The following is a 72089-nucleotide window of genomic DNA, read 5'->3' on the forward strand; positions in this document are numbered from 1 at the left end:
ACACCACACCATTCCACACTGCATCACACACCACACCACACCACATCATAACACACTCCTTCACACTACACCACACCACATCAGACAACACCACTGTGCCGTCTCTCTCTGCTGCCCCAGCTTGACCATAAACAGACAGGTGTGGCTCAGTAATACTAACCCAACCACACTACACCACACCACACCATTCCACACTGCATCACACACCATACCACACCACACCACACAACACCCCACTCCACCCACCACGCCACTCCACCCCAACCCACCACACCACACACCCCACTCCATCCCACCCCACCACACCACACTCCACCCCAACCCACCCCACCACATCCCACCACACCACACCACCACACCACACCACATCACACCACCACACACCATACCATACCTGATCATATCACACACACACCACTACACCACCATTAACCCGTCCCTCTCTGCTACACCACCTTGACCATAAACAAACAAGCTAGGCTAAGTAACTAATCTAGATCTCTCACCCTGCTACATCATTCCTATACCTTGCCACATCACCGCTACACTTTACCACAGCTACGCCTCACCTGCAACAGAAAAACACATTAGAAATACAGATATAAGACAGCTAATTCTATAACAACTACGTAACATAACAATAGCAGAAAAATACAATACTTAGCTATACAACAAACATACATAAAACCTACACACCCTCGCTCTACTTATAATTCACGCACACGAATCAGGAAATTGACACAACTTTCCACAGATATATAAATATATAAAAAAAAACACACCCAGGAACACTACTACTCTGTCGATAATGAAAAAAAAAAAAAAAAAATCAGCTTAGTTAATACCGTTCCCAGGGTTCGGGGCTTGACGGAACAGCATCGACACAGCCACAGCAATGTTGCTTTGAAATATGTGGAAAGTTACTTCATTCTACAGCGCATCGTGTAGGCATATACCACAAGAATTATACTCTCGGTTCAGTTCACAGTCGTCAAACATCCAGTCTTTCAACAAGAGATTCTTACCATCAGCATAATACAGCACTGAAGGACAATAGTACCCCCGTCGTGAGCATCTCCGAGTCAATACATAATACATGGTAAGGTCAACACGAGGTGAATGGGTGGGAGTGGGTGAAGTGATACTGGTGACTGGCATGAATCATTCCAGGCCACATTAGCACCGATGCGCCACTGAAATCTGATACCGGTACCTCATACAGTGCTTTCTAAGCCTTCATTGAAATAATACAAGGTTTCATTTTTACGTGCATTATGAGCGCAGCAAGTTAATTTAAAATCATACTACTTACTATTATCATCGCTGTGAATGTGACAGTTCCGCCAACTAAGTAGACCCAATCTTACTGTCCTTAAATCAGCAATAATCAACATCACTGCCTCCACATTTCATCATTAATTTCTGATCTCAGGTTGGAATAATACTGTTGTTTTACCAAAGCACATAAGAGGTTAGGAAGGTAATTTATGGCCATATTACCCGATTTATCTATATAATCATTAACGGAGATCGGATGCTACGAGAGTGGATAATAAGACCCTCATAATCCTGCTGCTAATGATATAATTAATGGGCAACTGCTAAGAGTTGGTAATGATGCTGATAAATATAATGGATGGTAAGTCCTTCATCTTGCTGCTGGTAATGATGTAATTAACGCATTACGGTAACGTGTTGGTACTGTTGATGTTAACTTCGGCACTGAGTTGCTACACACCTGTGGAAAAACACAACTCATTTACAGGGTCAAAATCTGTTTTCATATAAGCCATAAACTTACCTGTTTCTGCCTTTCCCGTTTAATGACCCAACATCAGAATTAATTACTCAATAACAAGGTGGTTAATTATATAGCATGAAGGGCCACTAAGTCTCAAAGGGTGCAGCATCCACGCCGTACGGTACAACTGGTTAATGGGTCCAGCATTTAACTTTACGCTGCGAATTATGGTACCTCATTCTTCTGACCCTCAACCCGTCTACCAACTTCGGCTCAAATCGGATAAAAACTGAGTTGACTTTGTCCTGTGACTTGATTCTTGACCTACTGTTCCCAAAATCCTTCCCCCATGTTATAAGGTCGAACACTTAACATTGCTATGTGACCTTGACCTCTGACGGATTGTTCACAAAATCTACTACACACGTCCTTGCCTTACCATCAAGCCGTTCACAAATTTTTATACAAATCAGAGAAAAAAGATTTAAGTTGATCCTGCCACGTGCCCTTGGCCTCTGAACTCTTGTTCTAAGTTAAAGGTCAACCCCTTGGCTGATCCTCAACCTCTCTACTAAATTTGGTTCATATGAAGCCAAAACTGTTTAATTACCTCACTCGTACACAGACATACACAGTTCGAACTCTGACCTTCCTCTGTGAATTTGGTTTTTGATTGGACGTTTTCCAAAAACAATTCCTTCACCCTTGGCTAACCCTCAACCCTGCTACCAAGTTTGATATATTTCGGATAAAAACTGTTAAAATTGACACTGCCATGTGGCTTTAAACTTTGAGCTATTATTCTGAAAACAACAACAGGTCAACCCCTTGTCTGACCCTCAATCCTTCCACCAAGTTTGGTCAAAATTGGATACAAACTACTTGAGTTATCTCCCCCCCTTCCTCTCTCTCTCTCTCTCTCTCTCTCTCTCTCTCTCTCACACACACACACACACACACACACACACACACTTCAAGTCCGCTGATAGTCATCTCCAACTTACTCGGTTCGCTGGGAGTCCATTACTCTTTACCCCAGCCATCTGGTGACATGCCTTTTACTTTCGTCTTGCCATCTCCAGACGATCTTAGTTAGCTAGGGGGAGACCTAATGAACTGGAGAGGTTAGATATAGCCTTATTTAACCTCGCCACTGAAAAAAGAACGTTTCTTAATTTGCATGAAATTGTCTGGTGGGAACCTAGGGTAATTAAAAAATGAGATATCACCGTACTGAAGGGAATCACCTCTACACTATTCCTGTCACCCAGTGCCTGTCAGACTCCCTTCCCCCACAACTGACAGCACCCCAGCAAGGTGCGAGTCAGGCGAGGATAAATGGTAGTATTGAGACATTTTGCTAGATGATCATATTACTGGGAGATCTTGACTATACGACTCATCTTTCACCTTGCTTCTCAATCCACCCTCCTCCCCCTCCAGTTTCTCTCACTCCTGTCTTCTTGTTCCACTCAACCTTAATTCATTTGTTTCCCCCCCCCCCCAGACCCTACCATGTCTCTCCCTACCTCTCCACCTTCACCATTCTCTATATACCTTTTCCATATTCTTAAACAGATCATCCCACTTCTACTGTTCTCTTCTCACCTCATCCCTACCCCTCTCTCCCTCCCCAAGTTATACCTCCCTATATTTTTTCCATAACTACCTTCATTCTCATACCTTTTCTTCATCCCTTCTTTCCTCCACACACCTCATACATCCCTTCCCCCTCTCCACACCTATCTTACCTCCATAGCCCAACCCAACGCCTTCCCCACCATTCTCTCCATCTCCCCCTCTACCACATTATTAACTGGCAGTGGCATCACTTAACTGATATCCAAGTGTAAGTCAGCATTAAAAAAAAAAAAAAAAAAAAAAAAAAAAAAAAAAATACTGTAAGAAAAAGTGACATTAGTTAATGAACCCTGATACCTTCATTTCTGGCATTTACTTCAGAGAGATAGCTTTCTCATTCACTGATGGAAGATAGAGCACATCATAGATATTCTCTCTCTCTCTCTCTCTCTGAATAAAAATAGTATAGCATATGCCTAACCATTACCATACCATTAACATAAACAACAACTCCAGGCCTTTCATAAGTACCATCAATAACCCAGAGTGGGAAGGAGAGTATATCTATCAGTGTGCTGCCTCACCCGCTATCGTAGCAGTAACGTCCACATCAAAAACTTAACCCCTTACCAATCTGACGTCTTTTTCAGCTTAATATTATTCATCTTTGGAAAGACTACGGTATTTGAGCTGGAGGAGTTATAGAGAGAGTGGTTCATAAATAGCGCTCCACTAGAGGCTCAAGCGGCAGTATCGTATGTGTTGCGGGGACGGCTCAGTTGGCTGGTGAGGGCGTGGTTGTGGCAGTGGAGTAAGACATGTATAAACGATTCAGGGTAGATACTGATAACACTGACTGAGACGTCCGCACAACACACAAAAGTATCCCGGCGGAGTGGAAGTGCAGCGTTATACATGGACAACCCTCAGTACTGTCTGCTTATTAGAGATGCTTCCTAACTTGAATGACACAGCTTTGTGGTGGTCTGAATGAAATGAAAAATGCGTCATTGGCTTGAAGGGGTTAGGAGTTTCTGTTCCTACTGAGTACAGATCTCTTACTCTATAAAATCAACACTAGTCATATCTCATCCACTTTATCATTATATATTCTACGTTTCTGGAAAAAAAAATACCACGGTTTGCAGTGTTTGTACTACTGTTCTAAGAAATCTCTCTCTCCTACCCAGCAAAGTCAACTTCTCATCTTCCAGAAACCTGGTTGTTGCGAGATCTTTTATACATTAGAAAACTTAACACTGTTACCTCTTGTGTACTTACATTATACCCTATAAACTTAATAATACAACCTTCGAACCCCAATTTCCCACAAGCTCAGATCATCCAGCTTCTATTTTGACAGGGTTTATATTATACTAAATCATATTCTTTCTGCACGTTTCCACTACCCAATGGCTTCCACCTCTCCAATTCTTACATGATTTCAAAGCCAGCAAACTTCCTCTACTGGTTGATAGTGGAAAGAAAAAAACAGTGAGGTGTCATTTGATAGGACGCGAGGTACAGCTGCAGTGAGGGATATCGCTCAACTTTTTTGTCCAACGATTTTGAAACTCTTACAGGATATTCTGAAAAGGCTTTTGGTTTCCAAAGTTCGCATCACTCGGTTTCGAAAGTCACTGCTCACTGTCTCGTAATTAATCGTAAGGAAGCAGATTGATATCAGTGTCCGCAATAGTTCATCCCAGGCTGAGGCAGGGAACATTCTGTGGATTAGAGTTTCTTTAAAACAGTCATTGCTGATTCTCCACAAAACCCATCGACATATAATTACTACCCCGCTAACAATTTCACACCAGTCCTGAATGTGACAGCATTAGCATGTACAGCATGGACGATGGGTATTCTTGATTAATCAGTAGTATAAGAAGGTGTGTGACATGAAGAAGCGCTGCTGGGCCTTAAAGAACGGTCTGTTTGGTGTACGTCGATTCAGCAGCATCAAAAAGAAAAGAAAAACTCACTAAGGTAACCCCTTCATACAAGTACTATATGATTCTTCAACACATAGAATTAGTGTTGTCATCTCTGATACAATCAGCCTCAAAATGACCATTAGCTTTGTTACCGCTTGCTTTCTTTTGAACTCCTTTGTACTCCCTTTATGACTTCAAACCATCCATCCCTTCCCTCTCACCAACAGCCGCCACCACGATAACATCTCCCGTAATATGCTATGGATGTTTGGATGTAAATGTCTATGAATATATTATGCCTTTCTTGCCAATTTGTGGAGTAACTGAGGGGGCCGTGGGCAAGGCGAGGTGGGGTGTGTGCTGGCTGATGCAATAACTGGAGGAGGAGGAGGAGGATAGTCAGAGGTAAAGAGACTGAGGAAGAAGTACCTTACTATTGATGAATTTAATAGAGATGATGATGTGTAAAGTAGATGCACAGATGAAGGGAAACTGAGAGGAAATTTACAATGTGTTGGAGAGGGAGAAAATGAGACAATGGAAGGTGTAGAGTGAAACAGAAAAAGATGAACTAAAACTGAGAGGAGAGTATGAGCTGCTGAAGTTGAAAGAGCGGAGATAGGAGAGATAGGGAGGAAACTGCCTAATGATGCAATGGAGAGAATAGAGGTAGAGACAGAAGGGAAATATGGAGGGTGAAGAAGTCGTCAATATTGATACAGTCAACAGAGGGTCGTGGCTGCAGTGCTCTCAAATTCAAGACACTGTTGACACACACACATTACCTGTTCAGCTGCCACCCCTGTACCCACCTTCACCTGCAACTCTGTCCCTCGTGGCCACCTTAATGCACAGCCATACTCTTACTTCCCAACCGGGCAAGTGACAGTCTTAAGTTAAAATAAAACAAAATATAAAAATTTTATCAACACAATACTTTCGAACCACACCAAGACATAAAACTTTACACATGCAAACTTAAAACACATGCCAACCTAAATAGGGAAGATTAACAACCCTTGCTTATACCGGTACTCTTATCAAGCTCATAATATATATATATATATATATATATATATATATATATATATATATATATATATATATATATATATACGCAATGGCCGTCCCCCTTACCTAAAAATTACTAACAACAGTGAAGCAGCGTACCAGTACTAAACCAAAATAAAAAAATGGCTTTAAAATGGCGAAATACCATGTGTGAGGACGTACCAAGAATAACGTGGGAAAAGGTAACAATACAATGGGAAATAATCAGTACGAATTTAAAAAAGAATAACAAGCACGAAGTGATATATCAGAAACCACGGCAAGAAATTAACGACGACCTGATAAAGACGGCAAGTAGGCTAATGCCAACAGGTTTCTACTGAGGAGAGAAAAATAAGTAGGGAAGAAGCTGAACAGCCACAAGCCTTCGTGACTGAAACAGAGTTCTTCGGCAAATAACTTTATACATTAATTTTTAAGGTGCATCGCCAGAGAGAGAATTTTTAATATCGAAACACCATTTTAATTCCTCCAAACGTCACACGAGTAAATTCAATCTAGCTAATGGATTAAAAAAAAAAAAAAAATCTATCATTACAACGCCTACTGTACCGTATAATGACATCTTTCTTTTCCTTTTTCTTTTTTAACTCCATCCAGACGAATTTATTTAGCTGAGTGGAGACCCATCGTGGTGAGAGGCTAGAAAAATCACCATTAACTCCTAAGATACGATGACGACTTTTCTATCTTATTCTTGCCGTCACCACACAGTACATTTTGCCTACACGAGACCTACCTAGTACTGACAGTTTACCATAATTTTGTTACTGACAGTCGAGTTATCTTTGGGAAATACACAGGAGTACATAAGCACATCAGAGGAGGACCACTGGCTAATAGCGAGGATACTATGATTAAACCAATATCTATGGGAAAAAGACTGATAGGGGGACTGTTTTCCCTCACCCACTGTATCTATGGGCATTAACAAAAAGAGGGGGAGGGGAGGAAGGGCAGGGAAAAGAGTAGAAAACACAATGTCTGTTAGAAACAACAAGGTAATTTTTATAGGAGAGGCAGAAGTGGAAAATAATGCCCTATGTAACCAATAAAATATAAGACTGGAAATTAAAAGAGAATACACAGTCGGACAATGGTTTAATATCCAAGCAATTGTCTCACTGTGGCCAGCATACAAGTTAGCTCTGAAATACAGAGCGACGAATTAAAAGTTGGGCCCGTCCGGGATTTGAACCCGGGACCTCCTGCACCCAAAGCAGGAATCATACCCCTGCACCAATAGGCCGTACACAGCATAGGCGTTAACTAAGCACTGGTCACGGGTCGGGCTGAGAGATTTAAATACAGAGCTCCACGGAGTAACGACAAACGCACCAAAATCGAAGCCTAGATATAATAAAGGATATTATAATGAGTTTCAGACACATGGTAACTTCCGAGTTCCTCCATGGAGCGCCTCATATTATTTTTATGACAGCTCCAAAGGAAAAAAATATATGTTGTCTAACCTTAATTTTCTCGGCTTATCGATTACAACTCTTTCGATGTTACTTCACGGACCACCTCATTTAAGCTGCCGTAGATAGAGGAAGAGCATTTTCTTCACAGCAAGTTATTCGGGAGTGTGTTAACTAAGCACTAGTGACTAGTCAAAGGGCGGCGTCAGATGCCAGTGTACAAAAAGTAAAGAAGAATTTTATGCTTAACCCGTAATAATGCGAAATGTATGGACAAGGAAAGGTTATCTACGTGAGGTAAGTGGAGACTGAGAAGAGAAAAGCTGAGCACCAGGTGGAAAGATAACAGAAAAAGTGTACCGTATTGAGGCAAGCATGATGATTAAATGATGAGGAGAAGGAATCGAGTTAATGAGAATGAACACAAGGAAAAATGAGAAGATATGAGAATGTTACCAAGGAGAGGAGATAATGAAGATGCAAATTGGAAAGCAGAATAAAGGGTGGAAGATCATTAAGGAAAAAGGAAGCACAAAGGAGTATATGCGGTAGGACGGTCTGGAGTGGCAGAGAGAGAGAGAGAGAGGGGGGGGGGACGAAGAGTAGTGATGGGGAGGTTTTGATGTGTTTTGTCATTATCAACCTGGAAGAAATCTGGGACTGAGCGTCCTGAAACATACAAACAGTCGTACCGGTACAACTCCTCGCACTTACTGGTGTGTGTGTGTGTGTGTGTGTGTGTGTGTGTGTGTGTGTGTGTGTGTGTGTGTGTTGAAGAGAGCGTGCGCAAGAAAAGGTGGGTGTTATGTGTGGTCAAGGGGTATTGAATCCTCCCCCACCTCTATTATAAGGTGTGTGTGTGTGTGTGTGTGTGTGTGTGTGTGTGTGTGTGTGTGTGTGTGTGTGTGTTTGACAGGAAAGTGATACTGTACTCACCTGAAAAACGACTGCAATATATGCCACTCTATGCCACTCATCTCCTTACTTCTTTCTTCCTGCGTTACTTATTGGTCCTCTCTCATTGCTTCACTTCGTATCACCTTATATTTCTTCCACCATACCTCCTTCCACTTTTCTACTCACTACCCTGACCATATACCTGTCATAACTGGTCTTTTCTTTTTATACCCTCAATTCCTACCATTATCGCCGTTCTTTAACTACCCTTTATCTTGTTTTTCCCTTTCACGCTCGTAAAACTGACTGAAAAGCCAAGATAGTATTCTTCTCCCAGACGAAGCTTACCGGGAATCAGGCAGTTGGTAGCAGCCTTGACAACTGCCCTACAGGAACCCTTGCTTAGTCAGGTAATTGTGATCCAGGGCGCCCCTACCCAGATACACAGGCACTTAAAGCTGCTGCCCTCTTGCCTAATGGACAGTTTAAGGGGCCAGACGAAGGGGAAAAAGTGGGAAAGATGGATGCTAAAGGGAGAACCGAAATCTGATGAGGGATGGAGGAATGTGGGAAAGAAAAGACGAAGATGCTGAGGCTGATATAATCAAATTGGGTAGAAACTACTGGGCACGAGTAAAATGTGGATGTCAAAAATTACCTGTTATCGTGTACCACCGATCTGCCTACATAGATATGGTCCTAATGAAAATAGTCGTGTAGTAATTGATGTGTCAGCAGGTTGAGTTTATGAGTGACTTGCCTGGTGGGCCTGGTATACTCAGGCGCAGCGTGACTCCGCTCTATTAATCATAAACACTAATGAAGGTGTATGTCAGTGGTCATTTGTTAACCAGATCCATGTGCACCATAAGGGATACCCCGGTGAGGCTACTGTATCGCACCGTACCATATTGTACCATACTGTATACCACCATAATGTATTGCATTCTATCATAACACATACTGCACCATATCGTAAAGCTGAGTACCATATCGAATCATACTGCACCATACCACACCACATCCTTCCAAACACCAGCCACACACCTCGCCAACCGTGCTATAAATAACAAACTTAAACATCTCAGTATACTGGATCAGATGAGCTGGCCAGAGAGTGCGAATACATCAAGAGAGAGAGAGTGAGTTTATATCAATAACCACATCCCCACTCTACTCCAGCCTCATCCCCATCCCCACACACTCCCTTACCTCCATCCCCACACGCACCCTTACGCTCACACCACCACTCTCATCCCCACCATCACCACTACCCTTACCCACACCATCGCCTCCATCCCCACCACCACCACAACCCTTATCCATACCCCTATCACCACCACAACCCATCTCCACACCTCCACCACCACCACAACCCTTACCAATACTCTCAACCCCACCCTCAATACCACACTCACTCGCAGTTTTACCCCCACCCCCACATCCACCACTATCCTAATCCACACCCTAATGCCCACCCCCACCCACAGCACCATCCTCATGCTGACCCTCACCCTCATCTTTCAGATATATATTCAATGACATCAAATTCTGAAGGGCTGTGGCGCCACGGAGAACTTTCATCTTGACCACCATGGATGTCATCATGTAAATGTTGATGGCTGTCATTATGGTTTAGTGACGGTTATTAGACTGCAAGATAAAAGTAAGGATGCACATGTGTGGGATATTCACTGTGCCTTACTCCGATATAAACACACACACACACACACACACACACACACACACACATAGTCATCAGCCAAGGGGTAAAACACACACATTACAGTACCCGGTATAATCTTGTTTTTGTCAGCTACTGGCATATAACCTACTCTGTTTTTTGATATATCAATAACCAGTCAAATACATACCGGTATGAAATTATAGTCAATCAAACTTGCTAAAGGAAAACTGCATTAGGTACGAATAGCAAAAAATAACATACCGTTTACCGGGACAAACTATTCAGTTATGTTCATGCTATATACTTTTTTTTTTTTTTTAAACCAAAAGACAGGTTTCACGAATTTCACGGGTTACTGAAGGCTATATCTTGCCCTTCTGCTTCGAGGAGGCTCTCCCAAACCTAATGAAATCGTCTAGAGAGCATTATTATTATGATGAATACGCGAAAGGGGTGAAGGAGTTAACGTTATACTCTTAGTACCTCCAGACAAATATATTCAACTTAGGAGAGACTTATCGAGCCGTAAGAAGTAGATATATCATGATTAAACCCTTCAATATATAATGCCTTCCCATGCAGAAAAAAATCGTCTCGAGACACCTAGGATAAGGTAAGATATTTTACGTCATTCCACTGAAGGGCATAAATATGATGGGATGGAGTGGCAAATATATCAAAATTCATCTTTTTTATTACCAAGCAGAATTTGTCTAAATTATTTCTCTCTCTTAGAGGAGTAGACTGTAGCACCAGTCGAACAGGGCAGTACTCCCGAGGTTGATGGCAAGCTGGTGATATGGAGAGCTGGAGCTCCCGTTTCACCAGCCCTCAGGACTTGATCCTGACCATCTCCCTTTTCTGAACATTTTCAGTGCATTCATTTACACAGAGAGTAGGCCAGCATGCTCTCATAATACCTCTACCTTCAACTGTCTACACCACACTACATGCGCATAACATATCACACCTTCTATTCACATCTTTAGTAATGGCCGCTGCAATCTCACAATCAAATGAGGTGGTATCTCGGATTGCCACCACCGGCAGGGTAGGGCTGGAGGCACAGGGTCCTCCCGGTCGCTATCAAGCGACTGTGCCAGCAGCGACTGTTGCTATTTCCGGGAATGCTCGTCGGCAAAGAGGTAACGGTGCGGCCTTATTCTTTACAAACATCCGCGGCCTTACCACGAATTTAAACTCAGTTCATTTTTTCCTTCAGTCCATATCCCCTTTGGCCCTTTTCCTCACAGAACCACAAATCTCACCCTCTACCGATATATCTCCATTTTGTTTTCCCGGTTACCATCTCCTTACAAACTTTCGAAACAAGGGCGGCACCTGTTGTTATATCAAATCCCAATATGCAGTTGACACTATTTTAAAAATCACTTCATCCAGTTTTGATTACTCATTATATAAATTAAATTGCCAAAACATTACCAAATATATCTGTGTAGTTTATCGTTCCCCCAATGCTTCTTCGGAACCCAGTGTATTTGATTCCATATCCACTCAGTTGAGTAACCTTGACCTTGCCCTTGGCAATGAAATTACCATTTTGGGTGATTTTAACATACACAATGTTGAATGGCTATTGCATTCTGCCCGGACTGACGACGCTGGTCTAGAATGCGAGCTATTTGCGGAATCGTTTAATCTCACCCAGTTGGTAAAGCAACCAACCAGAATACCTGATAATCCTGACCATAATGCCCATCTCTTGGATTTATTCTTGACAAATCCAGATCAATACAGGATAGAGGTACTGTCACCACTTGGATCCCCTGACCACAATCTCATCAAAGCCTCATTAGTTAACCCTCCTACACCTCCCCATTCCGAACCTGTCAGGGTGACCCGATGGCACTTTGACAGGGCAGACTGGGATGGATTTAGAAATTATCTTGCTGATGTTCCATGGCAGTCTTTCTTCTCTAGTGATCCCAATTCTACCCAGTCCCACATTTGTGACTTAATACTAGCTGGTATGGATTTATTCATACCAAGTCAACAATTCACTAAAAGATCAAACTCTCCAAAATGGTTTGATGGCAATTGTGCCAGAGCAACAGCCCAAAAGTCATTAGCATATAACTCTTACTTAAAATCAAAAACACCTGAATCACTCTCCCAATTTAAAATTGCTAGAAATCATGCAAAAGCTGTATTAAATCTATCTAAATCAAACTTTCTTCAAAAGCAAGCATCAGAACTACTTAACAACCCTAATGACAATAGAATATTCTGGTCAACTCTTAATTCTTTCAATAATAACTTTAACAAGTCATCTTCCATTCCCCCACTAAAATCTTCAGATGGCAATATTACAAATGACCCACGTGGGAAAGCAGATATCTTTGCTAGTACCTTTGCAAGAAACTCTACCATAGATGATACCAGCCAGAATGTCTCAGTACTGGAACTTGATTCTCCCGAAATTGCCCCACTTAAAATACAGGCAAGATTTGTAAAATCCATCCTAGACAATTTACCTACCAACAAAGCTCCAGGTCCAGATGGAATTCCGCCAATTGTTTTGAAAAGTGTTCCCCTGAACTTGCCTCTGTCCTAGCCAAATTATTCAGACTATGCATACGTACTTCTTTATTCCCAAATTCATGGAAAGAAGCCAATATCCACCCAGTTCCGAAGAAAGGAAGTTCGTCTGACCCCTCCAATTACAGACCAATAGCTATCACATCTTCTCTTGGTAAGGTATTTGAAACTTTAATTAATAAGCATATTGTTAAACATGTTGAATCCAACAACTTAATTAATGATAGACAATACGGTTTTCGCCACGAAAGATCCACCATTGACATACTCAATCTCTTAACTCATACCATCCATCAATCAATAGATCTTTTTGGAGAAACTCATGCAGTAGCTCTTGATATCTCTAAAGCTTTCGACAGAGTATGGCACCGTTCCCTGCTGTCCAAACTCCCTTGCTATGGACTAACGTCTTTTGTTCCTTTGATTTCTTCTTATCTTAGTGACAGGAAAATAAGAGTAAAAGTAGATGATGTATATTAGAATTTCCACTCAATTAACGCCGGCGTGCCGCAGGGATCAGTTCTGGCACCAACCCTATTTCTGGTTCATATTAATGATCTCTTATCTGTCACTCACAATCCCATTCACTCATATGCAGATGACTCAACACTACATAGTTCATTCACACTCAGACATCCATTTACAAAGTCTAATATCTCTACCTCTCAACTCAATACAGCCATCTCCATAAATGAAGATCTATCTACAATCAGTGAATGGGGACAAAACAACCTTGTCTCTTTTAATGCTAGTAAAACTAAATATATACAGTTTACCAATAGACAGATATTGCCAGACTCGTACATTACCTTCAGTGCTACTAATATTCCCATCTCCAAAAGTATTGAAATTCTTGGTGTCTCACTTAACAGTGCCCTCAGCTGGACCTCTCATGTCAGATCACTTGCTAAAACCGCCTCAAAGAAACTTGGATTATTGTACAGAGTCCGTAACTTCTTCGCCGATGAGCAGTTAGCTATAATTTATAAGAGTCATGTGCGCTCTCAGCTTGAATATTGCTCACCCTTGTGGAATGGTTGTGGAGAGGTTGCATTAAGGCAACTAGACAAAATTCAGAATAAAGCTGTTAGAATCATTAACAACCCTGCCATTACATATAAACTACCTCCCCTGCAAGTAAGAAGGAATGTTGCCTCCCTTGCATTATTTTACAGATATTTTTTTGGCAAATGCTCAGACGAAGTTGCGTCCATGGTGCCACCTCTCCATGCCTTCCCTCGTGCTACACGGGCATCTGGTAGCGCTCATGACTGGAATGTCACTCAACCATATTGCAGAACTTCTGCCTATCAGAATTCTTTCATTCCCCGAACTGCATCTCTCTGGAACTCGCTTCCCCAGAGTTGTTTTCCTCCAAATTTCAACCCACAACTGTTCAAGTCTAACTGTTACAGATATTTTATGAACAGAGGACACCAGTAATCTGGTGTATGGATTATTTTTTTTTCTCCATTTGTTTTTCCTTCCTCCGTTCTGTTATTTAAAAAAAAAAAAAAAAAAAAAAAAAAATCCTAATTTATGGACCCGTCTCTAGAAAGCGAGAATAAAATACACAATACGTCAACGACCTGAAGAGGTTAAGAGGTAAGGATGAAATGACAAATGTATGGAAACTCTACAAGACTATCTGATTCTGGATTAAATTCCCACCCAGAACTAATTATTAAATAATTACCTAAAAAACTATGCTTTTCGATTTATGGAAGCTGTTCTCTCCGTTTGACATTACGGATTTCTCTAAGCTACATAGATCGGTATGGTGTTAGCTTGAACAGAACCTCTTGGTATGATCATCGAAAGGAATGGATTAAATAAGCTTGTTTTTAATGCTCTCACTAGAGATAGTAAAATTTCTTGCAGCTTAGCACAGCCATCGAGTATTAGCCTAAACACTACAGTATCTAAGCTGGAACACCGCAGTGGAGGGATGAAGGTAGGGAGGTGATCAAGGCATCAGCTTATACTGCCATATTTTACCCATTACACTAGGCGGTTAGCTAGCCTTCTTTGCTGCGGTATATAATTTCTGGCACTTTTACAGCTTAGACTAATGTACCGTATATAATTTTCTTATTCGCAATATTGACTCAATAATTAAACTATAAATGAAGTTTCTGTGGAATATATATTTTTTCCTCTTAACGTTCTGAGATAGCTCACCCAACTGGTAATACTGATACTGTACTGGTTGTCTGGTCATAAATGAGGACAAAATAACTGGTCACTTTAACAACAAACCACTCTTATATATGATCCGCTTATTAACATAGAAGTAAAACTGTCAGAGAGAGAAAGAGAGAGAGAGAGACCTGGATAAACATTGGAATGATAACGAGAAGTAGAATATAAGCTCAGATAAATAAAGTAAAACAAAATAATCACCAGAGGGGCACTCAGTGCAGTGCATCTCTCTGACAAGGGCAACGTAATTTCCAAACCATTCATCATAATGGGTTAGGTTTTCTCATCAATGATCAGGGTTTCGCAAAAAGCGTTTTTCGGATCCAGAATCTGTAATACCATCCGGATCGGTCCCAAAAGTCAATCGATTGTTCCCTGGGACATGGGCTATCTACCCACCAAATTTGGTCCAAATCTCTCATGAAATTTTTGAGTAATTCTGCTAACAGACAAACTAACAAACAAATAAAAAACTGGGGTGAACACATACTCTCCTTGTCGGAGAGAACAAGACAACAGGGATGGAGGGACGGGCTGATGAAGAGATGGAGCGACAAAATGTAAGTGGGTGGACAGTAGTGGAAATGGATGGGACAGAAAGGGTACAGAAGGAAAGTCAACCAACCCTTTATATGCAAATTTATTACACTAAACAACCATACCCACAATTCAGTGACCAGAGAAGCTTAACCTCACTTACAGAAGCCGGTGGAAAAGTGGAAGGTGGAATCATCAAAATAAAATCCTGGTGGACAAAGAATACAGCCCAAAAGATTAATGAATGACATGTCTTGGCGAAAAAGACAGAAACCTAAGGAACACCAGTTATCAAAGTTTTAAAAACAATTACCATGTTAAAAAGTGGCCATAATACAACCACGAAGAAAATTTGTAAGGCGGGTACAGACTGATGCATGGAAGCTGTAGACGGCACCTTTAAAAGTCCAAATATGTGCCAGACTTGGCTAATAGACGGACCTGGGTATGACCAACACTACAGCAAAAATTTACCTACCGGGCACGTTCAGAAAGGTGTATGGCCAAGAGTTTGAGAAGAACGGTGAATGACCAGAAACATACCTTAACAGGACCATACAGACAAGCAGAAAGATAATTATGAGAACACCTTTTCTTTTTAAACCCTTCTGTCAAGGAAATCATAATATGAAAGCAATTTCATGATAGAACACTAGGATCGAGTTAAGAACGACAGCAAACTTCCAGCAAGAGAGAAAGCTGTACATGGTACGAGAGTGGGGAAAGATTATGTTCAGGAGGGAGTCAGCCATAGGCAGCGCAGATACAGAGAACTAAAGGAGCCTAATCACCAATATACAGCTTGTTAATATAGAGGCCACAGAAGGTTAGGAAATACTTCAACAGATGAAATTCTAATAATACGTATTATCTATTATACAGGGAAGGGGGTGGAAGAACACGATGATGAAAATGATGACGACGACCAACACAACCACCACCTCTCCTCCTATCCTCGAATTACTTCTCTTCCTCCTCGCCTTTTACCTTTCTACCCTCTCCCTCTCTTCCTACTGGTCCTTTTGCATGTCTCATTCTCTCTGTCTAACCTCTCCTTTTGTTTCTGAGTTTATCTGTCTTAATCTTCACCTCTGGCACCTGTTATGTTCTTATCGTATATCTTACCCTGACTTATTTAATCCATCTTCCTTTAATCTGGGTGTTTCTGTCTTCATCTATTTACACTGTACCCAATTCTGTCATATTTAGTCTAGTAAATGACTGGCCCTTATTCTGATACAACTTTCTCTCTCTCTCTCTCTCTCTCTCTTTTCTCCGGGATAAAACCTTTGCTTCTGTTAGTCCAGTTTTATTTGACGACCTCTGGCTGCCCATCACCATCAATACACGGGTATATCATGTGTCTGGCTCACAAATTACTGGTTTTGAAGCAGTAATGTTTTTGTGGTATATAATTAGCTTCCAAAAATTCACTCCTAGGCTTATACTTTGTGGCGTTCATTCACTGGCTAATTTATTTTCATAGCGCACTTCCCTTATACATGGGTTATTGTTATGGTACCGGTATCTTAGCCTTCATAATTCACTCACCTCTTCTAATTCTACTGTATTCATTCTACAGGTTAATATTAGCTTCATGGTTAACTTCGCTTGTCTGTCACTCCTGCCTGTTACCTACCCTACTAAGTCCTGACTTGACCCTCCTTATATTTATTCATTACCCTGTGTTCTGGAACACACTTTTAGCTAACTAATTTCTACTTACCACTTGATGCAGTATCATCCATTCAGTTTCTCGTTCAGTCAGCTCCATAATACTTCTACCATTCTGTATTCTACCTATTACTCATTCCATTCCTCTACCTTCCGTTACTCACTTCATTCCCTCTGTTAATGGCTCTTAGCATCCTGATTCTCATCGTCATTAACTTACTCCATGTAATACTGACGCATGATGAAACTAAATCGCTCTCTTAAATTAAATTACACAATGCTCCCTCTAACGAAGCTCCTCTACTGGGGTTGGCCATGGTACAGCTTTCAGTTTTATATGGATGCATAACCAGTGTGGCAGAACCAGGTAAATACTTCACAACTGTTGATGTATTGGAAAAGTAATGTAAAAATACAAGAATACATGTACTAGTGTCAAAGAGTGAGCCAGGCTTCAGGACTGTAACTATGGCTGAGTTCCCTGCTTATGCGTGATGACTGTACACTGTAGTAATGGTTACCAAGCTTCTAAGCATCACTGCCACGATGCTCCCTCCCAGGGTTGATGGCAGGCAACGCCCTATACACAGAACGTTCTAACAAACCTCACTGTTCACATTGCTCTGGCATCACGTCCCGCGGCCGATGGAAGGCAACCACCCAAACATAAAGCGTTCTAACAAACATCATTGCTCACAGGTCTTTCTGGCAGAACTGATGACCAGCTATGACCTAAACCCGCCTGTTATGGCATGAAGCAGCCGTGCATGACAGATGGGTATTTGGGATTACAGCATAGGCTATCCTAAATCACACAGCAACCTGATGATTACAAACCGAACCTGAGCCAGTTAAATCTACGGAACACCTGCCATCACCACCAGATAAGAGAGACTTACAAGGTGGGGTAAGAAGTGAACCTGTGTAAACCTCCACACTGCCACTGTTACCATACCTATTTGTGCTGGTCGCTTGACCTGAGTTACTATGGAAAGCCGTTAGGTAAGTGGATAAGGGCAGGAGGAGAATTAGACCACTGACGTGATAAAAGACAGGGCTGAGGAGTGTACAAAGGATTGGGAGGGAATAACGAACTAGAGTGCGTCTACCCTTCAGTCTAGGGAAGGACAGAGGGGCAAAAAGTAACAAAGCGGATATAACGAAAGCGGGGGAAGGGGGGGAGTTAAGGTAAAAAAGTAACCCCAGCCCGTCCGGCTGAACAGACCAATCAACCGCAAGAAAGCAACCGCCCTTGCTGGGCATCCCGTGCACAGAGTAGCTGCTCCTATGGGACAGACAGAAAGTGAATGAGGGAGGGGAAAAAGATAAAATGGCAAAGGAAGAGGATAGAAAATATGAAGGTTTCAAGTGATAGATGGATAGACGAAAAGATGAAAGAAACAGAATACGATAAAGGAAGTGAACGGAGGGAAAAGGTGTGGGCCAGAGGGAACGAAAAAGAGAGGTATAGCACGTCCAACAGCCTCCATCCTTTACATTCAGACGCAAGTCCCCGTCTAACTACCAACACTAATCTCGTGTAAGTGTTCCCTGATTAATTATACGGCACTCAGCACTATCACGGCATCTCGACATAGCTTAGTTACCCTCTCAATAATGCAGGAAGAGTGGGGTGTGGGGAGACGGGGAAGAAAGGAAAGAGTGGGAAGGAAGGACGGAGAGGGGTGGGATTTGGATGGAAGAGGGTGGGGGAGATATGGAAGATCGAAGAGTGGGTGAAAGAGAGGGAAGGAGGGACAGTGGGTAAGACATGGAAGGAGGAAAACTAGGTGAGCGGGAAAAAGGAAATAAGGAGTCCCTCGTGTTGTTTTCAAGAACTGTGCTTCTGTGCTTACACCCTGCCTAGGCAAACTCTTCCGCCTTTGTCTGTCAACTTGTACCTTTCCTTCTTGCTGGATGTTTGCTCTCATTCAGCCAGTCCCAAAGAAGGGTGACCACTCCCAAACGTCCAACTATCGTCCAATTGCTTTAACGTCCTGTATTTCAAAAGTTTTCGAGTCAATTCTCAATAGAAAAATTAAGGCATCTTTCCTTTCACAACCTTCTTTCTGATCGTCAGTACGGGTTCCGTCAGGGACGCTCCACTGGCGATCTTCTCACCTACCTTTCAGACTCCTGGTCATCCTCTTTTCGGGACTTTGGCGAAAGCTTTGCCATTGCACTTGACATCTCAAGGGCTTTCGATCGAGTCTGGCATAAATCTTTAATTTCCAAACTGCCCTCTTACGGTTTCTATCCATCTCTCTGTGCCTTCATCGCTAGCTTCCTTTCTGGTCGTTCAATAGCCGCTGTTGTAGACGGCCATCGTTCTTCTCCTAGATCTGTCAACAGTGGTGTGTTCCTCAGGACTCTGTCCTATCACCAACTCTCTTCCTTTTATTCATCAATGACCTTCTAAGCTGTACATCTAATCTTATCCACTCATACGCTGATGACTCCATCCTTCATCTCTCCATTCGGTTCCCACAACGCCCATCTCAGCAGTTACTTCAACAAACAAGGGATGAGGCTATGGCACACCTAATGTCTGACTTGGCTCGTATCTCTGACTGGGGTAAAAATAATCTGGTTGTTTTTAATGCATCTAAGACTCAGTTCTTACACCTATCAACACGACAAAATCTTCGACAGGTATACCCACTAATGTTTAATAATATTCAGCTTAATCCTGCATCATCCTTGAACATGCTTGGGGTTTCATTTACTCAGGACCTATCTTGGAAAGATCATATTACATCTCTTGTAAAATCTGCTTCCAAGAGATTAGGTGTGCTAAGCCGACTCCGTTCTTTCTTTATCCCTCCACAATTGTTGACTCTATACAGGGGTTTTATCCGTCCCTGTGTGGAGTACAACTCTCATGTGTGGGAAGGCTCCTCACATACAGCTCTTCTCAATAGTGTAGAGTCAAAGGCTTTTCGTCTCATTAACTCTCCTCTTCTTACTGACTCCCTTCAACCTCTGTCTCTTCGCCACACTGTTGCATCTTTATCTCTTTTCTATCGCTACTTTAATGGTCACTGCTCCTCTGAACTGTCTGCATGCATTCCTCCACCTGACGGGCGCGTAGCACCCGTCTAGCAGCAAACTCTCATCCCTTTTCTGTCCAACTCTCTAATGCAAGAGTTAACCGTTACTCCCAGTCCTTCATTTATGCAACAGGTCAACTCTGGAACTCACTCCCTCTGTCTGTATTTCCTGCTGCCTATGATCTCCAGTCTTTCAAACGCAGTGTGTCCAGGCATCTCGAAATGATCGGTTCTTGAATTTGTGTTCTCTATTGTACTTTGTTTTTCTCTTGGAGGGAACTGTTATTGCGGGCTCATGGCCTTTGGTTCCTTCTTCCTCGCAAAAAAAAAAAAAAAAAAAAAAAAAAAAAAAAGGCGTCAGGAGAGAGGAAGGGAACATCAGAAAGGTTATGAATGAAAAGTCAGAGAAGGACAACGATCATGCTGTGTAAATAGAAAGGGGGGGGGAAGGAATAAAAGAATGGTTTATGAAAGAAGACTCGGAGAAGGGGAGTGAGTGCTATCTGGAGGAAGGAAAGTTGGGTAGGGATTGAGCGAGGGATAGTGAGTGAGGTGTGGAAGAAGGAAGAATAAATGGGATGGGGAAGGAGGGTAAACGAGTGAGTGAACTGAATGTGGAGGAAAGAAGATGGGTGGAGAAAAATAAAGTAAGGAGAGGTGCTGGGTGTGAAAGGGCGAGTGGGGCAGATGTGCAGTGATGGAGAATGCAGGCCGGGGGAGGGGGGGCGGAAGACCGATTTGACTGAGTGCTGTATAAAGAGGAGAATGGGGGAGACCTGGAAAGATGAGGTGGAAGCTGGATGGAGAAGACAAGATGAACTGATAGGCTAAATGGAGGAGCAGGTGTGTGGAGACGGTACTCCCAGGTTGTCTCTCTATATATATACAGTATAAATAATGAAAATATGTGAATCCCATTTTGGTTAACGTGTTCTAATGTCACAAATTTCAAGTAAAGCAATAATAACATAATAATAATAATAATAATAATAATAATAATAATAACTAGTAGTAGTAGCAGCAAAAATTAATAATAATAACCAGAACAAGGCAACCAACGCTATCACAACATACCATTAATAATTAATAATGTTCACCATCAAACAAACAATCAAACTTTCCTAACAGACCCGTAACAGTCCATTAACCAATCAGCAAGAAGTAAAATCGATCAATTTTGTCTGGAGGTAATACTGAGCTTTAGGGCATTACCACCTCAAGGCTCCCAGGACTCACCCTCAGCTGATTTTTGTTTTCCATCAGCTGGAGAATACTAGAGTATTCCCGACCATGAGAAGGCTACAGTAATCATTATTAACTCTCAGGTTCTAAGACTCATTACCAACTGAATATAAATCGTCTGGCGCTGGTTTGAAAAGAATACCGGGGTAATTCCATCCATATGAGGGAATTGTTGCTTAAAACAATAAATATTTAGTAAACTACAATTCAAGTATGGGGTATAACCTATAGACGTCTTTTCTAGTATTTATATATATAATTTTGCAAAAGTTTTCTCCTATGATATTTCCGGCGAAAATTACCTCTAATCTGGTGGCTGCCGCTATTGCTACTACTACTGCTACTATAATAATAATAATAATAATAATAAGGCCGTAAGACACTGACCCTACCTATAAACAAGTTTTCTTGACAAAAACAAACGATACTTACTAATAATTTCCAAGATCCATACCTCCACAATATAACCATCACAGTAACACTAACCTGCACAACCTCCAGCCTGCCAATTCCATCACTTGTCTCGCCACACAGGCATCATCCGCAGTATCAAGATGCGTCCAACAAATCCATGTCAGGCCGGTGACAGACCATTTATTGCCCCTTTATATAATTTTTTTTTTTCTTCTTCACCACTATATTCCGTCACCGCATTTCCACATCAAGAGGTTTTATAAGTGTTATGTTTGCACTATAGCGAGCACGGAGGAAGCACACTTGTAGTTCATCTTCAAAAATAGCCTTGGTAATTGTGGTAGAGTTGCACCATACCCCACCAATAATAACGCATAACTGAGGCTTGCCGCTTGCGTTTGCCGTTCGTGTTGTCGTTGTTGTTACCGGCAGTGTCGCCAAGTAAAAATGACAGAAATGTGATAGCTTCGTTTCAAAAGTAGTTAAAAATCACAGACTGAGGACAATTAAATGAAAAAAAAAAAATCTACAGGGTAAAAAAAAAAAAAAAACGCCCAATACACGATAACTTGTACATTTTTACCCGCTAAACTGCATTTAAAACCTTTGTATTTAGATAAAAACAGCTAAATTTGCAACACTGGTCGGCGCCCAACCACGATGCGTAACCATGCACTTTCAGTATCACTATCAAAGTCGCTCCAAAACGCACTTGCTGACTATACAATGATTCTAAAAATTGGGTTGAAATGTATAACTTACAGTTACTCAGTTATACTTAGGAAAATGGTTCATAATACAAATTAACTTTTGGAACGGTTGGCAGCCTTGATCTGCCCCGACGCTGGCCGGCAGAAATAGATGTATACTATTTTCTTAACCTGATGGGGGGAGGGGAGGGATAGTACGTTATACAGTAATTATTAGTAGATACACTTCAAGGTCAGTTAGCTGTGGAATGTAATGGTAAGTAGGTTTTATTTTAACGGTGATTAAATGTTTGCAATAAATGAGTGAAAGCAACATCCGCTATTGCCGCGATCAGTCTAATGAGATTTAATATCCAACACGTTAAAGGAACAACTGCCGCATACCAAAACATTAGCAAACATATATTCTAGGTAAGTGAATTCCAACACTCTCTCCATCACACAGCTTCACGTCAGGCAGATTTCAACTTCATTTAACTGGGATACGAGTACATTTATCAAAGACTGTAGAGAAATGAATAACCTGACCGATATCATACTAAACGATATAATCCAAAGTTTACTTCAAACCTCCCTGTTCCTTCTTTTATCCCTTTCTGCTTCATCTATTGCCTTATTATTATTATTATTATTATTATTATTATTATTATTATTATCATCATCATTATTATTATATTATTATTATTATTACGGCATTCCTTTTCATTTCCCAACTTGCCTCATCTTCCATACGGGCCTACATTTTTTTTTTTTTTTTTTACTCCAAACAAAAGCTATCTCGATTTTGCAGGATGTTTCATCGAAGATGTGAATCGTTTCCTTCCAGATTCGACTGTTCTCAAAGTGAATCGGAATCAGAACAATCTTATCGGACTAACAAATGAAGGGAGTATCAGGTTTTGTTTTGGCTTGTTTTTATGGCAGGAAATATATGTAGTTTGTGACTGTGTACCGTATATGGATATTTGGTACAGATGTCATGTGAGTTGGACTGAATAACAATGGCGGGATTACGGAGCACAGCACCCTAATACTCAGCCAGAGAGAGAGAGAGAGAGAGAGAGACCAGAACCTGTTTAGTCATGAGTTACTATGACGTAACTGCCTGGTATTGGAGATAATGTGACCCCTATCAGATGGTCGTTCATCAGTTTCTGCCATGTTGTAATCATGTATCTTTGCTAAGTATCCTCTCTCTCTCTCTCTCTCTCTCTCTCTCTCTCTCTCATATATATATGATACACCTTCAGAATCTATCGAATACATTTATACATCATATTACTTATAAATGGTACACGATAAAGACATTCATGGTGGTGTCATCTCACTGGTTATTACTGTAAAGCATCTGAGAAAACAATCTAAGGTAATTTGTTTCATCTGGAACCACTGTCTGACTCTCTTCTTCTTCATTTCTGCAACATTCGCGGCCTTTCATCTAACTTTCGCTCTGTTGAGCACCACCTCTCCTCCTCTAAACCTCACCTTCTTTTTCTAACGGAGACTCAGCTGTCTGAGGCAACTGACAGCAAACCCTTTTCTGTATCCTCCTACTTTCTCTATACTCATTTCAAAGCCAAAGGTGGCTGTTGTGTATACAGTATATACGCAACGACTTATCTTGCTCTCGTGTTCCTGAACTTGATTCTTCTGAATTCTCCACACTCTGGCTTCGGCTTTCCTGTCATTCTCTGACTAAATATATCTGTGCTGTTTACTTATCCCCTAATTCTACTGACTATCAAAAGTTCTTCGACTATCTTACTTTTACGATGGAACACATTCTATCCATTTCTCCTTTCTCTGAAATCTCCATTCTTGGAGATTTCAATGTTCACCACCACCTTTGGCTCTCCTCTCCTTTCACGGATCCACCTGGTGAACAAGCCTACATCTTTTCTATCCTTAATGACCTAGAGCAGCTTGTACAGCACCCTACCCGTATCCCTGACCGCCTCGGAGAGAGCTCCAACATACTTGACCTCTTCCTCACAACTAATCCTTCTGCTTACTCTGTTAATCTTTTCTCTCCGTTGGGCTCCTCCAATCACAACCTTATTACCTTAACCTGTCCTATCACTCCGGTACGGCCTGTGGACCCTCCAGGGAAACGTCGTCTGTGGCATTTTGGAGCCGCAGACTGGGAGGCCCTCAGGCAGTACTTCTTTGATTTTCCCTGGAATGATTATTGCTTCCACGGCCGTGAGCCATCTGAGTGTGTCTTGCGCATCACGGAGGTTATTCTCTCGGGCATGGAAGCATACATTCCTTTCTCATATCCTCTGACTAACGCAAGAAAGCCTTGGTTTAATCACGCTTGTTCTAATGCTGTCCGCAACAAGGAGAGGGCCTACAAAAGGTACCGGAGCCAACCCACCCCTGAATCACATCATCTTTACGTTTATGCCCGGAATCGTGCTAAGTCTGTTCTTCGCTCTACTAAAAATAATTTCATCCATACTAAATGCTCTCAACTCTCCAACTCGAATTCTTCCCGCTCCTTCTGGCATCTTGCCAAAAATCTTTCTAACAACTTTACCTCATCATCCTTCCCTCCTCTTTTCTACTCTGATGGTTCTGTAGCTATTTCTTCTACTGATAAAGCAGATCTCTTTGCACAGACTTTCTCCTCCAATTCTACCTTACACGATTCCGGTGCTGTTCCTCCATCACTTCCCCTCTCTGACTTCCTCATGGCTGACATTAAAATTTCTTCAGTTGATGTATTTTCTGCCATCACTGGCCTCAGTACTAACAAGGCATATGGGCCTGATGGGGTCCCTCCTGTTGTTCTCAAGAACTGTGCTTCTGTGCTTACACCCTGCCTAGGCAAACTCTTTCGTCTTTGTCTGTCAGCTTGTACCTTTCCTTCTTGCTGGAAGTTTGCTCTCATTCAGCCAGTCCCAAAGAAGGGTGACCACTCCCAACCCTCCAACTATCGTCCAATTGCTTTAACGTCCTGTATCTCAAAAGTTTTCGAGTCAATTCTTAATAGAAAAATTTTAAGGCATCTTTCCTATCACAACCTTCTTTCCGATCGTCAGTATGGGTTCCGTCAGGGACGCTCAACTGGCGATCTTCACACCTATCTTTCAAACTTCTGGTCATCCTCCTTTCGGGACTTTGGCGAAAGCTTTGCCATTGCACTTGACATCTCAAAGGCTTTCGATCGAGTCTGGCATAAATCTTTAATTTCCAAACTGCCCTCCTACGGTTTCTATCCTTCTATCTGTGCCTTCATCGCTAGCTTCCTTTCTGGTCGTTCTATAGCCGCTGTTGTAGACGGCCATCGTTCTTTTCCTAGATCTATCAACAGTGGTGTTCCTCAGGGCTCTGTCCTATCACCAACTCTCTTCCTTTTATTCATCAATGATCTAAGCTGTACATCTAACCCTATCCACTCATACGCTGATGACTCCACCCTTCACCTTTCCATTCGGTTCCCACAACGCCCATCTCAACAGTTACTTCAACAAACAAGGGATGTGGCTATGGCACACCTAATGTCTGACTTGGCTCGTATCTCTGACTGGGGTAAAAATAATATGGTTGTCTTTAATGCATCTAAGACTCAGTTCTTACACCTATCAACCCGACAAAATCTTCCACAGGTATACCCACTAATGTTTAATAATATTCAGCTTAATCCTGCATCATCCTTGAACATGCTTGGGGTTTCATTTACTCGGGACTTATCTTGGAAAGATCATATTACATCTCTTGTAAAATCTGCTTCCAAGAGATTGGGTGTGCTAAGCCGACTCCGGTCTTTCTTTACCCCTGCGCAATTGTTGACTCTATACAGGGGTTTTATCCGCCCCTGTGTGGAGTACAACTCTCATGTGTGGGGAGGCTCCCCACATACAGCTCTTCTCAATAGGGTGGAGTCAAAGGCTTTTCGTCTCATTAACTCTCCTCCTCTTACTGACTCCCTTCAACCTCTGTCTCTTCGCCGCACTGTTGCATCTTTATCTCTTTTCTATCGCTACTTTAATGGTCACTGCTCCTCTGAACTATCTGCTTGCATTCCTCCACCTCTACGACGGGCGCGTAGCACCCGTCTGGCTGCAAACTCTCATCCCTTTTCTGTCCAACTCTCTAATGCAAGAGTTAACCGTTACTCCCAGTCTTTCATTTATGCAACAGGTCAGCTCTGGAACTGTCTCCCTCTGTCTGTATTTCCTGCTGCCTATGATCTCCAGTCTTTCAAACGCAGTTGTCCAGGCATTTCAAAATGATCGGATCTTGAATTTGGCTGTATATTGTATTTTGTTTTTCTCTTGGAGGGAACTGTTACTGCGGGCTCATGGCCTTTGGTTCCTTCTTCCTCGCATTAAAAAAAAAAAAAATCTTCAACTTCTGTCCCTCCCTGTCTCACACGAATGTAACTTTTTTTCTTTTCGCATCACTGTGAAGCAAAAACTTCATGGTTAAGAATACACAATGTTTACTTGCTGCCACTTACAGTATCTTCACCGTCACTAAGAACATTCATTATACTATGTTTCCCACGATATTAATAAAACTGCTTAGCGTATCAAGAAAAAGATAAGGTAGAAGAATTTATTGCCTAGTGCTTCGTGGCCCCAGCAAATCCTGTCATAAAACCCAAACACGGCCAGAATCACTCAGTTTTATCATAGTAACAACTAACAGTGGCCTAGTTAATCGCCACAAACACCACACCACACACCATCATAAACCACTCATCCCATCAGCGTTAATCATCACTTTTTATCTCACCCACTTGCCTGGTATATCACAGAGGCTGCCTACAAACTGAGCTGGCTAGAGAGGCGCTGGCACCACAGAGCTGTTTGGCGACTATTCCGAGAAGCTCTCATCCTTCCTTACACTGTTTTATCAAGTCATTCATTATCCCCCCCCCCCTCTCCACCGTTTCCCCATCCTAAGTAATGATAGATACTTACACACATACACACATAAATACATATATTCGTATAGTGATAGATAGACAGATGCATCGGTTAGAGACAGAAATTCGACACGTCAGATACCACTATGAGAATGCAGCATGAAGCAGTACCCACCCCTTAAAACCTTCCTTCCTTCCCCCCGACAACAGCCCTTACAACCTTACCGTAAACACACCAACCACTGGCCACTACCATGTTGACAAATTGGCCACCACTTTACGCTGATGCGGCCATAACATCCTACCCATTTTGGCTGCTCGGCCATTCAGAAGGTTTTGTGAATGGAGTATTGTCTGGCGGGGAGATTATACAGTATAACCTCATCGTTTTTTTAATAGGTGATAAGGAGACTAATGTGGGGACAATGGGGTAAGCAGGCAGGAAATAACCAGAGACTAGTGTGATTCTTGTCTTTACTGGTATAATAGGCATTGACGGAGAGCCTACACGTGGTGGCGCTGGGAACCCTGGGTGGTGCGGCTGCAGCGTCCACCTGAAGTCAAACCACATATTTCCCTACACCTCGAAGTGAGATGGACCCTGGACCGACCCTGGTAAGGCGCTGTGTACCGCAAGGGGGCGCCGGATCCCTACATGGTATTTCTACTGTATTGTACCTGTAGGATGGCCCCTCAGAAACATTTGCTTACTTACGGTCGACGGGTCTGTTCGGCCAGAAGGAACAGGGTTAAGCAATAACAGCAAGAACTGATATAAAAACCTCAAAACAGTGTTAAAGCCTTCATAAAAACCCTTGGCCACTACAGCCTACTTAAAGCTTAACATTTACACATCCGGAGTTGACGTTTCATGTTGCCCTTTAGAATTAAAAGCTAAAGTAGACGAATGAATAACTATTCAATTTTAACCCTTTTTGTAGGAAGTACGTCCGCGATGATTGGGTCTGACAACCCTAACCAAATTGCTTATATTTACACCTCAATAGAGTAAATATCACCCTTCCTCCTATGATAAGCCACCCTCTGTCATACGCTCTCCCTCATTCCGTCTCTGCCTCAATCTTGGCCTCCCTCACATATTCCTCCCTACTCAGTCTCTCCTAAGGTCCGACCACCACAAGGCATTTCTATCTTGTGGACTTAGGAGCCTCCCAATAGCCTCTTCCCTTGCGATATATACTCCTGTTTTCTCATCAACTTCCTTCCTTGCTAAAGATATTTGGAGTTTCGCCTTGTGAATTTTCCCTCTAGAGTTTGGGGAATATTACTGAGGTGAAGAGGAGGTGGAGGAGACAAGGAGAAGAGAAAAGAATGAAGTGAAAAGGAGAAAAGCTGGATTAACTGAGGAAGTCGCTTGGGGTACTGTAACAAACATCGCTTGTTCAGTTCCCCATAAGTCTCCCTTTCTTACCTCTCTCTCTCTCTCTCTCTCTCTCTATCTATCTCTCTCTCTCTCTCTCTCACACACACACACACACACACACACACACACACACACACACACACACACACACACAACTAGAATGTACTCAGAGCGCATACCTCCGTCAGTGCCGTTGCAAGAGCCGGATCAGGATCCAGATCCGCCCCAAAATTTAATAAATTCTTTCTTGGCCCATGGCCCACCCTTCGACAAAATTTCATTGACACTTACTGAGAACTTTTGGAGGTATCGTGTGGACAAACGAACACACAAACACGGGTAAATACATAACCTCCTCCAACTCCGTTGGTGGAGGTAATAAAAATCATTGACCTTGTTTGCAATTTGCTACATTAGACCCTTAAGCTTCAAAGAACTGAATTAACAGTCAAAACTTTAGTATATTCACATGATCACACTTGGGCTGGCAGGGAATATATATTAGTGCATGTTATGTTTAGGTGTGCTAATTGCTTCTTTGGTTGGACAGGCAGACACTGAGACAATGTGACAGGCTAGTGAATAATGGAATATAGCTGAGCGATTGAGAGAAAATGATAAAGAAAATAATTTACGAGTTGCCTGGTGGATGTATCATTGTTTTGTATCTGTGTGCAAGCAAAGGCTTGTTAAGAGGTCAACAACAAAACACTTATCCAGGATTATTAGTTAGAGCGTCGGGGAGTGGAGGAGTGCATGATGCAGGATGGCTTACACTGCCTCACATTACTTACACTGTCTCAGGCTGCCACACACTACACCACACTGCCTCACACTATCTACACTGTCTCAGGCTGCCACACACTACACCACACTGCCTCACACTACCTGGAATTGCCTCACACTATCTACACTCTCTCAGGCTGCCACACACTACACCACACTGCCTCACACTACCTGGAATTGCCTCACACTATCTACACTGTCTCAGGCTGCCACACACTATACCACACTGCCTCACACTACCTGGAATTGCCTCACACTATCTACACTGTCTCAGGCTGCCACACACTACACCACACTGCCTCACACTACCTGGAATTGCCTCACACTATCTACACTGTCTCAGGCTGCCACACACTACACCACACTGCCTCACACTACCTGGAATTGCCTCACACTATCTACACTGTCTCAGGCTGCCACACACTACACCACACTGCCTCACACTACCTGGAATTGCCTCACACTATCTACACTGTCTCAGGCTGCCACACACTACACCACACTGTCTCACACTACCTGGAATTGCCTCACATTATCCACACTGTCTCAGGCTGCCACACTGGATCACACTACTTCGAATTACCTCCCACTGTATACATCATCTCAGGCTGCCACACACACACTACACCACACTGTCTCACACTGCCATGAGGTCCACCACACTGCCCCCAAATTGCCTCCTACTGCCCCACACTGCTTACCATCCCCTAACTCACAGTATCAGGCACGACCATTACCAAAGCTAAAATTGGACGGGGGAAATTACTGTTGATAACGAATTAAAGGAGTCTGATGGTGCTTCTGGTGTGCTCCTACGACTGCTAAAGTAATACAGGTTTCAGTGCGAGAGGTCCTTCCAAGGTTATAAGGATAGGCAGAGGGTGGGAGGAACTAAAAGGAACTCTATCTATCTATCTATCTATAGCCCGACGCCCTAATCCCGCAAAGGGTGGCCGCAGACAAAACGCCTCCAAGTCACTCTGTCACCCACCATTTGACTCCCCTCCCCCCAACTCATCCCCCCCTCCCTCATATACCTCTCAACTCCATCCCTCCACCTCATCCTCGGTCTACCCCTCCCTCTCCCTCCCTCCACCTCACCTACATACACCCTCTTAGTCAGTCTTTCATTCTCCATTCTCTCCACATGTCCAAACCACCTCAGTGTATTTCTCCTAATCTTTTCAACCACATCCACATCTACCCCACAACGTTCTCTTCACTTCTTCATTCGTCAACCTGTCCCTCCACGTGCTCCTCTCAAGTAACTCATTTCCACTGCTCTCACTCTTGACTTGTTCCCCTCTTGCAATGTCCACGCCTCGCTTCCATACGTCAGGGTAGGGATCACAATACCATCATGCAGTGACTTCTTAACTTCCATACTCACCTCCCTATTTCTCATCACTGCTTTCAGTGTACCGACAACCTTTCTTCCCTGCTGTACCCTTTCACGTACTTCATCCCCAAAAGTTCCATCCTTACTCATGACACTACCCAAGTACTTGAATGCACTCACATTCTCCATATCCTCACCATCCAACCTCACTGCACACTCTGTGACTTCATTCCTCTCAAACACCATAACTTTACTTTTGTTTACATTAACTTTCAGCTTCCTCCTCCTACACACTGTCCCAAATTCATTCACCAAACCTTGCAACTCCCATTCATCTTCACTCAACAATACTGTATCATCAGCAAACAGCAACACCGGAAGCTTCCAAATCTCACCCTCATTCATTAGGGCCACCCCCACATCCACTGCCCTACCTTGTACTTCCTTTACAACCCCATCCATATATATATTAAACAGCCATGGAGACATTACACACCCCTGTTTCAGTCCCACATTGAGATCAAAGAACTCACTCAGCTCACCATCCACTCGCACCGTAGCCCTAGCTCCCTCGTACATACTCTTCACAGCACTCAACAATTTCCCCTCCACTCCATATATTCTTAATACCTTCCACATACCTTTCCTATCTATTCTGTCATAAGCTTTCTCCAAGTCCATGAAGGCAGCATACACTTTCCTTCCCTTCTCTAGATACTTCTCCACTAAACATCTTAGAACAAATATCTGATCTACACACCCTTTTCCCTTCCTAAAGCCCCCTTGTTCTTCTCCGACTAGCTCCTCTGTCATATGCCTAACCCTATCAATGAGTATTCTACACTGTCTCAGGCTGCCACACACTACACCACACACTACACCACACTGCCTCACTCGTAGTAAATGAACTAATGGAGACTTACTAACCTCTCCACTACGACAGGTCCTTCATAAGCTAATATCACCTGAGGGTAAGAATAGAGGACAAATGTGTGTGTCTCTCTCTGTCTCTAAGTGGCTTCTTCTCCATGTCCCCTTTTCTCCTATCTACTATATTTGTGTCACTTCTCCATGTATCTTCTTTAGTATGGCATCTGTACATCGCCATATTGCCAATATTTTATTCATTTTGTCAAGTATGTCTTAAAACAGTGACAATTTTTTTTTTTTTTCGTCGGAGTAACTATTGTTTGAACACCAACAATATCTATCTAACAAAGCATCAAGGACAGATGGAAAATAAATTTCAAATAAAACTAATCTTTATGGAAGGGTTCGCTTTTGACAACAATATATCAAACGTCACAGTCACAAGGCCAGGTCATTTATTCAACTCGGTAACTCAAAGAATTCTTGCTCCATTTGGACCAATTTCGGTGAAGACTGAATACATTCGGTTTTAAGTACAATATGGTCAAAGTCCCAAAGGAAGGTGAACCGGAACAGTTTTGATCTGATTCGGACCAAACTTAGTGGAAGGGTTGAGGCTCAGACAAGAATGAAGTAATTCGATTATGAGGACAACCTCCTTAAGGTCAAGGTCACAGGACAAAATAAAATACTTGGCCCTTAGACACAATGTAGAGTGAGGGGGCTCGATTCTGGAATGTCTTCATCGGGAAAGGAAGCTCCCTAACACCTTTTCCTAAGCGTTTTAATTGTTTGTTACACCTTGCCATCCCCTTCTATGTTGCTTAAATTATTCTTAATTGCGAATATAACGTACAAAACGATATTAACCAGCCGAATCCAAAAATGAACCGGTGAGGACGAGGTGTTAGGGTACCTCCTAATCCAGCGGGAATACTGGTCTCTGAGTGTTCCGCCTTGTGCACACTTGCTACCACCAGAGGATTTCATTGGGATTAAGAGAGGCGTCTGCTTTTACAAAGGTTAGGCACAAGATCCATTAACCCCTTTACCACGATAAGTCCTACCTTAGCTGCATAGAATCGTCTGGCAGTGGCGGAAATTAAATAAGGAAGGCATCATAATACTGAAGATATTAATAAAATAAAAAAGATGACAAATTTAACGATGGATGCAGGACTGTGCAATGGATTACTGTATACGTTAGAAAACTGCACAACATCGTCACTCCTAAGACGTATATCATCCTTTATTCTTGCTAATTCCAGACGCTTCTATTCGGTTTATGAGAGACTTCTGGAACTGAAAGGGTTAGCTGTAGCTTTAATTAACCTCTTCAGTACGGAAGGCCATTAGGTTGAATAAGATTTTCTAGAAGTAACACGAATAAACTAAAAGAAAAAAAAAATGACGTGGGAATAAAGGTGTTAAGATGTGGTTGAAGGAGTATAATGTGGAATGATGATAAGAAAGGAATGAATGATAAAAGAACAGCCTAGATAACGTGGGAGATTATATAACGGAAGGCTGCTAAAGAGGGAATGATGAAGAGTAGTTGGAAGAGTACGCGCTGGAATGCTGATTAGGATGGAATGAAAGACGGCAGGTGAGCCAAGGTAGATGGAGAAGTACATTGCTGACGACTACTTAAAATGGTATTTCTGAATCCGCTTAAGACTATAGACACACCACACATCATCTCTCTATCGCACCCCTGCCTAGTCACAATCAACACCATCCCATTTTCCTGCTACTCTGGGATTGGGTTCTGTGAAGGGTGGTGAGGGAGGGGTGAGGGGGGGCGTCTGTGGTGATAGGGAGGGACAGGGAGAGATTTGAGGAGGGAGTGTGTTCTGACAGGGGGTGGAGGATCAGAGACGAAGCAGCAGGAGAGAATGATAAAGGGTGGGCATTGTGAGAGGGATGGGAGTAGGACTGTGTGTGGTATGAGAGGGAGGTCTGTAAGGTACACATATCAGGAAGGAATGTTGCAATGAAAGGCAGCAAGTATGAGTATGGGGAGAGGAACACACAGGGAAATACACCGGTTTTCTGATGTCATAGTTCAGGAGGGAGAAGTGAATAAGCTAACATAACATACAGAAGGATGGTAGATCATAGCACCAAAACAGTGATCTCGATCATTATTACAGCAACAGCGAACCTACAGACACTGTTGGAAAGCTTATGGAAAGTAACAGGTGTTAAATGCATTTTTTTTTTTTTCGTCACCATTTTCCTGAAAGAAACTAAAAAAATCTCCAAAATGAGCACCAATATTTAGTTATCATGGAAGCTATTAAAGCTACATCAGATCCAAGCAACTCGTCGGTAACTTTATGTAAAAGTGATAGATGTTACCTACGAGCCATTTTTCAAACCTGGTCATCATGCCGCTGATAGAAAGCGATACATGATGCACCAAATCCGGGTAATCTCGGAAAGTATTATAGCTATTGTAAACCTATGTACATCACTAGATACCTAAAATAGCAGTAGCAAGCTTGTTCGCTCGAGCAAATTTCGCACTTTAACATTTGGACGTCTTTATTTCACACATCTCTGTTCTACGAGTATGAGGGTGTCACCGTAATTCACTAACATTCTCTGTAATATTCACTGAAAAATCAGTATAACCTTATTGGTACGAAGTCTGCTTTTGACATAGGCCAACACCCCAATTCCTCCCGCCCCCACCTCTCTCTCTCTCTCAGTAATGCTTGTTTACTTTTCGTAGACGTCTTCAGTATCACTATCACTTGGAATTAAGCTTTAAGTAAAGGGCAGCCTAACTCATCATCGCCAACCCAATCAAATAACCTTGGTTAAACCAGATCATTTCCCCTCTTGTTTTATTGAGGTTTGCGACTGGGCCTGACATGAAATAAAGTACTATTGCCTCATCTTATCACAGCAGTCGAAGGTCATAATCCTATAGTATATTATGACACTTTATACGTGTGGAAGGAGGCAGTTCCTTGAGTCTAATCTGGCATCACCCATGGAGGTCTTTCAGTGGTGGTAATAATGCTGGTGCGGCTGGAACTAAATTGCTCTCCACCGCCTTCTTTATTGTGCTTAATAGAATCCCAAGTACCTTCCTTGGGCCCATATTCTCGTCGGGTAAGGAAGCTCCCTAACACCTTTACCTAAGCAGATTATTTTGCTTATTACACCTTTCTATCCTAGTCTTTGTTATTTAAATCATTCCAATATCAAAATATTTTCATAAATAACGTACACAACTATATTATTCAGCCGTAACCAAAAATAAATCGGTAAGGAAGAGGTGATAGGGAGCTTCCTCACTCGACAAGAATACGAGCCTTTTTCCCTTCTCAAGCCACATCTTCCAGGTCACATTCCACCATTGTACCTTCGCTGACAATAAACCCGGTAATCAATGTCTCAGCGGAGCTTTGATGACGCTAAAAAAAAATATATATATATATATATCCTAATGAGACCACACAGGTATCACAGACGTAAGAGAAGAGGGCACTGATCAAGGAAAGAAAAGGAAGAAAGAGAATGCATCAATTAATTATACTCCTTTTACCCTAACTTGGTCAAAAACTTCCATCGCTCCATCTTGAATGCTGAGTTGTACGAGGAGACTGGCACTAGATTATGATGCTAGTCACAAAGAAGTGCTATATGAAGTGTACAGAGAGGTAGGATTGTCTCTTTCTGCCACTCAGCTTCGGGAAATAAGCTGCAAAGTAACAAAAATCTGGGCCAAGTTCGAGTAAAAATTATAAATTTCATAGATACTAGAGGTCCTGGGGGGATGGGTGGAGGCGGAGCGGGAAGGATCCGTATATAGCCAGTGTGACTGAAGACAGAGAAGTAAAATAAATAAACAGATGACATAATAAAGAAATAAGTAAATTAATGGAGTGGTCAGGGCACCACATTCTAAGATCCAACCAGGTAATTAGGCAACTGAGAGGTGTTTGGCTTACCTGGAGAGGAAGGAGAGGTGAAGCGGTGAAGGGGAGACACACAAGACGACACGAACTAATGACACACACACACACGGCGGGTAAGAGAGAGAGAGAGAGAGAGAGAGAGAGAGAGAGAGAGAGAACAGGGCAGGATGAAGAGGAATAGGATGGGGGATAGCAGAGGATGAGGGTGGGGTGGGGTAGGATAGGGTGAGGCAGGGCTGGGCGGGGTAGATTAATGTGGGGCAGGGCTGGGTGGGGCAGGATTGGGTGGGATGCAGCAGTGTGGGGCGGCAACCAAATAAGATATTACCGATATCACTAAATGTTACAGTTTTTGCTTCCAATCCTGCACTACTTGTCGGACAGTAAGACAGTTTCCATGAAAGGTTACTCCCTCGCCTCCAACCCGCCTCCCACTACCTTCTCGTCTCTTAAAAACCTTCTGATTTAAGTTCCCCATAAGAGACAGAGTTGTACGCTAGAATACCATAATCTTGTGGATGAGTTGTTTATGGATCAAAGACTGGCTCACTAATCACAAACATGGGTTAAACGGAGAGTCTTTCTGCCGGCTTGAAATAAACTACGAAGCGATAACACTAGCAACAATTTAGAAACAGGACTATTCTAAAGCAGCCAGGTTTGCAGATGTCCTTGCAAGAGACAGTAATACTCTTCTATCTATATATCTATATACCTAGGCTGCTTCCACCAAAAAAAGCGAGGTAGCCGAGACAGGACGACACACTCCCAATTAACTCATCCGCACACTCACATTCATTCGCAATACTCTTACAGTCAAAAATAAATAAATAAATAAAAAGTGTGAAACCATCCAACTAGACGAGAAACAATGAAGGACTAGGGGAAAATGGCAGGTATGAAATCCCACGTTAGTAATTGTACTTAACAGCACTTTGCCTTTGTCCTTGCAGCCTGTACGTTCATCATCATATCTAGAGTTCTCCTTTGGGATATACTGTCTAGGATATCATTCAATACAGTCACAGCCGTGGTGTCCATTCCAGGAAGACGGTTCAACTCCTCACGTGTACTACAACCATAAATCTTCCACTCGGAGATAAACATGTTAAGGCAAAATCAGCCGCGATTAAATCTCCATTAAGCTGCCCATCAACCCAACCTTAATGTACGGGAAGAATTATCAGCACTAAAATATGGCTCTAATAGTCGAATGGTAAAGAATAACCCCTTTCATTACTAAAGGGTTTGATGTGTGTAAGGCAGGTGTAATTCAAAGCCTCACACCTGCTGCAGCCCGCCATCCCATTTCATCGATATTCCGCTAACGAATCGGCTAAACACACCCTTTGAAGGCTAACGAGGCCACCGCTATATCAAACCCGCCTCTGAGGTAGATTAAGTAAGGATAGGATGTAGGTAAAAACTGGCCCTGATAAAGGCAAACATCTTTAGCCGTCTGGAAGCAATTCAGAGGAAGAAAAATGAAGTAGGGAAGGGACAGGGAGGGGATAACAAACACAGCAAACTATGAACTTCATTTCACAGCAGGAGACTTTGTTTAACCTAGAAACTCAGAGCAAAAGCAAATAATACCACAGTTAGCCCTGACAAGACAAAGGACACCTATAACAGTCTCACTCACCTCTGAAGCATTCTGAGGGTAAACAATTTTTTTTTTCATAAGGGAAGCCCGTGGGGGTACTCCCTGGCTAAAATAAGGTCTAGGCAGAGGTCTAATATTATGCGAAAATTTGTATTGCTTCATAAAAAACGATGGTCACTTGCACCGGCAATGCCTCCTCGCTCTCCATCGTAGGGGGGCGGGGAACTCCCACTCTGCATAACATTTGGCGAGGGGGAGATGTACCACTGTGCAGGATATCAATTTCCTGGATGAGAAACAACAACTATGGCTGTACATGTCGTCGTTGCCCAGGACCTCAGGGGACTTGGGTGCAACTCTCGGGTGTCCCTCCATACCACTGTGCAAAAATTGTTTCTTGACAAACAATCTGGGGTTGTCACTTCCAGGAGCTCCCCCCCCCCCTGACACCCTGGCTAAAACCTGGCCCGGGTGCAGGCCTACCACTGCTCATCATTTCTTGTTCCAAGAAAAAACGGAGCCAAAAATACCGACATTGCCTGGATCACAGGCCCCCACCCCCCTCGTATAAGGGATGGCTTTCAGGAGCCCTACCCTGCCTGAAGAGAAAGAAACTGGAAGCTGGAGAGGATGGAAAGAATGGAAAGTAATATCATCATCGTCATCATAATGATCAGCCTCATAATCTCGACAAATTCACTGGCTGAGAAGGATCTAAAAATTTGATATAGAGAACACAACAGCGGGGGAATTGCCGAGCAAAATGCCCTGTACAATGGGCCATTTGTCAAATGCCTTTCAAATGTTTGGCTGCATAGCACAGGCGACAACGTTACAAACAACACTATGTGCTTCATTTAATTAAGTTATTCCCTGGCTGAGTGGAGACGGTGTGGAGGATGGACAGACAGTGTACAAGTACTGTAGTTCTACGGTATATATCACAGCAGTGGTTCAAGTACCGGTACCGCTCGTGAGTGTTGCTCCGCCAGCCACAACTGCAACTCCTCAACACAGTCAGGCTTCATCACCAGCCACCAGGGTCTTCCTTACCGTCATGGAGCAGACTTCGTTAACCAACAATCAGCCATAAACTGGTACTGGAACATTAACAAATAAGCAGTCTTTCACTCGTAATGAGAGGCCCGTTATCTCCGGCTTCCTCCTTGCCTTACCTGTGTGCCGCCTGGTCAAGCCAACACAACTGCATTTAGATGAGACCTTTGCTGATGCCGCCTGTGCGCTGCCCAGTGTAGGAAGCTGCCACACCACACCATGCCAAAATTATAAAGTACGTTGGGCAAACCTGCTCCTGAAATATATTTACTACAATATACGATGCCCCAGGTTTTTAAATGATCACGAGAAAAACGTTTCTGGTCCTTTCTATGACCACTCATCTCTATTGCCCTCCAAAATTCCAAGCTTCTCCAGCTTATATAGTTCTCCACTAAACATTTCCATCACGAGTAACACCTAATAATAACAGGGACTATATGAAAAACATAAGTGGTAAAGATATATTAAACGACCACTGCTGCATAAAAAAACAAGTATCTCAGAAAGAAGATATCGCTGAATATACACAAGCAACGTGGTCACACCGACTCATACACATACACAATTATATCTGGTTGTGTAAACTCACTTCTTCAGCGAGGCAACTGGTCAACTGATATCCTCACCCATGACACACGTTGTCTTTATCATAGCACCAAGGAAACAAGTTTCGTCTCTTGCATAGTGGCCTAGTACCCAGATAGGTAGCAGGGAAGTGTCTCAGAGGCTGAGGAACACACACACACACACACACACAGGCAGAGGGGAGGAGGGACGTTTCTTCTAATTAACAATACATCTAGTGGTTGTGACTGGCAGGTCAACCTAGGGACAGGATGGGATGGTGCAGTTCTGTCCACATCAGCAGCACGGCACTCATCATACACCAACTGGGTCATGATGTTAATTCTCATTCATCACTGCTTCCTCTTCGTGTTCTAAACCTCGCTTCCTGTTTTTATTTTCTCTTCCACTTTTCCATTTCTGTTTGTCATTCTTCTATCCTTCCTGCCACTTATTATTCTTCTCTCCACTTCAGGTGGCTCTGCATTCAATGACAAGCCTAAAGGTATCCTTTAACACAGGAAACCATTTATAACACTTGGTGGTAACCATATAATCATATAACGGGGTGCTGTGGAGTCTATAGTAAAATACCGTCCCTGTTAACTGAGTACAGACGCAAATGCGGCGTCCACCCAGGAACCTGACTCCCCGCACCTCGCTGTGGCGAGGCGCTGTCTACTGTAAAGTAACACAGGTTCACCGCATGGGATAGGCTGACTGCAGCTGATGGGTCTGCTCGGCTAAACAGACCAGCGTTACTCAGCAACAACAACAACTCGAAACTTCCCTTCCTAGTGCACTCTTCGCATCAACCTTCCCATTTGGGTTTATCACCTGATATTAACTGTACAGGTGGCACCACCATAAAAAACAACAGGTGTAGGGGAGCTTCACTGATCGCATACAGATATTAATCGCCTCAGATCGTATTCTAATTTTAGGTTTCATCCTCCAACTTGATTACCCCACCAGGTATACTGTATACCAATTATGTCTTCGGGCAAGTTCCATCATCCGGCAGGTTAATCCCTTGACTACAAACCTCCAAATTTTTATGTTATTGTCACTGCTCCAACATTATTCACTCACTTATGGATGATGTAGATATATGGTTACGAAATATTGGTTTTAAATACCTAGGCCATTATTTCCTAAGTCTGTGATCTATTTTTTCTAATATCACACGACTAACAGCTGGACAATACTGTGTCAGGAGTCGACGTTTCCTGTGTCGCAACAGGTTTCCTTCATCACAATTTTTATCAATCTATCGCCAGACGCCTTAATCCCGAAAGGGGTGACCACAAACAAATCGCCTCCACGTCGCCCTGTCCCCCGCCAATTCACAGCCCTGTTCCCAGCTCACACCCCCTCTCTCATATACCCCTCCACTCCATCCCTCCATCTCATCCTTGGCCTGCCCCTCCCTCTCCCCCCTCCCTCTCCCCTCACAATTTCAGCAGATTTTATTCAGCTCAGTGAAGCCACTCCAAAACCAAAGAGTCAGGGTTTCATCACAACCAAAAGGTGCCGTTGACGTGAATAAGGAGGCGACGTTCACACCAGGTTATCTCTTTCTCTAATGACGGACGCTGCATCTTGTAAGGAGGAAGTTCAGTTGGCTTCTAGGAGGCAGACTTGGTGACCTTAATGTATGATGGCTGACCTTCTCGATCCTCAGAACATTTTCTCACACCACAGCTCACTAATCAAACTTAAAGCATTTACACTTTTTATGTTCGCTGAAACACACACACACACACACACACACACACACACACACACAGATGGATAGATTAATACACGGACAAACGAGAGAGAGAGAGAGAGAGAGAGAGAGAGAACCACGCCACGCAAAGGGAAGGGGAAGGAGCAACCACAACGGGGTCAATACAAACCTGAGGAAAGAAGCTGAAAAGGAAGGAAGTACTAAGGAAAGTCTCCCTTTTCGACTCTTCTTCTCCACTAAGTCCTCCTGCTCTTCCTCCTCCTCCTCCTCCTTAATGTACCAGGGGTCACTGCTTCAGGATGAAACTTGTGTACTTGTCCCACATGGGAGAGTTCCTTGTCTCAGTGGAGTGAACGGAGCTACTGCCTGATTGACTGCTGCCTACCTAAAAAGCGCCAGGGAAGGTTGCCGCACCACCCCTAAACATCCACTCTGTGCATTGCACATCCACACTGTGTACTGTGCAGTCCCCTTTTATCTAAGACACCCGTCTTATATATATTTCAATCTCCCCAATGCAAAAGAAAGCAATATAAGCACAGATTAGGATCTGCACAGATAACCCTGAGTTAACGGTCGCTACTTTTACTTTCGACCTGTGATGGGCTGTGGATCACTGAGGGTCCCTGTTAGTCAAGTGACCACCATCAGGATTTTTTTAATGTACCAGGGGTCATTGCTTCAGGATGAAACTTGTGTACTTGTCCCACATGGGAGAGTTCCTTGTCTCAGTGGAGCAAACGGAGCTAGGGCCTGATTGACTGCTGCCTACCTTAAAAGTGCCAGGCAAGGCTGCCGCACCACCCCTAAACATCCACACTGTGCAGTGTGTAGCTTCCACGTTACGTCCACAGACTTCCCATTAACTCAATGTACCAGTTTATAATGTCATGCCGTAACTATTATTTTATTTGTTTACTTTCTCTTTCAGGTTACTCTACCGGGTAGCTTATAGATAAAGTATTATAGAATGTGACTTTTCCTTTCCAGTGTTTCCTATAAAATTTCCATGTCAGTTTTTCCATGCTGCATGGTGGTTTTTCTCACTTTTTCCTGGAGGGTTTGGTGGTGGGGGAAGCCTTCTTGCTTTACTATCCTTATCTTTCAACATGTAGAGTTACATCCTGTAGTCATAGTTTTCTCTAACAAGCAGCCTCGAAAGGACCATAAGGTCTGTTGCTGTTTGCTTTCCTGTGTAATCCTGTGTAATCCTCCTCCTCCTCCTCCTCCTCCTCTCTCTCTCTCTCTCTCTCTCTCTCTCTCTCTCTCTCAACCCACCCTCACGACAGCTAGCCCTTATCTCTAATCTCCCCTGTCCAGCCAATCCAGCTGCATTTGGGTTCTTATCCCGCCTTTGTCAAAATAAACACCTTCAGCGGGTGGGGGTGAGGCCTGGGTTGGGCTGGCTGTCCTGCTGCCGTGACAGTGTGATGGGGGGCACCTCACAGGCTGACTCATCCAACACAGAGAATACACGACTAACATTTATTATATTTGATGATTCTCAGTTTATGTGTATACAAAAATCGTTTCCCACATTAAAAGGCTTAGAATTAAGATTTATGTAGTTTACACATACTAGAAAAAAAATGGTTTTATTTCTAGTTTTACTTCTGTTTCAGTTTCCTGTCTCAAAGTCATTCATGTTAAGGATTGTTGGTGACAAGAAAATACATAATAAATATCGTTGCAGCATAACAGTAATTACTACTAATAACTACAACAACAACAATACTCCTCCTCCTCCTCCTCCTCATAATAATAATAATAATAATGATAACAATAATATCAAGCAATCATCGATCACCATCATTACCATTATTATTATTATTATTATAATCAGTGGTAGGTGGGGCGCTCGCCATCCACTCACTCGATGTAGTGCTGCTCTCGGATGGCTGCCCTTTCCTCTCCTCCATCCTTCTTTCCTTCCATCCTTTTCTGTCTGTCTTTCCTTCATTCTTTCCTTGTCCTTCCGCCTACGGGTGACTACACTCACTCTTCTGTCTGTCTTTCCTTCATTCTTTCCTCTTCCTTCTGCCTGTGGGCGACTCTACACTGAGTGACAAGCCAAATGGTTTCCTGTACACCAGGAAACCATTTACAACGCTGGGTGGTAACCATATAACCAAATTTTGGCGCCTGGTGGTTTAGTGGGTAATTACGGTGCTCCAATCGGGTTGAGCCTGTGCAGGTTAATATCCAAGGGATGGTTGGGGTTTATTGCTCAGGTAATGCCACTCAGGGATGAGTGAGGCTGGTCACTCTCATCTTAAATGTCAGGACCAACTTGCCTAGCCCCGGGCTCCTACGCTCCTCAGGGGGCAGTGTAGGAGTGGACGATGGATGGATGGATGGATGGATGGATTATTATTATTATTATTATTATTATTAACATTGTTATTATTATTATTATTATTATTAGTGTGTGTGTGTGTGTGTGTGTGTGTGTGTGTGTGTAAGAGAGAGAGAGAGATAGAGAGGGTATACTCATTGATCCCCTGCGACTCAGTAGTAGTATACCACGTCCTTGTCCTGATCCACGTACTTTATGTCTGAAGTCCCTCGTGGCTAGTGCAGTTCCAACACACACACACACACACACACACACACACACACACACACACACACACACACACACACACAAGGTGTTTGGTTTGTCAAATTTTGGTCTAAAAAGGTCAAAGGTCGAAGGTCTAGACTCCACAGCAAGATCAACTCAAACGGTTTGGATCTGATCTTGATAAATTTTGATGGAAAGGTTCAAAGATAGGAAAAAGTGGTATGATGTAATATTCAGACTCATAGAACAGAGTTAAAGATCATAAGAATTCGATTCCATGTATGGTTGGCGTTCAATTTTTACGAAGAATTAGTCGTTTTCATAATAATGTCATAAGTCACGGGGAGAAGACACAGTCACTTGAAACATATCTGATTCGATTTAGACCAGACTTGGTGGACGGGCTGAGAGTCTGGTAAGATGAAGTCATTATATTTTGAAGGCAATAAATCACAGGTAAAAGTCACAGGACAGGGTCAGTGTTTCAGCCTCAGATCAACGATAGGGGGCTGCTGTTGCACTCACTGAATACTTCCTTTATTATTCATGTGTTCAGTCTAAACTTCTGGGTTTCATCTCTCATAGTTCAGGCTTTGTATATTTCTTTATGTGCCTTGCAAAATAAAGAGTTAAATTGTCAGTGACCTTTCATGAACCCTCCATATAAGGCGTGCAAGTGACCTCCAGCATCAATCCAAGGCGGGGCGGGGCGGGCCGGGGCGGGGCGGGCCGGGGCGGGGCGGGCCGGGGCGGGGCGGGGCTGGGTTGTGTCCAGTAGGCCACTTCGGCAACGCCCAACTGCACCTAGACTTTGCTCAACTTGTTCAGAGCAGAGTCACTGTAAGACGAGCATTATCGTTTATATTTTTTGTGGATAGAAAAACGCATATCACCAATAACTAATCTTGATATTATTGTACGAACATCCGAAATTAATATTCTTTACGGCGTAACCTAACCTTACCAATCTAATCTGATCTCGAATTATTTTGAATCTGGACAATATTTCACATGGCACTATGCTGGGAATTCTGTATTGTGCTTTGGTTTTCCCTTCCATGGATCCCTCCCAACCCATATATTAATGAGTACTAGGATAATGACACTGATAATGAATTACCCATGAACCAGCATTTTTTATTTAAGAATATAACTTGTCACTGGTGGCCAAAGATGGTCTTGTTCTAATTATTAACCAAGGACCTTTTTACTTTTATTATTTTATTTATTTATTCAGTTTCATTGGGTTGGACATCCACCTGGGACGTAGGGTAGTGGTTTGGCTGAACTTCGAGCGAGAAATGGAGATGGGGCACTCATTCGTCTTGTTTTTCTTTTGGGGGGGAAGGGGGGGAGTGACAGTATTATGGTAGGAATGACGGAGTAATCTAGTTAGCCTACTTCTGCCAGAGGTGTGTGTGTGTGTGTGTGTGTGTGTGTGTGTGTGTGTGTGTGAGAGAGAGAGAGAGAGAGAGACAGAGACAGAGAGAGAGAGAGAGAGAGAGAGAGAGACAGACAGACAGACAGACAGAGAGAGTTACTGCCAACCCATAAGGCACGAGTCAAGCAAGGATAAATACAAAGCACATTAAAGCCACACCACCACCTAACAGCTCAAAGGAACACCGATCATTGAAAAAAAAAAAAAAAAACTTACATAGGCCTTCGTGAAAGTGTCATACCTCAGCGAGCACCACTAATAATCCCAGGTTGTTGTCCTCTCTGAATAAAGGAAAGTATGGTACAGGCATGCAGCGGGTCGGGAACACGGCGAGGAGCGAACAGTAGGTGTGTGTCTGAGTGGAAGAAAGGGGACGTAAGAAAACAACGAAACGATCCATTCATTTCTCCAGACCACGATACGAAACTGTCGATTTACAATTAAGGTCCTTATTCTGGCTTTTAAACATTGAACAGACCGTGGTATGGTAAATATGATCTACAAAAAGGTCTCATGGTTGAAAAGGAGTTGGAGTCTTGGTATCATTGCATTCAGCTACTGGATTTAAGGACTAAATACAAATTAATCTTCCTTTCCTAGAACCCTTCCATGTCAGTTGCCTAGTATATGATTCTGGGAAAAGTAAGCTCGGCAAAAATACCACCTGTAGTTTATGTACCTACTCAGTAACGACGATTATCCCACACCACTCCAACATCCCTCCGATTTTCCGAACATCTGACAAACTCGAGCTAACATGCCGGTCTAAAAATGATATTCTAAATTGGTGATGATATATGTGAGTGGCTGTGTGAGTGTTGTGTTACTTGAGAGGGACCAGTGGATGACGCCAATGATCTGCTGGTTTTGAGTTTGTCTTCTGTCACTTTTATCACACTCAAACGACCACGCCTCATCTTTGTCTGCCACCAAGTCACGCTGCTCCTCTGCCTACCGCTTCCTCTCAGTCCATCTCCCAGTTGTCCCATGTCACTTTTATCGCGCTCAAAGGATCCCGCCTTTCATCAATCGGGCAGCAGTTGCCAGGATGAGTGATGGTATGAGGTAAGCGTGCAGCCACATCCACACTTACACCACCACCCTTATCATCCCTACATCCACACCCTCATACCACAACCATACCGGAGGACCTCGATATAGATTAGCAGGCGTCATATTAGCCAGGGTTTACAGACATGATGAACTGCCTCCTCGACTTCAGATCTGTTTTCGCGGGAAGGAAAAAACACATGAGAAGCTTTGCAATCTTCTCTCCCCGTCCTTTCAGCAAAATCAACCTTTACTTATGACAGGCAATATATCATACTAAGAATGTACACCAGACTCCTCTCACTCACCCACCCTGTCCTGCTCCTTCCCCCACTGCCACAACCCAAACTACCTTCCACTCTCCCTCACTCTGCCCCTCCCCATTCCACACCACTATCCATTTCCTCCTCTCGCTCATCCTGATCTTCCCCTTTCCACCCCTACATACACATCTAACCCCCTCTTCGGCCTTAAACACACACACACACACACACACACACACACACACACACTCCAGCATATATAATGAAGCCACTGTTGACAGTCGACATCCCGCCTGGGTGATATATATCCCAGCAATTGTGAGTTGAACATTTACTCATACCGTCAACACCCACACCAGCCTTCACTGTTCTCCTGTGATATATTTCTCGCAAATCACCTGTAAGACAGCCACACCCCGAGAAAAATAATAATACAATGTAGAGATCGTCTAAGCCTTCCATATCTTTATATATAAAAGAGCCGCGTTGATTGTTTGTTTGTGCGTTTGTCCTTCAATCACGCCCACACCAAGGGCCAGAGCCCCCCAGACCCATATACTGTATATATATATATATATATATATATATATATATATATATATATATATATATATATATATATATATATCCTTCCATCATCCAATCCAACATTGCCCCAATAGAAGAGTAGAAGCCCGGGGCTAGGCAGTTGGTCTCGACATTTAAGATGAGAATGACCAGCCTCACTCATCCCTGAGTGGCATTACATGAGCAATCAACCCCAACCATCCCTTGGATATAAACCTTCACCAGCTCAGTCCGACTGGAGCGCAATAATTACCCACTAAACCATCAGGTGCCAAAATTTGGTTATATGGTTACCACCCAGCGTAGTAAATGGTTTCCTGGTGTACAGGAAACCATTTGGCTTGTAACTCAGTGTAGAGTCACCCACAGGCAGAAGGAAAAGGAAAGAATGGAGGAATGAAAGACAGAAGAGGGAGTGTAAAGTCACCCGTAGGCAGAAGGACAAGGAAAGAATGAACGATAGAAAGACAGAAGAGGATGGAAGGAAAGAAGGATGGAAGATAGGAAAGGGCAGACAGCCGAGAGCAGCAGTACATCGAATGAGTGGATGGCGAGCGCCACCACCTACCAATATATATATATATATATATATATATATATATATATATATATATATATATATATATATATATATATATATATATATATATATATTAGGGTGACCCAAGGATGGTTTTAGGGGGTCAAAATTCAGATCTGGGTCATTTGAGGTCACCGGTAGTGTTCGCCTTTTTGGCCCGGGCAACGCCGGGTACCCCTGCAGCCCAATTTTTGGCATGGAGACTCACATGACCTCCAGTTCGGACACAGGCTATGTGAGGTTGACCTCCGAGGTCATTTAAGGTCACCGGTCGGAGGTCATTTGAAGTCACCGGTAATAGTAAGCAAGTGTGCACAGTACTGTGCGTTGGTCTACGAAAGCTGAAAGTTCCTGGACCTCTTATAATCCCTCCTCAAAAGCATAAGATATACTGTACATGGCCTTTCCGGAGTAGAAAGACTGAACTGGAACAAATAGGATTACAGTGCTCGTCTTTCTGGGTACCCCTGCTAGTAGACAGAGAGAGAGAGAGAGAGAGAGAGAGCGATCGTGTGTGTGTGTGTGTGTGTGTGTGTGTGTGTGTGTGTGTGTGTGTGTGTGTGTGTGTGTGTGTGTGTGTGTGTTCTCTCGATGCTGTTACAGGACACTGCAATTTCATCACATTAGGACAGTTGCTCCGACCAAAGTTCAGCAGGGTGGCCAACATAAAAACGCCTTCAATTTGTACTTCTCTTAACCCCTTGAATTCAGTGACTTACTTATGCAAGGCGAAGTATCTCTGGTTTTAGAAGACTTTTTATTAGGATGGCTTCTTTGAATTAGGTAATATGGCCTGGAGGTATCTGGATTAAACTAATAAAAGACGTCAGTGTAATGATGAATTAAATATTACCTTTTCATCTTGCCTTCCTCAGATTTCCACTCTTCTTTCCTTGTCCTCCAGGCCATTCACCTCCTCATCATCTACTCTTCATGTAAACCTCAATTCTCTTTCTATCTTTTTTATCCTAATGTCTTGTTTCTTTTCTCTTTGTTTCTAATTCTTTCCTCCATCAATTCATTTCTCTTCACATGTGTCTCACTCTTTTTAATCTCTTTTTTACTCCTGTATGACAGGGAAGTGAGGAAGGTAAAAGGGAGTACCTATTGTCTCAGGCTCCCCTACTCTTCTTTGTTTTTTTATGCAAGAAAAAAAGAACCAAAGGCTTGAATCCCGATTCTTCCCTCCTAGAAAAAAAATAAGTGGGCCAAATTCAAGATCCTCGAGAAGCTAAATACAATGTGTCCAGACATTCTCCAAATGAATGGATCTTAAGTGTGGCTATTATTTTTTATTTCTAGGAAGGAACAATTTTGCGGGCTTGTAGCCTTTGGTTCCTTCTTTCTTGCATTTAAAAAATAACAGATACGGCTGGGCATGTGAGTGGATAGGTTTTTAACGGGATGGAAGGAAAGATAGAGAGGGAGTGAGAAAATACTGGGAGAGAATTGAGAAATTAAGAGATTCGAGGGACGAGGAAATGGAAGAGACTATATGGTGAAAAAGAGAGGAGGATATCTGCAGAGAGAGTGCTGAAGGATGGAGAGATGAAGTGGGGGTGTGGAAGGAGGGATATCGAGGAAGAATTGGGTACAGTGCTGAAAGTTCATAAGGAAAAGAAGTGTGGGCAAGAAGGTCCGAATGACATGAAACGAGGAGTGTGAGAAAGAATTAGAAGAGTTGTGGGAGATGGAAGGTCGGCTGACATTGTGATGAAGGACAGACAATATAACCAGGAAAACAATGGAACAAAAGGAGGTGTGGTTATGAGGAAGTTAAATATACAGCATGTTAGTTTTTTCGACGAACTTCTATTTTCCTTTTCTTTCGTTCTTTTTTGTAGAGAGGATGACCATTAACGGCACCAAAGATGACGCCATAAGAACAAGGGACCACAAACTGATATCCTCAAATCTTGGCATATCTGCTGTACGCCTGCCATGTCAACTACAGCATACGTACTTTAAACTCCTCCCTAATCTAGAAGGCTATTTTTTTGCACAATCCAGTTTTGCCTCATTTTTGGCTTGGCTCTGATTTATGCCAAGATACCTGCCAACAACATAAAGAAAAAAGTTCTTATACTCGTTCCGGGAGATTCACAATTTCTGAATACAGTGGCATTAGACTTACACATCTTCTTCAGCTTCCCTCCCGGTGTGGGCTATATAAGGTGGCGGAGATAGGGTCAGCTGAGTATTATATATGACGTAAACCTGTGCGGGATATACTCGCGTGTGACCTCTTTACCATTAGGCTGGGAAGGATATCACGTCCATCACTGCCTTCACCCGCGTACTAGTATTACCCCATCTACTGCAAATTAATATATTTCGGTAAATATACTTTCAGTTTCTCCACGATCACGTATCTTAAAAATATCCATATAAGCCCTACCCGTCAACCCTGTTTCATACAGTGTTACCAGATCAAAATGCTAGTATCACACATGCTTTATTGTGACGAACCTCGGCTGTCGAATGTATAGTCAAATAATTATGTGCGTTCACCTCTCCTGTCTCATTTCTTGTCCGGATGTGATTCAGTGGATTAAGGTGCATACGATCATTCACCTGTAGGTTATTATATGTAACCCTGTGTACAGTACTACGTCTCATTCAAGCTTCTATAAGTACATCACGTAGAAAGGGGCTAGGGAGGCGAACAAACTTAAGTATTTGACTGTGTAAGAAAAAAAAAATTAGTACACGGGACACATAACAATAAAAACACGCCAGAAAAAGTACCGAAAGGAAGGACAGTCTGACATTCGGGGAGCAATGCAAAAACGTTTCATTGGTATGCTGTGGGGGAAGGTGGGGGAACTTTAGCACGAGCTGAGTACCGGTGCATACATACACTTACATACCTAACACCTTTATTGCCTTAGTGTGGTGATAATGATACCTGCTCAATAGGATGTAATGTTATACTTTTTGTGTATCTTAGTTCTCTCTCTCTCTCTCTCTCTCTCTCTCTCTCTCTCTCAAATGCAGATCGCAATCGCAATATTCTCCAGTAAAAATATCCGGAGACCATTTCGTCAAGGCAATCCTCACACTCTACAACACTGACTATAGTCTCTTGGATTGACCTGTGCAGCTGAGATGTATGGGGCAAGTAGGGTGTGTTTGATACGAGGCTGCTGATTGGCCGCCGATGATGTCATTGAAGTAAATGCAGGCATGTATTGTGTAACATGCGGACGTACGTGTACACTGTGGGTGGGTATTATAGTGCAACATGCGGACGTAGTTGTACACTGTGGGTGGGTATTATAGTGCAACATGCGGACGTAGGTGTACACTGTGGGTGGGTATTATAGTGCAACATGCGGACGTAGGTGTACACTGTGGGTGGGTATTATCGTGCAACATGCGGGCGTAGGTGTACGCCGGGGATGAGTGGAGTGGAACATGCGGACGTGGATGTACACCGTGGGTGGATAATTTATTTCAAACGTCACTCATCGTTTTATAAAACTTTATAATCAATTGTAATTTTCTTTGATAACAGTAAACTTTTAAAGCTAATTTTGACCTCTTTAGCTTCGGAAATTATTCCATATTCAAACTAGCTGCTTATAGTGCAAGCAACTGAAAAATATATATAATTGCTAAAATAAGAAAAGATATAGATTTACACCATCGGCGGCCAATCAACAGCCGTGAATCAAACACACCCTACTCGGCCCATGCATCTCAGCTGCACAGGTCAATCAAACAGACTATAATAGGTAAGTTGATACAGGTAGTTCTCTTTTTACCTGGAAACATTACCTGTGCAATATTCCCCACCGAGAATCATCAGCCCAGGTATAATGTATAGGCAGACTATCGCATAATGACCAAACTTGTTGCCTTAAAAACCACCTGGCTAATGCTGTGAACAAAAAACCTAATGGACAGGGTAAACGCATCACACACACACACACACAAACACACAATGTCCTTTGATTTTGTGTCTACAGTGTAATATCTAAATGGTGTGTGTGTGAAAGAGAGAGAGAGAGAGAGAGAGAGAGAGAGAGAGAGAGAGAGAGAGAGAGAGAGTCCACATTACCCGACACAGCCCCGGTGACAACTTCTTCACACTCCACCGCCATATAGGGTGTAGGTGGGGAGGGGGTGGGAGACCCCTGTCCTGCCCATTCCATTCCTCATGTCATGTCATGTCATGCTGTCACTACTCACTCTTACCACTCTCTTCTTCACAATTCTTTCTTTCTGTTTTCTTTCCTTCTTCGTCTTTTCATCTGTCCTATCCTCATCCTTCTCTTACTCTGACTTCTTCCCTTACCCTTCTTCCTTCACTCCCCTTCCACATCACTTATTCTCTCTCTCTCTCTCTCTCTCTCTCTCTCTCTCCTTCTTGCCTTACGCCATTTCCTACTTTGTCTCTCCGTATCTTCTTCATCAGTCCTCCTTTCTGTCTTCCATCGCCTTTCTTCCTACCATCTTCCTTTCATCCTTCTTTCTTCCACTCTTTCTTCTATCACCATCATCTTCTTGTACCTCCCTCAACCTGCTCTTATACCATCCACATGTCAAAGTCCTCCACCATTGTTTCTTATGGTGCAAGTGTACATTTTGCATTCTGCTGTGTGTCTTAGCAATGGTGTGACAGAGGGAGTATTAACATAATCTCCCCCGCGCAGGTGCAAGACAAAAGGTGTAACTTAAGAATTCTGGCGGTGTGAGGGTGCGTGGGGGGTGACAAATGATAGGGGCACGGTGGTACGTTGATGATACAGGAAGGAAGGAGGACAACAAGAATGGACGAGGAAAGGGGCAAAGAGAGATGTGAGTTGCGTCTGGCTGGGTTTCTGTTAGGGAAGAAGGAGGATACCGAGGAAGAAAACGGAATAACATGGATGATGACTGATGGTATAAGAGAAAAACAGTAATAAGGAGAATGATAAGGAAAAGACTGAAGGTAGTACGTCAGAAGTTGTGTAATGAAAAAAATGAATGAATGGAGAAAGGAAAGGAATGATACGTGAAAAATAGCTAACCCTTTTGATAAGTGGTTTCCAAACTGTTCTTGTTCTGTGGCCCCCTGAACAAAATACCTCAGGCATCCGTGGCTCCCATCCACATTTTCCTTTGTAGAAGCAAATGAAGGAACGTCGCTTGGGTAAGTAGGTTTGATATGAAATTTTCACACTTCTGGTAATCAATTATGAGAGGAAACACATGCACGTAAAACGACACATAAAAAGTGAATGGAAAGCTCAGTGACAAAGTTGTAATTATAATGTTACTGGCCAAACAAGGTATTAATGGTTGGGTCATAACAAGGGCACAAGAAAGGTCATCTTCCAGGTGGCACCGATTATGCCGTTGCGATCTGATGGTCAAGAACATGGAAAAGTCTGCTTTGGTGAGATAAATGGACTGAAATGTCAAACATCCAAACAGCCTATTTCATGATACAAGGGTAGCGTCCGAGGCTCGTACCTTAGGTGATTAAGGATACTCCCTAACACCTCTTCCTTAGCTATTTTTGGATATAGCTGGTTAACATCTTTTTGTACGTTATTAATGCAAAATATGGCGATATCTGAAGGATTTATGTAAGAGTGATGAGGAGAGTAAAGTACAATAAACAAATAAATCGCTTAGAAAAAGGTGTTAGGGAGCTTCCTCAACCCATGAGAATAAGGGTCCTAGCCTCATTAAAAATTCCACTAAGCTCCTCTCTCTGAATGTGTCCTTGGTAAATGAACTGCTTCAAAGTTCCAGGAAATCATCTTCCACTGTGTCGTGTTTACTGGCTTTTCAACACAAGATGGTGAACAGAAAATGATTCCTCACAGTTGCTGCCTCAGGAAACTGATAAGAAAACCTTGCCTCTAGTGATTCCACATAATTTAAATTAGCCTATGGGCATATGGAGAGAATGGATGATGGGCGATTGGTGAAAAAGATAACTGGATCTGATGTGAGAGGTGTAAGGCTGACAGGAAGACCACGAATAGGATGGGTGGACAGTGCGAAGAGAGAGCTGAATGCGAGAGGGATGTCTGTTGAGCTAGGAAGAGTGGCTATGCGTGACAGGAATGACTGGAGAGAAATTGTGAATGAATAAATGATGACGCAGCCCTGAGGGGATATTCTTCCACATTGGTCTAATCAGCAGATCAGGTTGGATGCGGGTAAGGTGATGGGTCCACTATGATGTGGCAGGGGTAAACCAGCTCTACAGTCGGGGCCCTGCTGCGGATGTCATTGATTGCACTGGCAGTTGACCCTCGTGCGGTGTGGTGCGGTGAGGATCTGTCCCACCTTCCCTCGGGGCTAAGATGCAAATGAATGTGTGTGTGTGGATGAGTATATTGGGAGTGTGTCGTCCTGTCTCGGCTACCTCCCTTTCTTTAGGGGAAACAGCCTAGGTGTGTGTGTGTGTGTGTGTGTGTGTGTGTGTATATATATATAATATTGGATACTGATGGAGACATGGCTGAAGGTTCCTAGTCTACAGAAGTGAAACATTTCGCACCCAAAACAGTAAATGAGAGACAGATGGAAACAGCTGCTTCTAGAGATGTCCCTGTATCTAACACACACACACACACACACACACACACACACACATTTATACCATCTCTCCATTCATCAACTTTTTCAACGACACCAAACTGACAACTAGATCATTATTATAGATATGTTCTGGTGTTCACCATAATAGTGTAATCTGGATCTTTGGTATTCAAAACTTACAGAAAAATATCGTGCATTTAGCATTACGTCCAGGCCACTGACTGAAAGAACATAAAAGCCTCAGTATGTAAAGGAATTGCATGTGTGTTGGCAAACAAAGCATGTCACTTAAATCAAAATACTCTTAAATATATCTTACCTTACCTCCTATTCTATTTTCAGACTCCACTCTCTCCTCCCCCTCTCATTCTTCTCTTCTCCTCTCTTCTTGTCCTCCTTTCATCCTGTGTCTTCCTCTTCTCCTCCCCCTTTCTATTCATCTTCTTTTTCTCTAAATATTACCATCGTTTACCTGGAAAAAGAATTGGGGAATATTAAGGAGTGGAAGATTATATACCATGGAAGTAAGAAGATGTGATAGACAAACACACACACACTCACTCACTCTCTCTCTCTCTCTCTCTCTTTCCCTCTCTCTATCTCTATCTATCTATCTATCTATCTATCTCTAACCTCAGCAAACGTCCTTTCCTTCCCGTGCCCGCTTAAAGCAGTTTCACAAATACTCCAGCACGGCCAGTGTGCATCCAGTGGCCAGCCCGTAACCAAGTATCGGTAGACTTTCAAAACAAACTTTAGTGTATGCACTTCCTTCACTCCGAACTACAAGGCCGAGTAATTTTAATCAGTGTCAAAGTCTCTCTTGGGTGACAACGGCAGGTGGGATTATAGCAATTAAGACATAATAAACATAATCAACATCAATCCAGGTGCAGCAGACTTCAGCCCCCGAGTTTAGCAATCAGGCACTGAATATACCATCGTATTCTGCCTTGAGTTCAGGTCTGGGCCAATTCACTCATCGTCAAGCTGGTCTTCTACAGCCAGCCACTAATTAGGCTTTAGGCAAAATAAAACTCCATGGCCAAAAACAGCATTGAATTGATAGCACTGGAGCCTGACCCACGAATTTAAACACAAATAACATTGCTAAAAAAAGAAAAAAAAAAGTGCGTACAGTTTTGGGGAAAGGATTTATCGAAAGGTCTTGTCGTCATGGGAAAAAAAAAAAAAAAAAAAAAAAAAAAAAAAAGGTTTTCTCGGTTGCCTCACGAGTCGACCCTACTAAGACCAGGCCAAAAAAATTACTGTGAACTAAAAACTTACAGAAGTGTGTGTGTGTGTGTGTGTGTGTGTGTGTGTGTGTGTGTGTGTGTGAGAGAAAGAGAGAGAGAGAGATAACGCCACGCACAATGAAGGAGAAACAACAACAGCATCATTAAAAACCTAAGGAAAGATGCAAAGAAAGATGAAAGAGGTACTGAGAAAAGTCTCCTTTTTCTACTTTTCTCCTCCATTATCTAAAGCATCGTCCCTCATCCTATCTCTCTCCCTCTCTCTCTCTTCCTAAAACCACCCTCACGACAGCTAGCCCTTATCTCTAGTCTCCCCTGTCCAGCCAATCCAGCTGCATTTGGGTTCTTATCCCGCCCTTGTCAAAATAAACACCTTCAGCGGGTGGGGGTGAGGCCTGGGCTTTTTTTTTTTTTTTTCTTTTTTTGTCCGACTCTGGGCATAGGCTTCACAGCCTGCTGCCAAGGCCCAGCAGTCCTCCTACATACTATACACCTCCACATGTCACCACTTCGGAGCCAACATTCACCGTCCATATTGAATATATGCTAGGGCTGTCTCATACAGGACTGGCGTATTGGTATTAGCGGAGGTATTTTTACATATCGGCGGGTCTTCTGGTAGATCAGTAAAGTTTGATTTTCAGAAATTCAAATCCTTAAACTGTTACCTGCCCCAGCCGGGATTTGAACCTGGGTCCGGTAGGACTGCAGGCCACTTCTCTACCGGGGCTGGGCTGGCTGTCCTGCTTTCGTGACAGTGTGATGGGGGGCAGCTACAGGCTGACTCTCATCCAACACAGAGAAAACAGGTCAAAGATTTTATATTAGAGAGAGAGAGAGAGAGAGAATCATTTAACAGGAAGGATTAAGTGACAAGAATATAGTCTGACGAAAAACACTCACACACGACGAATCAAGAAGGAATAAAGAAGAAAAGAATTGGAAGAAAAAAGTAGACACTAGCCAGTGTAAATAACACACTGGCTAATGTCTTTTTTTTTTCTTCCAGTTCCTACGTAATGAGACAAATCACTGAACAAACAGGCAAACAGCTTCACGTCGCGTGCAGTGGCGGACGAAAAGACAGGAAAAAAGTTTGAGAATAAGAATCACACACACACACACACACACACACACACACACACACACACACACACCAGATGGAGTATAAGAGGGAGGGTGAACTGCATCAAACCCTGGGTGGGGGTGGCGATATTGTGTTAGCTCAGTGTACCTTGTGTGTCTAATATGGTACACAGGGGGTCCATTCTTAAAAGGAGAGTTCATTTTCAGCATTAAATTACGATCCCTTTGTTCCATTTTTTACTATTACAAATGGAACCCCGGGCCTATAGTATACTGGGAGATCCATTTATAATCTTCCACCTGGTAATCCCTCCACAGACACCCGAGGAGAGTCAGGCAGTTACACACTCCATACAGGCTTTACGGTTTCTGTCTGGTGGTCCGACCTTACTATCAGTGCAGCTTAAGAATAGGACAGCAAGCCAGGGTAACAGGTGGATTTCTTAATTTGTCTCTGTTTCTTTGTCTTATCAGTGATTCTGCTTTCTGTCGGTGTCTAAGCTTCGTCCTGCAAGCGTCCGTTTAACCGTATCTATCATTCATACTTATCTATCAATATTTACCTAGTTATTTGTCGCTGTCTATCGCTATGGCTATGTTGTTGTGTTAAATTACCTGTGTTTCTGCTTCTGTATGTTTGTAGCCTTACCGGCGTCTCTGCATCACTACATATTTGCGTTTATAATACTTCGTCTGTCATTTCTCTGTTCATTTATTGTTTACCTATCTATGCGTGTCTCCAGGCTAAAATATGCCCTTATTTCTTAACTGTCTGTATCTGCCTTTGCAACTTTTACTGTCTTCCAGTCTGTCCCTCATTCACCAACCCCCACTACCCAAGCCACTCGCTCAAACCTGCCCCAATACATCACCAAAAGAATTTTAATTCACTTTAAAGTGAACGTAAAACTCAATGCATCTTTTGCGGGCCAGTAAGTGCCGTGAGTGAAGGGTTGGGAGCACTTTAGAATTCCCGCCGTCCTTATTTGGTCCACCTGAGTCAACACCACGGGACTAGACCGAATTTAAACAAGATGGAAACACGGGAGTCAACAGGAGAGACTGAGTTTAAACATTTGTGGAAGGGGAGGTAAAAGAAATTTATGGACGGGACGGTTGTGGAACAGGAAATGGAGAGCAGTCAAGAAGAGTCAACAACTGAGATGGATTCTACACTTAAAATGATGGAAAAGAGATCAGCAACAAAAAGACGTCCAACACCGTTCTGGAATAGGGTTAAAACTCTACTATACACAAGGTATTTAATTATCAAGAAGATGAAGCCAGAGAAATCAGATATACATAAATAATTACGTACTGCTTTTGTGAAGGCGTTAACAAGAAAAATATGCAGTGATGAGTGGGCTTAAACGTTTCTGAAAATGAATGGGAGGAAGTCATGGAAGCCTGAATTTAGGACTGCAAAAGGAAAGGATATGAAGACAAACATACTAAAACATCAGAAGGTAATTGTAAAGAGATGCTGATATTATGTGCTGTTATCAATAAACAAGTTTCGAAAGGAAAAGTTCAATTTCCTTCCAGTTACGTCAAAACCCTTTCTTTCAAGTCTCTGATCCTTTCACTCACTCCCTTCGCATACTTTTTCCCCTCATTTGACCTTCTTTCTCATCCCTCGCTCTCCCACATTCCACCCTCAACCTCTCCTCTTCACTCGTTCTCGACATAATAAGCTGTGAGAACACTGTAGTAAGTCGTGTATACTAAGAAAGGGACTATTTGATGCATGAATACAAGAGAATAGTAAAACGTATGCAAGTGACAGACTGGTTGACCGGCGGATCTGTAGAGAAAAATTATGAAAAGAAAATCAAGAAAAAAAAAAGAAACCTCCAGAGTCCAGTACAGTTAAAGGGGGATGCCTAGTCTGGTGATCAGTAGCATTAAATACCCTAAAAACCTCCAGTCATCTCCTAAAAGTCCTAATTCATGCACATGGCGGGGGCGTCACTACAAGTGGGGAATTATAACCACTAGACTAAGAGGTGCCTGAAGACCATGGAGAGAATGAAGAGAGAAAAAGGAAGAAAAAAATGATACATTGCACTGAAGGAGAGAGGGAGAGAATGAAAAGAGGGTGGGGGAGAATGAAAGAAAGAATGCTGACATGGAAGAAAGAGGAGAGAGGGAGAAAGATGAGATGAAGACATAGACAGAAGAATGACCATCAGCAAGAATCACGAGAGGCACGGCCAGGGTCAGCATTTATCCCCTTTGCCAGTGATGGTGGCAGTGTACCAGTGATGATGACAGCGACCTATTACAATTATAAGCTGCCTCACATAACCAAACCAACACCCACACCACAACCACACACACCACGACCCACGTACAAACCACGGTAGCAGGCGCATACACACGCACACACCCAGCACTGATAGACAGGCAGGGAGACAAATGCCATACAAATAAGCACAAGCGGCCTCCACATCCTAAGACTGACTAATAATCAGATATCACAACAGTCAAACATTACGTGTATCCTAAAAGAAACTGAACAAGTATAGATGAGACTTAAATCCTACAATCAGGCGTCAAGTGCCTTACAAAGCGCAGGAGATCATGCAGACATCTTTCAACTCCGTCCCACATTCTCAAAGACCTGATGGTGAAAACTGACTCGACCCATTTTACAGCAGTGACTGTGAGGGATGATGATGTAAGCAAGACGTATGGTGGTGATGGAGGACCTTGGCTTTATAAGGACTCACGCAGCTGAGGGTAATGACACAAGCAAGCCACCAGGATAAAAAAAGCAGGACACAGAACTGGAATGTGTTGAGCTTACATGGAAGTTAGGAAGAAGGAAACGGTCTTGAAACATTATCCAATAAATACTTAAAACCGCTACCTGTTTCTTCGCTGCAATTTTTGTTGAAGCAAATAATGTGATACAAATGTTGCGCACACACACACACACACACACACACACATACAATAAGCAAAGAGATTTACACCCCAGCGTATTGTATAACATTAACCTTAAAGGGAGTACAAATTATCAGCTTCCCTGAATTTGCATGCTAGGAAGACTAAGGCTCGTATTCTCGTTGGTTAAGGAAGCTCCCAAACACCTCCTCCTTAGCGATATAGTTTTGCATATGGTAGGTTAATGTCGTTTTGTACATTATGTATGCAAAGTATGGTTACATTAAAATGATTTCAGTAAGATCGGCATGGTGTAATATGCAAAATAAATCGTTTAGGAAAAAGTGTAAGGGAGCATACTTGACCAAAGGCAATACCAGCCTAAGGAACATGTCTTTAAAGGAATAATGCTTGAATTTCCTGGGGATCTGTGTATTTATGGCAGCATTTTATTCAGCCATGTTTTTTATAAGTCCCTCGACTTATAAAACATGAAAACAAAATTATAAATACTCCTTAAACAGAACTACAAATGCCCATAGCTCGAAATTGGAAGGCATTGTGTATATAAGCTATGAAGGCATTTTAACTTTCTAAATGTTTGGTTTTCATCGGTCCAGTAAATCTGCGTTTGTCTGAAATAACAAATGGGAACATGATACCGAGAGACTGAGTGAACTTTTGACAAATCTGCTGCAGACATTATTTTTTATTATTATAAGCTGTTTGTGCCCACCGTCCTTAATCGTGGTGGCATTAGACATTTTCAAAAGTTAACCGCAGGGAGAACCCAAAAGTCTTCATCCATGAGCTTTAGGACTACAAGCCAGCAGGTGGAGGGTGTACACTAAATTCCCTTCTATCATAATTCTACATCCAGCAATACTGAGCAGTAATGAGTGATTTGGAGTTACGATATCTACTGTATATTAAAGTAAATAATAATTATAATCTATCTATCTATCTATAACCTTGGCTGCTTTCCCCAAAAGAATGGGAGTAGGTGAGACGGGACGACACAGTCCCAATTTACTCATCCACTCACACACATTTACTCGTACTTAACCCCAAGGGAAGAAGGGACAGATCCTCACCGCACCACAGCGCACGAGGGTCAGCTGCACAGTGCAATCAGCGACATCCGCAGCAGGGTCCGACAACAGAGCTGGTTTACCCCTGTCACATCATAATGGACCCATCCCCTTACCCGCATCTGACGTATCAGCTGTACCGAATGCGGGAGAATATCCCCTCAGGGCTGCATCACCATTTATTCATTCATAATTTATCTCCAGTCATTCCTATCACGCGCAGCCACTCTTCCTTGCTCTACAGACATCCCTCTCGCATATTACAGCACTGAAAAAAAAAAAAATGGGAACCTGAATATTATATTACACTGTAAATATTCATGTAAAGAGGAAATGACTGTAATTAAATGAAAACAAAATTCGTACTTAAAGTGTTTTAAATTTTCCTTATATACCATGGATGAACACTAGGAATGGGAGTCTGGCATAAGACTGATAGAACATAACACATAAGGATAACTGCAGTAGGCAAGTTAGCCCATGCTTGGCAGCTGCTACAGGTGTGACTGAACTACTAGATAAGACAATGATAGCAAATACGAAGACTCTCCCCCACCCACTAAACCCTCATACAGAAACTGGCAGGAAAAAGTGAGAAAAACACCACGCTGTACAGAAAAACTGGTGTGGAAATTTTACAGGAAAGGCTACTTAGATAAACATACCAGCAAACAGACAAAAAGATAGACAGATATACATACAGAAAGACATACACTCAAGATAAATGTGATAACCCATGACGAGGGACAATGGTAACAAACACTGCAATAAACCACGACACATAAACAAATACAAAGACAAACACAGCTTCACAGTATAGAGTCGGATACATAAATATAAACATCAACAGAGGGACAGGCCTGGAGATGGCCATATAAACATTACACTAACAATGAATAACAAATAACAACTGCCCCACCTTGCTTACTGTGAGTCACTGGTGGGTGGGGTTATGGGCCATGGGGTGGGTGGAGGTGGGTGGGAGAGGGTGGGCTGAGCCAGAGAGGAGGGTGGAAAGGTGGGTAGGGGGAATGAAGGTGGACAGAAAAAGTGGAGGAAATAAACTATGCCGGGTAGGGATACTCTGGAGGCGGAGGGGGTGGACGTAGGAGAGGGTGCAAAGAGGATAAGAAAATAATGTAAGCTGCTACTTAAGAGAGAGAGAGAGAGAGAGAGAGAGAGAGAGAGACTAATCTTGTATACATTTTCCTTATGGCATGTTTCATTCATTTCTAGTTTTTCCTCTGACGTTTTAAGCCATTTAAGTACAGTTTTATGTGAGATGGAGGAAGAAAATATAGATAGCTGCGAAGTCAACAAGAATATACTGTACACGGCAAGACAAAAGATAATGCATATGTTTATATAATCTGAATATGCCGCATTATGTATTGAAAAACATTTAGCTGTTACTGGAGGTCGGAGCAAGCAAAGCAAAATAAGACCACTACAAATCTGGCCAGGTCTATAGGGTTAAGGGTAAAATATAAACACCTAAAATGAAAAAAAAAAGTATAAATATTCGAACTCTATCTTCGGTGTTACGTACAAACAGTGATATTAAAACGAGTTCGTTTAATCAATGTTCCTCTAAATTACTCCACAAGGCGTTTCTTTACAACTGTAATACCTAAACTGCTAGAAACTCACAATCGATGGCTGAAAGTGATATGTTATTGCATACAAGACAAATTAATTTCAATTCAAGATAACGCTGCTAGTTTTTTTTTTCCTTTTAACTCATAATCTACGGTAACCATTAACGAATTAAAATAAAATATATTTGAAATTTCTCGTGTATTTTAGTAACTCTGGTTTTTGACCCTTCATACTTTAGGGTTATATATTCAGACACCATGACACTGCCCGTGACGATAGTGATGGAAAGTATTTGTGTAGAGTCTCCTCAATGTGGATTATCTTTGAGTTCCCTACGACCTTATGTTCCGATTTTTAGGGCGTACGACTTTATTTTGCTGGTAATTGTACTATACGAGTATAGTGGGATTTCTTCGTTGTTAATAAATATTGTCTGATTCTATACTGTACAATGCGTACTGATACTCTTTAAGTTCTTCTTCATCCATTAACTAAAACTTCGAATTATGCAGTTGTACTAATGACGACGACGACGATGACGACGATGATGATGATGATGATGATGATGAAGATGATGATAATGATGATTAGTTCATGTGTTTTGCCATTACACCAGCACATCAGTTCCCATCTGCCAAACAGGCCCTCTTCCCTGGCTTACTCGTACTTTATGTAACGAATAATTACTAAGAATATTCTTCTGTTTCTCCGATGCACACTACCTAACTCGCACTCCTTTCATACTCACCCACAACTCCCCGCTGAATCTTCCGCCATTCTTAGCACATTCATAACTGCCAACGCATCAATTCACCCTTCAATCTCTCTCTCTCTCTTTCTCTCCCTCTCTCACACACCTTCTAGCCTACCATCCACACCCATCACTACCATCCACACCCATCATCTAACTTGTACTGTACCAACACCCACCCACTCTTCCATATACACAACCATCCATTCTCACATTCGCCTACCTCCATGAAGCTTGCCATCCACACCCATTATTTCACCCATTCATCAGCGTCCAACCAATCACTCATAGTTTCCTCAACTTACTTTCAATATACCTAAACTTCATTCATTTTCTCAAGCACACTCACACCTTAACATATCTCACGTCCACCTACTTACTTATACTTCCGTCACTTCACCCACACATTTAACAGTCCTCATTCACCCACCAATACAGTCTCACTCATCAGCCATTCTAAACATATCCATCCATAAATTTCCTTTTTTCCATAATCCCATTCCAATCCAGTTATTCCCGCTCCTGCTTTCCACCCAGTCTCTCACCCACTCTGCTCTCTACATCTTTCTTCCACCTTTTGACGCCCACCCACAAACATCCTCTCACCCACCATACTGCCGACGACTCCACATATTTCTCGCACTTTCTCACACACACCCACACCCTAGAGTTCAAACCCTTCTCCCAAACTCTTACACACACTCACACACGCCCTCTCACATTCCTCCCCATCCTCCCACACCCACCCACTACTACCAACACATCACATCACAACCAAGAGATAACAGAATGGCCCGAAGGCGAAGCAATATACTGTATTAATATCAGGTAATTATCTGATAAGTTTTTCTCACCACGCACGATGTAATTAATCTCTGACTGAGGTTTAATTATAAGTATTAAAGAGAGATAAGGACACACACACACACACACACACACACACACACACACACACACACACACACACACACACACAAAGTCACTATCTAATACCATAACCCTCCCACCGTGCCTTCATAAGGGTTGGCGAATTACAGACTGCTGCAGCGGATAACTACCCTCTACCCCAGGGGTGCACCACAACATGCCATACATGCTCTCTCTCTCTCTCTCTCTCTCTCTCTCTCTCTCTCTCTAACTATAATGCCTCACAATGTATCTCTCCGACAAGGAGATTATGTTTTCACCTCTGTTTGTCTGTTACTTTGTTTGCCTGTCAACAGGATTACCCAATAACTGAATGAGAGATCTGGACCAAATTTGGCGGGTAGACAGCCCATGTCCCAGGGAACAATCGATTAACTTTTGGGACCGATCCATGTAGTGGTTTGGAAATTACGTTGCCCTTGTCGGAGAGATGCGCTCCACTGAATGCCCCTCTAGTTTTCACTGAAATGCTACAACACCTAGTCGCAGTTTTGCACAATTTTCTCCCTACGATATACTGAGGTGCCATTCTACGTCGGAAATCTGCAGCATTCTCTCCATTGTAAAATTACCTCTCCCTCCTCGTAGTAATGTCGCCTCAGTATCTCTCCTTGATACTGGTGGGCAGACATAACTAGATCTCTCTTCAACCAAACCCCTGCCAGTCCTCACCCCCCAAACTCTCATAACACGTCCACTCACCCCTACATTGCCCTCACCTGACTTCTACCACTCTGTGCGCCCCCTACCACCATCCCTTTCATCACACACCTTGCCTCACCCCTACACTCTTCTCACCTGACTTTCCCCACCACTCCTCTCCTCCCCACCACCACATCTCTCATCATGGACATCCTCCCACCCATACACTCTTTTCACCTGAAGTCACCCACCATACCTCTCTTCCTCCACCACCACGTCTCTCATCACACACCACTCCTCATCCCTGCACTCTCGTCACTTGATTTGCCCCAACACTCCTTCCGTCCCCACCACCATTCCTCTCAATGCACACCGTCCCCCACCACCACCGTTCTCCTCAGGTCTCTAATGCATAAGGTAAATGATAATGTTTGACTCTCGTTAAACTCATGGAAGTCTTTCTAACGTCGTCTCTCTGCCATACTGGGATTTACAGCCATGCAAAAGCACTGTGTTCAGGTATCTCCAGTTTAATGCATAATATAGTGGTTCCTGTGTTCACCCATTGTATGTAAGGGATTTTATAATCAGTTACACAGGATACTGAACCTCTTTTGCCATATGCTAAAACAAACACACACACACACACACACACACACACACACACACACACACACACACACACACACACACACACACACACACACGCACGCACGCACGCACGCACGCACGCACGCACGCACGCGCGCAGAATTAGTTCCTGTAAAGAAAACCACTCTTTAGCACTTAAAGGAAGCCACTAACAAAACACAATTATCATACACATCTGGCATCAAGATTATAAAAAATAAAACATAGTGATACCAGGACAAGAGATAAGTATGAAAAGGGGGCATACTTGTGTGAACTGTATACAAGCACACTAACTGGATGAAGCAGGGAAGGAAAAGTACAAAGACGGTACTGGTGGTCACACGTGAACCTGGCACAGTGTATGTGTGAGATGGAGGTCTAGCTCCAATTTCCGACGTTCATGCATCACAGTTACTTGGAAATTTCCACTGCTATTTGACACATCCTGTTATTTATGTCAGTGCCACTAACAAGAACGTGATTACGTCAAGGATGTCAAGTACCAAACCCTAGACTTCTGCTACACACAGTTGCCAGGTCTTAAGGAAGTCTGTGCAGAGAAAATGTTCTGCTGATAACGTTTTTCAGCTTATCAGTATCCATAATATTTGGTGTGTGACAACTCTTTGTAGGAAGATGGATCAAGGGTGAAAGTGGGTACCCGGTAATGGTATGGGAAGAGAGATGTGCCCGATAAAGCGTAAGGGTTAGTGTGAATTTAGTATACTCGTGTGCCTAGGTAGAATCTGAAGTGAGAGGCTGGTGATGAGTTTGTGGTGAGAGGCGCGAGATGAGGTGAAATGCCGAAGGGGATGTGGGGTGAGGATAGGAGGACCACGGTAAGTATGGGTAGAGTGTGGCTTGGCTGTCAGGCACTCTTCTACCCATTCTCACTCAGGTACATTAGCCCTTATTCTCGTCGGTTGAAAAAGCTCCCTAACCCCTTTTGCTACGAGTTGTATTTTGCTTATTACACCTTACTGTCCCAATGTTATTTAATAACTATATTCTGCATAAATAAGGTACAAAAGGATATTAACCACCCATGGACAAAAATCAATCGCTATGGAAGATGTGCTTGGGAGCTTCCTTACCCGACGAGATTACGGGCCTTTATCTGTCACACACTTTATGGAGAGTGGTTGATCATCATCCCTGCACACACCACAAAGCCAGTCAGGAGACAGGACGTGTGTGCTGGGCAATCCCCGGGTCCTGTCCTCCCCACTTACTATTTTTTAACCAGCCCATACCCCACTGACCGGGCTAATGTATGGCCCGGCCTGCACCTGCAGGGAATCTTTGAATGAACGAACGATCATCCCTGAAGTCCTAAACATGTGAGACATGTATTAGGAAAGGGATACTTACTTTAATAAAAATATTAATAGTGGACTGAATGCATTTTTGATGGACAAGGCTGCTAAAAGAGGAAGAATTTTCAGTTGGGAAATAACACGAATCGAAAAATAAAGGCTGGTTTGATGGAAGGGAAATAATTATGATGGAAGAAAACGAGACTGGGACAGAGAGGCGGGATGTAGAAAAGGTTAAAATATATATCAGGAAATACAAAGCAATAACTAACAATGAGCACAGTTGGCAGTAAAGAAAGAACTGAAAAAATGAGTGGTCAATGAATGGAATACTGGGGCATTAAAGAGTACTTTGATAATAAAGCAAGCAAAATGTCAGCTAAGTAGCACGAGGACAAGGGAAATAACACAAGTCGCTTCTGGTAGCCAAATCTGGAACCAGTGCGTGTATCATTACAGTGGCTCCCGCTTTAAAAGCTGTGCTTGTTTCATCGGACTGACCAACATTTATAGGCGTTATGATAATACTTTCTACGGTTTTAATTTTCACGTTCTTAATATATCTGCATTCTCGATGTACATGGCTGTATGTAATTCGAAGGTAACCGTAGGTTTCATTCTGATTTTTTTCTGGACTGCTTAAGCTGTAACAGGGATGATTACACTGATATTCCCCCTCTCCCCCGACAAAATCCTGCTTAAGCTGTAACAGGGATGATTACACTGATATTCCCCCTCTCCCCCGACAAAATCCCTATGTGGGAATTTCTCTCACTACCCCCACCCCCGATCTACGCCCATGCTCCCAACACGGCCAACACTCCATCCAACACCCAAACCCTCACTCCAATACACCCACATCACCCAGGTCCCTCCCAACACAGCCAACACTCCAGCCACCTCTCACACCCTCACTACAATGCCTCCACAACACCCAGGTCCCTCCAACACGGCAACACCCCAGCCACACCCACACCCTCACTCCTATACCTCCACAGCACCCAAATCCTCCCAACACAGCCAATATCCACACCCTCACCCCAGTACCTCCACAACACCCATGCCCCGCCCAACACAGCAACACCCCACCCCCTCACTCCAATACCTCCACAACACCCAAGTCCCTCCCAACACAGCCAACACCTGAACCCTCACTCCAATACCTCCACATCTTCGAAGTCCCTCCCAACACAGCCAACACCCTAGTCAACACCCACACTCTCCCCCCAATGCCTCCACAACACCCATGTCCCGCCCAACACAACCAACACCACGTCCAACTTACAAGCCCCTGTTTTATTTGATACACCACAGAAGGACCCAAAGACTGGTAGTGTGCAAAACCCGTCTCCTCCAAAACAAATTAAACTAAACCAAAATCAAGACAGTCCTGCTTGCCCAAATAGCCTACCGCTAAAACATCTACCAACTGTCTCGTCATCACTATACATTCTTGGCCCCATTAACCTGCCATTATCATTCTCTTTCCATACAACATAATATTTACAAGTAATCTCACTGCTATTATTTTCTCTACGTAACATTTTCACTATTGGCTTCTCTGACTAGTATTATAAGTACTCTTTCAACAGAAGATTTTACAAGTGCCCTTTCTGACAGCCATTACTTATACCTCTTTCCAGATAACATTTCTTGCAAGTGCGCACCCAGACCTCCTCCCCCTCCCATCCTCCAATCATTTCATGAAAAATTTAACGACTGGGAAGAACAATTAATAATAATAATAATAATAATAATAATAAATTATTATTATTATTATTATTAACTATTATTATTATTTTTATCAAAATTATTATTATCAATATTATTATTATTATCATTATTATTATTATTACTATTATTTTTCTCATCAAAATTATTATTATTATTATTATTATTATTATTATTATCATTATTATTATACTAATAATATAATAATAATAATAATAATGATAATCGCTCACCATCTTCTCACTGGATGTAGTGCTGCTTTGGGTGTCTGCCCTTTCCTCTCTTCCTTCCTTCCTTTCTCTTCTATCTTTCTTTCCTTCATTCTTTCCTCCTCCTTCCGCCTACAGGTGACTTTACACTCCCCCTTCTGTCTTTCTTTCCTTCACTCTTTCCTTTTCCTTCTGCCTATGGGTGACTCTACACTGAGTGGCAACACAAAATGGTTTCCCGTACACCAGGAAACCATATACTACGCTGGATGGTAACCATATAACCAAATTATGACACCGGATTGAGCCGGTGTAGGTTTTTATCCAAGGGATTATTGGGGTCTATTGCTCACGTAATGCCACTCAGGGATGAGTGAGGCTGGTCACGCTCATCTTAAATGTTAGGACCAGCTCTGGGCTCCTATGCTCCTCATGGGGCAACATAGGATTGGACGATGGATGGATGGATGGATAACAATAATAATAATAATAATAATAATAATAATAATAATTTGCCAAGAAGGTCTAAATCAAGAGTACGAAATCAGACTTCTGGTAGTGTATGTACTTCTCTCTCAGCACTAATAGTAGCATCATCCACCTCACCTCTCCTGATGTCCGACTAAATCCTTTTAACAGGGAAGAGGTTTCTATCTTGAAGTTGCTAATAATCTTATCTCTTATTAGTATCTCAGCCAGTCCATCCAGCCTATACGACACTCAAACTTAATGTTCAGAAGGAGTGCATTCCCTGGAATTTCTCCATCTGGACTCCTCGGCAGTAAAAAAGTGGCTATAAATTTCTAAATGGTATCAGCGTGGACACACGAATATACAGAGAGAAATTAGAAATAGGAATAAAACAGTAAGAAACAGCAAATAATATGATTACAGACAAGGAGGAAAGTGGCTTATGAGTATGGAAGAAAAATTTGCTACAACGCTCCTCATCTCATTATCATAAATATATTCTTCCTGCTTCCGAAAGGTTTGATGCAACTAAGGAGAACCCTCTCTTAGTGCAGAGGTCAGGCAATCCCTCCCGCTTGAAGTCTTTCCTAAGATGAATAAGTTAAGTTCGCCTTTAGATAGCATGGAAACCAGACAAAGTCATTGGCTCAGTGGAGGATTATGACAGATTAGTGGCTTTGGTAACCGCGTCAACACATGCAGACTTTATGGTTGTATATGCGGAGACACACACGCTGGCCGCCTTGACTACAACAGCTTGTGAGGGCTGTTCTTAGTCAGACTGGAGGCACTAAATGTCATGCCCTAGTGTGGTTATCCAGGGAACTTCAATGATGAATGATAATAAAGGAAACCGAGTGTCTGCCTGTCTTTCTACGACAAAGATGGTTGTTTATTAAACAGCTTTGTGTGTGTGTGTGTGTGTGTGTGTGTGTGTGTGTGTTAATTAAGGTCAAGGCTGAGGCGGTCTGTCTCTTCAGTGCTTATAGATAAGATGCAAATTCCCCATAAGTCGCAATTCGCGTGAGTACTGACTGCTTTCTGGCTGGCCAAATTATTTGCGTGTACCTGCTTTATTACGTCTTAACCTTTGGGGTCATGACCCTCAACATGTTTCGTGCTAAACGTTCATAAACTCAGAGATATAAGAGCGCGTAAACAGGTGTGCTCGAAGTACTGCTGACAACATGTAAACATGGCAATAACGAACAAGTTACATTCATGCCTGGAACGGCAGAGTCCCAATCATATTAGTAACATCATGGTAAAGTCTCGGCTGCCTCGTATGGACACACTCATCTCATATAAAAAGAAATGAATTAATTAATTAATTAGTATATAAATATATTTACTTATGAGACTGCATGAACATCTCGAAAAAACTCTTAGCTACTCTTTTAAATCCTACTATGTCATACCCATTACATAAACTCGTGCCAACACAATATTAACCCCAGAAGTGCGTCACTGAGCCAGACCAAGTTCTTAGTCACTGAGCCAGACCAAGTTTTTACATTCCTGGCCATACTGGGCTGATTTAATGATTGAGGCGCCTGATATCACTTGTGTGACTATTCATCACAATAATGCATTATTTTTTTAAAACCAAGAATGATGGAGCCCGAATAAGCAGCCCTGCCTGGGGACCCTTTAATGATTTGAAGTATGAGTTGGACTAGATGACTTAACATGAAAGTTCCTCTAAAACACACACACACACCAATTATTAATGGTGTGTTGCAAGGACTTCTTGGCCTTTAAAGTGACATTCCTTGATAATTTCCATAATAACAATTATGAACTTAATCAAGAATCTGAATAAAATTATGTATTTATTCAAGAATCTCAATAAAATATTCCACTTTACTATACGTTTTTTACCTTAACTTGGCCCAGATTTTCGTCCCTTTGCTGCTTATTTCACGTAAATGAGTGACAGAAAACAGTGTTATGGCTCTTAATTCCCTCCAATGCACTTCGTGACTAGCTTTTTATAGTAGAGTTAATCTGTCGTCACAGTTCAGCATTCAAGATGGATATGGCAATTTTATGCCAAGTTAACAGTAAGAAGAGTATGGTAAGCCATTTCTTGCTTTAACTCTTTCATAAATGTTACGGAGAAATATATGATATCTACATTTAGGTCCCGCCATGGGTGTATCCAACAGGTAGGCTCGAGGGACCCGGGCCACCTCCTTCCTAAAAGGCTGAACAAGAAGGTAGTCATTGATTCATTTAAATTTTCATTTATTCATTCAAGTATTAATGACTATTTCCTGGGTTGCTTCATGTACTATTTACCACTAGGTAGATTTCTTATTAATCTAGATACTATCATAATACTTTTCAAGCAGCTTTATTTCAAGAATAATGGCTTCATATTTCAGCCCCCTCCTCCTTATAATAAACTCCTGGCTGCGCTCCTGGGCCCCACTTCCCGCAGTTGGGCAATCTGAGAGATGCCCACCGTCACTCACACAGCAACTCCCAATCGTGCACTTAATATTCCTACCCTTTTCACACTCCTTAAAGAGATTTACTGTCGGACTTCCACAAACACTTGGGATTGTGATGAAGAAGGGAAGATTAGCCTTGAATCTATAACTGTATTTACTGATTACAGGGTGATCGAGATTAATAGACGAACCCTGACTGACTACAGGGGTTATCACATATCCTGCCAGGTCAGAGCCAGCCTGGGTATTTTGGCCTGGGAAAGATTAAAGCAAGAGCCACTGTGTCGTCCCTCTCTGCTGCCCCAGCTTGACCATAAACAGACAGGCGTGGCTCAGTACCACTAACCCAACCACACCACACCACACCACACCATTCCACACTCCTTCACACACCACACCATAACACACTCCTTCACACTACACCACACCACATCAGACAACACCACTGTGCCGTCCCTCTCTGCTGCCCCAGCTTGACCATAAACAGACAGGCGTGGCTCAGTACCACTAACCCAGACACACCACACAACACCACAAGACACGAATCCCATATCCCGTCCCTCTTTCCTCTCGAAGTTTGACCATATGCATAAGGCGCTGCCCGGTGTCCGTTAAGACACTTACCCAGCCACAACACCAGACGCCACACCACACCACGGACTCACCTGCAATTGGGAAAAACGCCAGAAATGCAAATGCCTCATAGGAAGGTCGAAATAAACCATCTTAATTGTTATCAAGAAACAAGTCAAGATTTATTCATGTCGCAGAACAGTTACACACGAACACATGCTGTAGCCTAGTCACTTATCGGCCATTTTTTTTAGTACATAAATATTAAGCTGTCCGCATGAGATCACCTATAGCATTAGAAAAATCGCTTAGTTCACAAAAAGCTTAAACACACACACACACACACACACACACACACACACACACACACACACTTTAAGTGTAAGCCACCAAAAAATTCTGAATAACTGATCTATACCATCCTAGAAGCATAAAGTTTCTCAGATCAGCAATAAAAAAAAAATCAATCAGCAATAAAAAAAACTCCACTTCTACTGAATTACACCAGAATTGTCCCTTTATTTCTCAGACAACTGTGTTCATGCAAGCCAAAAGTTTCCATCAAACCTTCACAAGCTTCA

This window comes from Coenobita brevimanus, chromosome 66, assembly GCF_032717465.1.
Source record: "Coenobita brevimanus isolate Jiangsu-jjx chromosome 66, ASM3271746v2, whole genome shotgun sequence".
Lineage (NCBI taxonomy): Eukaryota > Metazoa > Arthropoda > Malacostraca > Decapoda > Coenobitidae > Coenobita > Coenobita brevimanus.